This window comes from Pinus tabuliformis, chromosome 1_1, assembly GCF_031772625.1.
Source record: "Pinus tabuliformis cultivar Carrire ecotype Pingquan chromosome 1_1, CPIR1, whole genome shotgun sequence".
Taxonomy (NCBI): Eukaryota; Viridiplantae; Streptophyta; class Pinopsida; order Pinales; family Pinaceae; genus Pinus; species Pinus tabuliformis.
This window is the reverse complement of record NC_142297.1, coordinates 288,821,142-288,893,230: the sequence shown is the minus strand read 5'-3', so window position 1 is coordinate 288,893,230 and position 72,089 is coordinate 288,821,142. Positions and strand designations below refer to the sequence as shown.

The 72,089-nt window shown below is 37.8% G+C and overlaps 1 long non-coding RNA gene across 1 annotated transcript; it reads right to left on the bottom strand.

The window, feature by feature from the left end:
* Positions 1 to 45,864: 45,864 nt before the first annotated feature.
* On the bottom strand, positions 45,865 to 55,793 carry LOC149212678 (uncharacterized). Its single transcript, XR_016250780.1, has 2 exons — positions 55,344 to 55,793; positions 45,865 to 46,410 (listed from the first exon to the last, which is right to left on the bottom strand). It is a non-coding gene; the product is annotated as an uncharacterized LOC149212678 (long non-coding RNA).
* Positions 55,794 to 72,089: the final 16,296 nt, after the last annotated feature.

Sequence of the window (72,089 nt, the reverse complement as noted above, 5' to 3'; positions counted from 1 at the left end):
ATACCACTGATCCGGATTTAAACAGGAATGCAACAAATTACAGAGATAACCATATACACAAAGATGCAGCGGAAATAATACTTCATTTCATTAATGGAAAATAAACTAGCTAGGGCGATGGTAGCTTATCTCTGAGAAGAGATGTGATGGCTACATGCCTCTGAACTGCGTTACAATGAGGCTCGAAGGCCTATTTATTGTTGAGAAACAATGGAAAAACCCTTAACATTCCAAAACCTAACCCTAGGAGATGAACCGCCAAACTGTGGGCCCCGTTTGGGGGTAAGTTGGTACATCAACTTCCCAGGGTCGTAACTTTGGCATATGATCTCCGTTTGACGCGTACAATAGCTCATTAGAAAGATCTATCCGAGCACTATCATTGTTGGAACGGAATGGACTGGTGTTGCCCCCAGATTCCCCAAAAAACGTCGTTTAGGGCCTCAAAACGGCTCCGGAAGTTCAGGACCCGAAAAACTGCTAAAAATAGTAAGTTGTGCTACAATTAAGGAAACTGAAAATGCTGAGAAAGACAATGGTGGGGGTCCAGGTGGACTTGGCAGGTGGCCACCAATATCCACCTGGATCATTTAGGCAATCCTCCAACAAAGTCCATGGAAACACTTTCCCAAGGATGAGAAGGAAGTGGTAGTGGAGTGTACAAGCCTAGTTTTCTATTGTTGGGCTTGCTTTTAGCACACATGGTACACCCTCTTACATATCTAGAAACTGTCTCATTCATTTTTGGCCAATAATAAAATCTTTGCAGTTGTGCAACCGTTTTACTTACACCAAAGTGACCTGATATTAGAGAAGTGTGTGCTTCTCTCATTATCTTTACTCTTTCAATTTTTGGAATTCATAGCTTCCTAAAATTATACAAGAGTTGGTCCTTAATATGATAATCCAATTCTTCTACTTGTTTGCCTTGACTTAAAGTTGCATATACATCTTTAAAATCTATATCTTGAGCATATTGTTCAATGTAGCTCTCATGCAATACTAAATTATGCTTAAGTATAGTAGATGCATTTATAATTGGCCTAGATAACATATCTGAAACTTTATTGTGTATGCCCTTTTTATATCTGATGACTAAATGAAACTATTGTAGAAAACCCATCCATTTATAGTGTCTTGATTGCTGCAACTTAGTTTGGGAGTGTAGATATTGAAGTGGTTGATGATCAGTATGTATAACTGTCTCTTTTCCCATTAAGTAATGTTTCCACTTTTTCACACTCTGTACTAATGCATACAATTCTTTATCATATGTGGGATAGTTAAGTACTGCAGAATTAAATTTCTCAGAATGATAACATATGGGTTTACCGCGCTGCATCAACACTACTCCCATGGCATAGTCACTGGCGTCTGTTTCAATCTCAAATGGTCTTTGAAGATCGGGCAGTGCTAGTATTGGTGCTATACTAATCTTTTCTTTCAAGGTGTCGAAGCTTTCTGCAGTTTTCCTCCCCACTAAAACACCTTGTTCAATCATGTTAAAGCATGTAAGGGAGCTGCAATTAAGGAGAAGTTAGAAATAAACTTTCTCCAATATTGTGTTGCTCCTAAGAAGCTTCTGAATTCTGTAGCAGATTTTGGTTTAGGCCAGTTTACAATGACTACAACCTTAGAGGGATCTATCTTCAATTCACCACCCCCTACTATATGTCCCAAATAATTCAAAGATGTTTTTCCAAATTCACATTTTGAGAGTTTAACATAAAGTTTTTCTCTTTCCAAAACATCTAGTGTCTACTTAACATGCTTTAAATGTTCTTCCCATGTTTTGCTAAATATAAGAATGTCATCCAGATATACAATAACAAAATCATCAAGAAAAGGTCTGAGTACATCATTCATTACTCTCATGAAAGTAGCAGGAGCATTAGTTAAGACAAAAGGCATAACCAGCCACTCATACAATCCCTGCTTTGTTTTGAAAGCAGTCTTCCATGCATCTTTCTCTGCAACCTTGACCTGATGATAGCCACTATGCAAGTCTAACTTGGAAAAATAAACAGCTTCTTTCAACTGATCTAATAGATCATCTATGCGAGGAAGGGGATAATGAATTTTTATCGTTATCTTATTCAATGCTCGGTAATCAATGCACATTCTCCACGTGCCATCTTTATTTTTCACCAAAAAAATTGGAGACCCACATGGGGATGTGATAGGTATGATTAACCCCTTCTTGAGCAGCTCTTGTACCTGCTTCTTGATTTCTCATTCTCTAAAGCGAACAACCTGTACATTTCGATGTTAGGCAATGGAGCATCTTGCTACAAATTAATATCATGCACTATTTCCTTTTTAGGTGGCAAACCTTTAGGTTCTTGAAACAATATATCATATTCTGAAACAACTTTTTCTAAATCAGCTTGTTGTTTAGCATCACAGCCCTCAAATACATTGGTTTTATCAGGTTTCTTTTCCTTTACAACCATCAGTAAAACTAGCATTTGCATCAGATGTTGCAAAGGAAACGCCGTAAGGCATAAATTGAAGAATGCAAATATTTTATTTTTTAAATAAATGAGAAATTTATATTTAAAAATATTAATTAAAATAACATTTTATTTTAATAACATTTTAAAGCTTAATCCAATTTAAGGCATGAGATGAAAAAGCTAAAACATGAACCGTTGACAGTACCTGGTAGGTCAGGGGTGTAAATTTAAGTTTAAATGCATAGCAATGTAAATAAAGCTTCCATAAACAATCCTTTTTTAACTAAATGGCTAAAGAGAACCGAGTTTCCCTGGCAACTTCAAAATGGCTTCTCTATCCAACACATAGGAAAGATCACAAAATCCGCTAGCTGACAACCTTTCAAAAAAAGGCTTGTTCAAAGATATAGGTAAATGGTACATGGAAATCTTTTGGGAAAACAATATCTATATCATGGGGGACCTTCTTCTTCCTGCGTGGTTTTGTTTTGGCAGTTTCTGATTTTTTGCTTTTTGTCTTATTTTCCTGTTGTTGATTTTGGGTTGGCTGACCACTAGACATTACTCAGTATCCTCTGTGGAATGGAACTTGTTTTTCCTTCGCAGATGGTGATGTTATTCCATAATAGAATGAACCTGCTCCACAATTTTGTTTTGTCCAAATTTCTGTTTTCACATTGTGCACATGCTATTACATAGCCTGAAACTGCCTTATGACTTTGGCAATATACCGCTTGAACATTGTTCTATTTATGTATGTTTTCATTGTCTTATGAATATAAATGTGCTTTTTTATAGTAATTTATAATGCAATGATTTGTCATAAATAATGCACTTTTTTGTATCATATAGTATTGTTAAGGCCGCTCTTTATTTGGTTGATTGTTAAGGCTGCTCTTTATTTGGTTGTTTCCGGCAATGGATGAAGTTATATACACTAAAAGTCATTATATATGACAGGTTAGTGAAGTGAATGTCTTGAGTTGCATTAATGTTGACATTACTTAGTCTATCTTAGATCATGGTCATGATTGTTATGTTGTTATGCATCATATCTTAGCATCATGAGCAATCATTTATTGGATGCGCAAATAACTTTTTTTTATTTCAATGCTATACACGGTTCATTTGTTACGAAATCTTTCTTTTTTAAAGGAAAAAAACTGTTGTTTTATTTTGAGGAAAAATGTGTTACTTTTGTTTGAGATGAAAATTGAGTTACATTTCGTGTATTTTGAGTACACTGACAACAGAAGACTGTTTGGAAACTCTTTTTGAAATACAGACTATATAGGTTTCTTATTATCATGATCTCACCGTAAATTCTAATGCAATGGTTTGTCATAAATAATGTAAGGTATTTTATTGTAGTATATAGTATTGTTAAGGTTGCTCTTTATTTGGTTGTTTCCTGTGATGGATGAATTTACATGCACCAGAAATATATGGCAGGTTAGTGTAGTGAACGTCACCAGTTGCATTAATGTTGACACTAGTTAGTATATCTTACATCATGGTCATGATTGTTATGTGGTTATGCATCATATCATATCATTTTAGGCATTCATTTATTGTTTTCACGTCTTAAAGTAATAACTTGTTTTTATATTATAATGATATACGATCCATTTGTTATGGAATCGTTTATTTTTAAATTCAACCTAAACTCATACAAGACCACGCTGAGAATATGTGGCACGCAGAGGAGGATGGGGTCTAACACGAATTTTTCTCATTGCTTCCCATCCAGCGAAAACTGTGGACTGTAAATTTGAAGATCGGGAGCGTAGGGACTCCATATTTAGAAAGGATGACCTACAAGATTGAAAACTGCATCTGGATGGCATATCTGGCATGATCTTGACTTTACGCACTGCATCAAAAACAATGTATTGAAAGCTCAGTTTAAACTTTTTGAATCGTGAGGTGTTTTACATTCACTCACTTTATTTCAAGTGCAATCAAACAACCATAGACTCCCAAACCAACCTAATGGAAAAATTATGATGGAAATTATAACAGCGCAACAGATCTCTATTCTCTACATCTATTTGTTGCCTTTTCACTACCTTTCAAGAAGAATGAGATATGTGCCATTTAGAAAAGAAGGAATAAAAACAAATCAACTGTACTTATTATTTATGCGTCCATATCAAGTCAATACAAAATAACCATGAAAAGAAACAGATGCTACTATACCTTGTAGCTCACATTTTTCACTGAAATTATGGTTTTCTTGTAGCTCACATTTTTCACTGAAATTATGGTTTTCCTGTAGCTCACATTCTTCAGAGAAGTAGTTTTTTAGGAAGCTCATATATCACATAAATATACCTCTGACCTCTGAACTCCTTTTCTCTAGATAACCTTGTACAGAGCTTGGAACAGAGCCTCTGCCAAGTCAGGAGCAGATTTGTTACCTAGTGTGAGTTCAGTTTTTTTATAGTACGAAGAATAGTCCTACCATAGTTCCTTGGAATAGACTACTGGAACCTTGATTCAGTCTCCTTTTTGAGCAGATTACTTGTAACAGATGAATTATGGGTTGGACAATTGATGTGATGACAGATTGTTGTTTTTTGGGGAGACACTTCATTGGGATGCTTTGCTATGCCTTGCTAGTTTATGTTCATAGTGATTTTGAATGCCTTATTTAGGGTTTGGAAAGTTTTTGTTGAAGTCCTTGCTTGGTATAAAGTGGAAGGATTTGTTGTACCAACCTTGGAAAAATTGAGAAGTTTGGAACATGCCAATCTGAAGCAATCTTGGAAAGCAATTTCAAGAACCAAAATTCTCATTGTTTTTTAAGTTTTTGATATGTGTTTGTACATTATAAACATTTTTATAATACAAAAGAACCATGAAAAGAATCAAATGCTACTATACCTTGAACCTTATTTTTTCCAATAGTTTTCTTTGGCTTAGGAGCAGTTCCTATAGTCTATACAAGTTACACACATTTCAATTTACACAATTACTTAATAATATGCAGAGTATTACCTTCATTGTGAAAGAATTTGCATTTTCCGAACTACATGACAATTAAAAGAAATCAACAAACACAATTTTGTTAATAACCTACATCCCTGTAACAGAGAGGTTCAAATTGTGCTATGTGACTGAATATTTTTTCTTAATAGCCAAACATTGACAAAGATGGTCTAAAACCTCTACAACGTTATAGAAGATAAGTCACAGCTTGTGTCATTTCATTTGATGTGCTGTTGCGAACTGATGTCACCCCTACTTTTATAAGGGTAGACACCTCTCGTATGTATTCTGCAATAGCTTGCACATAAGCAAGACCACGCTAAGAATATGTGGCACGCAGAGGAGGATGGGGTCTAACCCGAATTTTTCTCACTGCTTCCCATCTAGCCAAAACTGTGGACTGTAAATTTGAAGATCGGGAGCGTAGGGACTCCATATTTAGAAAGGATGACCTACAAGACTAAAAACTGCATCTGGATGGCATATCTGGCATGATCTTGACTTTACGCACTGCATCAAAAACGATGTATTAAAAGCTCAGTTTAAACTTCCTGAATCATGACGTGTTTTACATTCACTTGCTTTATTTCAAGTGCAATCAAACAACCATAGACTCCCAAACCTACCTAATGGAAAAATTTTGATGGAAATTATAACAGCACAACAGATCTCTATTCTCTACATCTGTTTGTTTCTTTTTCACTACCTTTCAAGAAGAACGAGATATGTGCCATTTAGAAAATAAGGAATAAAAACAAATCAATTGTACTTATTATTGATGCATCCATATCAAGTCAATACAAAATAACCATGAAAAGAACCAGATGCTACTATACCTTGAACCTTAATTTTTCCAATAGTTTTCTTTGGCTTAGGAGCAGTTCCTTCCATGGCAGCATCTGCAGAATCATTTATCAATTGTTCTTCCTTTGGTTGCAACAGTATTTGTTGTAGTCTATACAAGTTGCAGATATTTCAATTTACACAATTACTTAATAATATGCAGAGTATTACCTTCATTGTGAAAGAATTTGCATTTTCCAAGCTACATGACAATTAAAAGAAATCAACAAAGACAATTTTGTTAATAACCTACCCAAAGGCATTACGCAAAACAATGCACTCACTATGAAGGAATTTAAGAACTTCCATGCGACCACTGGCCCATGCCCGGAGACAAAGACGCACACAGGCCTCATAGGCAATGAGGGCTTGCCAGGTTCCTGCCCACTACACTTAATAATTGCAAGCGCATTATTGTCAAAATGTGTAGGAGATGAGAAATAAAATCTATCTGATAAATAATTATTGATCCACATTAACATGAAAAACAAATCTTAAGACATCCTGGGCACGGACCAGCCACAATCATGACCGCTGGCTCATGCCCAGAAACAAAGGTGCACACAGCAGTGACAAAAAGGAATGGCGTCCATTAGCTCCCCAGGCTTCAACTTCAGCCTACAAAAATTATTACAAATGGTGTCATTAAAACCTAGCGCAATTACTGCTAACCTCATTCTTCGCAGCACCCCAAAACGCTCTGTATGTTGGGTTGATTGAAAAGAAGCGCTTAGGTTTTTAGATGTTACTAACCAACAACACGGATTCTTCTGGACTTTTCTACATATGCTTCTTTCTTGAATGTATGGGTTGCAACCAAAAAAGAAGAAACGCCAGAACGTAAATCAGTTCATACGCACATGATTGAAATGGGGAATTTTCCAGACAAATTCTTAGAGAACGCGCTTGTTAACATGTATGTGAAATTAGAGAGCCTGGCGACTTGGCAGAGTTTTTAGTCAGATGCCGGAGCGCGATTGTGCCTCCTGGATAGTGGCAATTACAGCTGATGCCAGACATGGGAATGTCGAGGAAGCATTGGCACTGTTGTACCACATGCAAGGGGTAGGATTTGAACCCAATAAATGTACCTTTGCAAGTGCTCTCCCGGTGTGCCTCTTTGAGTGCTCTTGAACTGGGCAAGGAGATACATTGAGATGTAATTAGTTGTGGGTTCATGTCAGATGTCTGTGCAGGGGATTCCCTTGTTGACGTTTATGCAAAATGTGGAAATAGAGAGTTTGCATGCGATATTTCTGATAAAAGGCCTTAATGAGATGCAGTCTGTTGGGATACATTAATTGGAGATTATTTACACACTGGGTTTGTCACTGAGGCACTAAAGGTGTTTGAGAAAATGCCTGAACGAGATGTGTTGTCGTGGAATAAGATATGGCAGGATATGCCCATAATAGATGTTTTGACGAACCCCCGAGGTTGTTTTGCATGATACCCAAGTGAAACTGGGTTTTCTGGAATCACATGCTTGCAAGAAATCCACAAAATGGGCTTGTTGAAGAAGCCGTGGAACTCTTGAAAATGCTGAACGAAATTTGGTTCCGCCGAATAAGAAGATTGCTGGATATGCACAGAATGGGCATCGCGAGAAAGCGCTGAAGCTCTTTCAACAGATGAAATTGGCGACTGTAAGTCTAGTGCACAAAACTTTGTTTAGTGTTTTCCTGGCGTGTGCATTCCTAGCAGCTCTAGGATAGGGGGGGGAGTTCCATGCAGAAGTAGTTAGAGGTGGATTTCAGTATAATGTTTTTGTGGGATGTGCAGTTGTGGACAGGTATGCCAACGTGAAGTATAGAAACTGCCCGCCATATGTTCGACAAAATGCGTCAACGAGATTTGGTGTTCTGGATATGCCATGAACGGTTGTGGCAACAAGGCCATTGATGTCACCTTTCTGTGATTCAGGTCTAGTGGATGATGGTCTGCAATACTTTGATTGCATGAGGTGCCATTATTGCTGCATCTTTAACCTTCTTGGGCATGCTAGGTGCTTGAAGTAGGCACACGAGTTCATCAATAAAATACCAATAAAACCTAATGCTTTTGTGTTTAGGTGTTTGCTTGGTGTGTGTAAAAGCCAAAACAATACAGAGCTACATGACCATGTGGCAAGGCGTCGTTTTAATCTGAACTCTAATGACAGCGTACCTTATGTACTCCTGTCATACATCTATGGTACAGCTGGAAGATGGGATCACCTTGGAAAGGTGTGGAAAGTCATTGAAAAGAAGAAGATTAAAAGGGATCCTGGATGCAGTTGGATTGAGATCAGTAAACCAGTTCATACTTTTCATGTTGGAGACAAATCACACTAGAAGTACAGGAAATATATGCAATGTTAGATAAATTGTCTGGGCAGATGAAGGCTGTAGGTTATGTTGTGCTAAATGATTTGGAGGAGGAGCAAAAGGAAAAAAAATTGTGGAACCAGAGGAAGAAGCTGGCCTTGGCCTTCGGGCTTGTCAACCACATGACAGGGAAGCTCTGTGTGGATCTTTAAGAATCTTCTTGTGTCGTGACTGCACTTCTGCCACCAACTTTATCTAAGATCACTGCACAAGAAATTACTTTCTAGAATGCTGACAGTTTCTATTCTTACAAAGATGGATGGTCATAGTGGAACTATTCATGACTCGAAGGAAAATGAAACATAAACATAAGTCCAGATAATCATTTTAAGTCATGTTCATTGATAGCCCTACTTTTAGTTACCAGGACTCTATATTGTTATCTGTTTCTGGCATCTGCTAATGCCTACTTCTGGTGGGGTTAGTAAATATTTTTGGCCTGGAGTGGAACATTAATCACCTGATGATATTCTGTGCAAATATATCATTTGGAGAATTCAACTTGCCAGGAGTAGGATTTTCTTCCGAGATCTCATAAATAGATTTCAATCATTGCCATCTTCTTTGCAAATCCCATATCGGCCAAAATGCTGGATGTGACTAAGTACAGGATCTGGATTGAATATGAGGGGTAGATTGTGATAAAAATGCTGCAACTGGAGCAAACGTGTCAATAAAACTAGAGAATCAAGGCATCTGCTAGATTAGAAATTCAAAAACAAGTAAACGGATTTTTAAATTTTGTGATGAAGCAGCTAAAAGAAACCACAGCAGTTGGAGGAACGATATTTCTCTAGAATTAAAACCAGGTGTTGCTAAATTATTGACAATGATTGTAGACATCAAAATAGCTTTGGAAATGGGTAGTCACGAGCCTTGATATATGATTATATCACTTGGAACATATGGGACCAAAAGATACGGATTTGCAAAATGGAGCCTTGGGTTTCATTAAAAAAAATTGAATGCTTTGTAATCTAACGTGGTCCAGGACATACAATAAAATAGTGGACTTGCTTGCAAAATTAAGTAGTTATCTTGGAGCTAGGGATCTGGATGGTGACGACCAGATCCAGTACATTGGCATATAACTTTGAGGATCAAAGGCACTTAGAAGGTCTTCAAAAATTGTGCCTTGTGTGTCTCTGCGGCATTTACAACTTACAATTTATGGTTCTCTTCTAGTTTTAAATGTGAGTATTAGATGAGGGAACTTGTTCCAGCAGATACAGGGGCTTAGGGCCTGTCATATAACTTCAAAGAGAGTTATGGCTACAACAAAAGTTTGAAGTGGAGTTATGGCTATAGCAAAAGACTTGAGACGGATCAGTAAACACCGACCATCTTGGTAGAATCCTTTAAGCCTCTTAGAAAATCGCAGGAAGGCTGAAATAGTGTCACAAATATTCTTTTGACTATAGACATATTTGAGAAAGATTTGGTTGAGAAAGATGTGTATGTATTTTCTGCGACTATTGAATTTCTAAACAAGAGAAAACCGCAAGAGGCTAGTGGCTGCCTTTGTTTTTAAAGCAAATTGTATTCAGCAATGGGTTCTACGGAGTCGAAGAAAACTGTTTCAACTTACAAGTGGAGAAGAAAAGGGTGATGCATTGCATTCAGTGATTGCTGCAGGTTCATGCTCAAGCTCACCCACTAGCCTAGGATCAACCCAAATTGGCATCCACAATATACAATTAAAGAAATTTACCTCTCTGTTTCTGGCATCTGCTAATGCCTACTTCTGGTGGGGTTAGTAAATATTTTTGGCCTGGAGTGGAACATTAATCACCTGATGATATTCTGTGCAAATATATCATTTGGAGAATTCAACTTGCCAGGAGTAGGATTTTCTTCCAAGATCTCATAAATAGATTTCAATCATTGCCATCTTCTTTGCAAATCCCATATCGGCCAAAATGCTGGATGTGACTAAGTACAGGATCTGTATTGAATATGAGGGGTAGATTGTGATAAAAATGCTGCAACTGGAGCAAACGTGTCAATAAAACTAGAGAATCAAGGCAGCTGCTAGATTAGAAATTCAAAAACAAGTAAACGGAACGGTAGTCATGAGCCTTGATATATGATTATATCACTTGGAACATATGGGACCAAAAGATACGGATTTGCAAAATGGAGCCTTGGGTTTCATTAAAAAAATTGAATGCTTTGTAATCTAACGTGGTCCAGGACATACAATAAAATAGTGGACTTGCTTGCAAAAGGCATCTGCTATATTAGAAATTCAAAAACAAGTAAACGGATTTTTAAATTTTGTGATGAAGCAGCTAAAAGAAACCACAGCAGTTGGAGGAACGATATTTCTCTAGAATTAAAACCAGGTGTTGCTAAATTATTGACAATGATTGTAGACATCAAAATAGCTTTGGAATTGGGTAGTCACGAGCCTTGATATATGATTATATCACTTGGAACATATGGGACCAAAAGATACGGATTTACAAAATGGAGCCTTGGGTTTCACTAAAAAAAATTGAATGCTTTGTAATCTAACGTGGTCCAGGACATACAATAAAATAGTGGACTTGCTTGCAAAATTAAGTAGTTATCTTGGAGCTAGGGATCTGGATGGTGACGACCAAATCCAGTACATTGGCATATAACTTTGAGGATCGAAGGCACTTAGAAGGTCTTCAAAAATTGTGCCTTGTGTGTCTCTGCGGCATTTACAACTTACAATTTATGGTTCTCTTCTAGTTTTAAATGTGAGTATTAGATGAGGGAACTTGTTCCAGCAGATACAGGGGCTTAGGGCCTGTCATATAACTTCAAAGAGAGTTATGGCTACAACAAAAGTTTGAAGTGGAGTTATGGCTATAGCAAAAGACTTGATACGGATCAGTAAACACCGACCATCTTGGTAGAATCCTTTAAGCCTCTTAGAAAATTGCAGGAAGGCTGAAATAGTGTCACAAATATTCTTTTGACTACAGACATATTTGAGAAAGATTTGGTTGAGAAAGATGTGTATGTATTTTCTGCGACTATTGAATTTCTAAACAAGAGAAAACCGCAAGAGGCTAGTCGCTGCCTTTGTTTTTAAAGCAAATTGTAGTCAGCAATGGGTTCTACGGAGTCGAAGAAAACTGTTTCAACTTACAAGTGGAGAAGAAAAGGGTGATGCATTGCATTCAGTGATTGCTGCAGGTTCATGCTCAAGCTCAACCACTAGCCTAGGATCAACCCAAATTGGCATCCACAATATACAATTAAAGAAATTTACCTCTTTCAAAAGATTCTCAGCTAAATTTTTTTATATTTTTTTATGAGGAAGTTGCATTATGCATTTCCTGTTATGGGCATGTATAATCCACGAAGCAACAGAACAATGTAGAAAAATGAATTATACTAATAAACAATGCAACCTTCAACCTGGGATCAGTGATTAGACCAAAAGCGGATTGCTGCAAATGTTTGGTAATCCTCCGTATCTCTTCCAACGTTGGTGAATGAATGCCGCTTTCGTGAATAGATTCAAGTACAGTTTTTTGTTCAGCGTTGGCTTCCATCGATGAGTGGAGCCTCTCGTTATATTTTTCCCTACAGAGATGGATAGATGAATTAATATAAGAAAAAGAGATGGATCAACAAAATTCAAAAACACAGGCAGATTCATAAATCTAGCACTCTAAAAAACAATAAATACCTGATAGTTTTCAGGTCATTGTTCGGTTATTGTAGCCTTCATATGGATTCGATGATGAGAGGAATGGGCTGAGAAATTAGAGGAATTAATGGAAATATGGATCGGTTGATTACTCTGAACTGGGATGGGATCAATTGTGATGCGAAGGCCGTTGAGTGGAACAGGTCCGTAAAGCATTCCAAGGGAGCCACGTACCTCAGCGAATCAGCGAATTACGTGTAAACGCTCATTTCTTGCGCAGCGGCCAGATGCGATGCGCGGCCAGGGAGGATAATGAATCGAACACTTCGAATCCAACGGTGAGAATTAATTCCATCGTCTAACAATGAAATCAATGGCGCAGAAAGGTACAGAGTGGCACTGGAGGGGAGTCCTTCCCAGAGGAACGCCTTACGGCGTAAAAATTTGCATGAATTTACAATTCTTTTCATCTACCCTGAGTTTATGAGAGTATAATTATTCTTGAGCTTATGAGCTCTTACAATATATTTGATTCCATATTTAACAAGTAGATACTTGTTCTCGGCTCTATAGAAAATAGCTTTTCTATCATACAAGTAAGGACTTCCTAAAACAATTCCACATATATCCAAAGGAACTATATCTAACTGAACCTCATCTACAAATGTTGACCCAAAAGAAAACTTAAGTTTACATTGTCTAGTCACTTATAGCTTTGCTTTATCACATAGCCAACCTAATGGATATGGTTTCTTGTGAGGTGTGGTTAGTAATTCCAACTTCTTTACGATTGCTTCAGAAATTAAATTTACTTCTGAGCCACTATCAAACAAAGTATCAATCTTTTGATGATTGGAAATAACTCGAATATGAAAAATCTTATGTCTTTTTCTCTCATTTTCTTCATTATTAGTAGATTGTGCAGAATTACTAGTAGATGCTTCAAAATTTTTACCTTTTATACTTGTGGCTGCGATTGTTGCTTCATCTCCTGAGTCTGACCCCAAATCCTTTTGAATAGCTGCAGTAGTCTTCTTCTTCTTGCTCTCAAACTTCTTAGGTTTCAGCTCCGGATGCAGAATCTAGCAGTGTTCATCGTCATGCCCATCCTTCTTACAGTGAGTGCATGAAGACTTGCTTTACTGTATAGTGTTTGTCTTCCTCTCTTTCCATTTCTTTTTTCTTTTCTCCTTATTTTTGCTTGTAGTGGGTTGGGATGATCCCCCAACTTCTAGGTTCCCATTCTTACCTCTAGCTTCTAGATGCGTAGCCTAAATGAATACCTCATCTATGCTAGTGGGATTACACATGAGGATAGTGTGCCTCATGTAGTTGTGTAGACCACCTATATACTTCAACAGAGCCTCAGGTGAGTCTAAAGAAATTCCTAGAATCAAAGATTTTTTCCTAAATTATTGGGTGTAACCTTGTACACTTTTCCTTTTTAGTTATCGAAGAGTTTTCCAACTCATCATGGCTTGCTGCATGTAGGCTAGTGGATAGAATTTATTTTTAATCGCAGAAACAAATCCACTCCAGACAGAAAGAATCTTACCATGTTTCTTCATTTCAGCTTGTGTCCTGCCTTCCCACCATACCAAGGCAATGCCTCCAAGGTGTAGGTTGGCCAGTTGAATCTTACTCTTGTTTGAGTCAATGCTCTACACTCTGCAACAAACATCAATCTGTCTGATCCAATTATCCAGCTTCTCTACATTCAACTCTCCATCATATATTGGTAAATCAAATTTAACATCTAATTTAATCAAAGATGTCTTCTTTTTGTTTTCAGGGCTATTAGAAGGTGTGAGAAATTTTTCTTCTTTCCATTTGCCTTTAGAGTGGTCATGGAGGAGAGATTCTTCTACTCCTTTGTCTTGTTTGGAGCTTGATGAATCTTCATCTCTATGTTTCTTAGAGTCCCTATACATTTCCTCCACCATGGATCTCGGGGTCATAAAACTATCCATGAAATAGGGGTCAAATTCCAAGGGATTTTCTTCTGACATTTTCCTCTTAGAATAGACTCTTCCAATTTCCGGGTTAGTTTCAGCCAATTCTCCTTCTCCTAATTTAAGCTTTGATCTAGTTAGCATTCAACAACAAAATCCATCACAAGCTTGTCTAACCTTAGTAACCTAGGGCTCTGATACCACTTGATCTAGAATTTATCCAGGACAAATAATTAAAGGTATTATAGACTTATGTGCATGGATGTGCCTATGTTACTTATGTAACGGATCGATAAGATTGCTAGAATACATAGACACTGAGGCAATCAGAGAAAACATAACAGTCAAACATGTAAACAAAACAAGTTTAATAAGGAGTTCACCCGATGCTCCTATGCTATGTCTCCTGGTCTAGCCTTTTAGTGGTGGCCTCTCTATTATGTATTCAAGAAGAGTTTTTACAGCATTGAGCTTGATTCGAGACTCACTTAAACATGATGAAGTTAGTAGAAATGGAGTGCACAGACTCTCCTTACTGAAACTCAACCTCTGAGGGTCACAATAGTATGACAGGCCTATACCAAGGAGTTTGCTTGAACCTATCAATCCTTTAATCGAGTATATAGACTCTCTGACTCTCTCTGGCTCTATCTGGCTCGATGTTGCCTTCAAGTTAGCTTGGCTTCTACTCTTTGTTCTCTACTATTAGCTTCTTGTGTCTCTGTGGGTGCCTCTTGTGTGCTCTATTCTCTGCTTCTGTCAGTTCATGGCTTTAAAGCCAGTCCTTTCTTCAACTGCTCGTATTTGCTTCCTGACCTTCTGGTTTCCTTACCTCTGTCCGTTCAAATTTCTCTGCTCTGCGTCATCATCACTGGGTAATGCCTCGCAAGGAGGTGGCCACCTATTTCCCAACGAACTGGGTGTGAGATTCCTTGAATAATTTTTGAATTGCCATTAATTCTGTTTGCTTCAAAATCGCCCACGAATCATGAATAGTTTGCCAACTCATCATCCACGTTGGACGTCAAATTCCCTGTCATCTTGCTTTTTGACCTGTCAAATTTGGTCAGTGATCGGGACGCATCTCCTCTATTGATCTAGGCCGCCCGGATCCTACGGTCGTCCTTCATATCAGGCAGACAAGTCGCACAGTGTTTACCCGTCCGATGGGGTGGTTTTCTCTCTCATTCGCCGAACATGTGTCGCTCGATGTGTGGCATCGGGTGGGACTCAGCCAAAACTGCTTATTGCCTTGAGGTCTTCTGATATCCTACCGATTTGGGGAATCTCACGCTATGGAACCAAAATAGTTACTTTTTCCAAATTTTATAGCAATTTCGAGTCCAGGAATTTCAGGGCTTTCCTTTACTGAGGGGGATGCCCTGCGATACGCGATTAGCGCTAATCGCGCATCAGAATCCACCTCTGTTTCTTGAATTAGCCTCCGATTTTTCCAATTTTATGCCATTGCGCTTTACCATGGGCTAACAGTCTACGCGCTTGACCAAGGGTCCGCGTTGCTCCGCTCTGGCTACAACTGCAACTGTTACGAGGATTCCTTCTAATAGCTTTGATCTTTCCTAGGACTTGAATCTTTTAGCATAATTTGAAACAGTCATGAAAACTTAGAGAGTTTTTAGGATCCAATTCGGATCACAACCCTATGACTCTTTAACAAACTACGCACTCTGAACCCACAAAATGCGGAGTCTTTACATTGGAATTACAAAATTGACCCAAAATCTATGCTCTAAGCCTCAAAACTTCCCTTGGGGGATCCCGTGCCCAACAGAGGACCAAAAATCAAAAGGCTACTTCTTTGGAGCATCCAAACATAAATTAACATATTTGGGAAAAAAAAAGACAAATTTTTCATATAACTGGTTATACACAAACTGGAGAAGTGACTCTCTCTATGGTCACAAAAATGTCTTTCCTTAGGAGGCGGGCTTATTCTAACTAATTCGGAATTACAGAGCATATCAATCTATTGGATGCATTTATTCAAAATCCCCAAGGGAGTCATCAACAATATCAACTTCATTTTTTCCCGCTTCCTATGGGCTAGCTCCCTATGGAAAAATAAGAAATTTTATCTCGTTCGGTTCGACATGTTATAAAGGCCTATTACTATCGGAGTTCGCGGTCTCAAAAAAATGGAAACAATTAATCTCGCGCTACTTCTAAAGAACCTATGCAAGGACGTCAGTGGAGAAGGTCTATGGAGCATGATCATCAAGGTAAAATAAATTAAAAATATGGATCTCCACGGGTGTGTTCGAGCAAGTGCTCCAGTACAATCAAGGATTTCCCAATCTTGGAGAAGGCTTCTTCTAAGAGAACATTGGTGTTGGAAATAATGTTAATATTGAGAGGGGGGTGAATCAGTATTAAGGCTAATTTTCATTTCTTTACGCCAATTTTCTTTTCTTATTCAAACTTGACAACCATCCATCTATTCAGCAACAACACATAATACAGAATTAATATGAAATCAACATACAAGCATACACACCATGAGCATCATACACATGAGACACAAGGTTTTATGTGGAAACACTCTCGGGAAAAAACCACCAAAACTTGTTGTTGTTATTGATGTAAATAATAGAACCTACTCTATTACATCAAACTGTTTTGTGATCCACCACTCACAAGAAACATCAACTCCTTTTGATTGTTTGATATCACCCACTAGCAGGAAGCATCAACTCCCCCTTTTTTAGATCCCCATCCAGCTTACCAGAAGCACCATGTGAAGCACCAACTTCATGGATTTGTTGCAAGCACCAACTTGTAGGAGGCACCAACCTCCAAGCATTCTCAAGTACCCACTACAGATGGAAGCACCAAATTCATGTATGTAGGATCCAACCCACACTTGAATAGGAACTTAATGTTCTCTATAATTGGAAGCCATTGTACTTGATATTAGTTATGTTCTCTTCTCACTCTTCTCACTCTACACACACTAATCTGCTCCACAACATTCACTCATCATATCTCCTCATAGCTCTAATGTTCTTTGCCCTTTGGATGATCTGCAGCAACACATTGTTTCACTCACAACACTCACCAACTCAACCAACCACACGGTCCTTTATGCTCTCTTCTCTTCAACTACATACAATTAGCTCTCAGCCTTCTTTCTCTGCACAGGCACTTTCAGCCTTACTCACACAGCACAAGCACCTTCGTCCTTAATCTCAACAGCACGGCTTCTCTCGAGGTGTCTTACCTTTGCATAGGCACTCTCGGTCTTTTTCTACAGAACTGGCTCTCTCAGCCTTACACAACAATGCACTCACTCAGTTCTTTTCTGCTTAGCTCTCTGGCCACTATGATACTTCCCCGGCATTGCTCATATGAGCTCATGGGTTTTGATCCTCTGCTTCCCACTAATCGATGTTATCACTTATGTCTTGTATTCACACTGCTTGAGTGTACTTCAGCATGGATTATCCATTATGATGTTGTGTCTAACTTGGTCTTTTCCAATCCATTAAGCATGAGGATGGGCACTTGACTATTTTCTCCATACTGAGAATGAATTCTTAGTCCACTTGCACAGTCCAACCAAGCACAGTCTTCTCTGTGAAAAAATCTCCTATCACTGAGGCTCTCCATCCTTATTCATGGTTTCGCATGGCTTGGTTTTACTTCGGCATGGTTTTTGTGTGGACCATTGTCCTTGTTGCCTTGTAATAGAATTTTCTGTTAATCCATCTGACTCCATGAACCAACTCCTCTTATATGCATTTGTTCTAGCATAGTTGATCTGTTCATCCACTTAACTCACTGAGACGTGCATAAAAGCATCGAGATGGCTTGTCTCACATCAGAGCAGACCTAACACTCTTTCCTAAATATCGTGGTCCTTGCTGCCTTGACTCAAATATCTTTGACAATCACCATTAATCATGAGACGAACTCCTCTGCTTCTACATTCAATCTCGCAGCTACCGACCCATATGCCTTTAACTCTCGGTACTATCCTATCAGAGAAATTCCACTTTGTTACTCCACAGTTGTGCAATTTTCAAATACTCCTCAGTCCTTTGGTACTTAGTTCCTTGGCATTTTCTTTCTCATACGACTGGACCAGTTTCCATCATCTTAATTCCATATTCGGAGCCCCCTTTGTATCTTAACTTCTATGAAGTTGTAATTTCAACTTGGCTTCTTATGCTTAGCCCTCACAGAATTTCTCATCATAGAATCGAGAGTTGTGACTTGTCGCTTAGCCTTAAGGTGCTAGGCCTTCATAATCCTACCAGGGAACATTCTCCCTTTGTTAACTACTCTGCGCCCTTGATTCGTTGAACTCTTACGACCATGTGCCAACCCAATATCAGAAGCCCTCTATATCATAACTTTTCAACACTCAATTATTATCAAGTTTCGACATCTTCAATCCTCCAATCGCCAACTTCCGATATGACATCATTACTCCACCTGGCGACTCTTTATTGGTGACACATTTCACTAGATTTTGGCCCATTAGCCTACCCATTTCTATTAAATATGTCTGCCATGTGTCCTGTCGTACTTCCACATCATATTGATGTCAGTTGTAATTGTAACTTATCGGAGTCACTCATATGTTGCCATGTGTCCTTATCGTAGATAATCATATGCTGCCATGTGTCCGGCTAGAGGAGAGCGAATATGACCCATCGACATTGATTTTTCATAGAATCTTTTGTTAATATTCTTTTGGCATTCCTCGGTGCTATTAAAGGCTTATGGGCACTTACTGGTATCGCAAATTTATGCATTGCACCCATTTGAAGAAGTTCTGGTTCTCCAATATCTAGGGTTCTAATTTCCTCCAACCTCTGATACAACCCTCTCCGATGTACCGCACCTCTTATTTCCAATATTGCCGATTATACCGATGTTTTAATATCAAGACCTCTGACCTTTCGATCATCGATATGTCGATGTGTTGATCTTTGATCACCAATACATCGATGTGGTGATCTCCAATATTGTGTCGATCGCTGATACGCTGATGTGCTAACTTTTGATATCCCAACCTTCTTAGGAGTTCAAGTCCCTTAACTTCAGCAGGCCATAATTGTTTATCCAAAAGTCCATTTTTGGACTTCTGCATATCAGTGGAAAGCCTCTTTAGAGAACTTTCCAATGGGGAGGGTCCAATGTAGGTTTTGAGTCCTTATGTTGCCTATAAAATGGTTGAAAGCATTCTGCCACTCTTCTCTCCTTGACACTTATTCTTGTTCTGGAATCCTGAACTTCCAATCACCATAGTCATCATTTTATGGCTTCTCAAGTAAGCCTATTACTATGATGATTCTCTACATGAACCCTGCAGTTACCATGGGATGATTCCTAACCAACACATTAGTCATCATTTATGGATTTTCCAATCAACCTGCTACTGTGGTGATTCTATACAAAGCATTGTAGCAACCATCGAATTTGTCCCAAAAACCCAATAATCCATGATGATCATTTTATGGCTTCTTCAATAAGCCTGCTACTGTGATGATTCTCTACAGAGCACTGAAGCTACCATGGGATTCCTCAAAACCACCCAATCACCATGATGATCATTTTATGGATTTTCCAATAAGCCTACTACCATGATGATTTTCTACAAGAAGCCTGCAGATACCATGGGATTCCTCCCGATCCATCGCTACCAACATCTATTGCGCCAAGCATCCAATCTAGTATGGTTGACATCAATGCCAACACTCCTGCCAACCATTAGGAAATGCTCCTGCCCAACACATCTTCCAATCATGAATGTTGAAATCGATGCCAATACACTTGAAGATGCCTTCATTAGGTCATTGGTCATCCAGACAATGACAATTGCCCAACAATCTCCCCCTTTAGCATTCATGGTAACAATTCATCCTTATCTTCATTTCATGGCTAAACATCATGCTACTTCGACGCATCTCATTGCATGAGCCATCAATGGTCTGCTTTCTTTCTTCTACACAGGCCATCACATCTTCTACGCAAATTCCTCCCCCTTTGACATCAATGGCAAGGGAATAAAATGTTGCCTTTTTCTCCCCATGAAATTGTTGGTTGTGAAGACCAAAGTCTAGTTTTGTGTTATGTTCTTTAGACATATCTTCAAGGAATCATCTCTACCACTGCTCCATAAACTTGGCATATGTGATATGCTCCCCCTGAACATATACTGCCTCTTATTTGAATGTCTCCAGTCTTGGACATCTTATGGCTGCTAGTTGAGTACTCTCTCCATTGACGCATATTTTGTACCAATTAAAATAAATTGATACCGATTAGACTGCTCATGGTATTACTAATACCAATTAATGATGATGCATCTCAGCTCGCACTTCACTGCTGCTACTACTTCTGAGATTGTGCTCACTTCATTTAAGCATCTCCACTTCTTCCCTTGAGATCATAATTCTATAATAGGGACTCTTTCTCAACTAATACCAATTGCACCAAAATAAATTATACAAATTGGATACATTACCAAGAAAACTCCAATACTTCTTTTTCAAAAGAAAATGCCCAAATGCACAAAATGTTTCTCCATCTTTCATTTGCTCAACAATCTTCCTTTCTGAGGTTGACAATTGTTGTCTACTACCTCTTAGCAAAGCAACATCCCCTGAATCAATGCTTTCTCATCTCCTGCAACTGCTTTCTTGCCTTCGTGTGGGGACTGATCATGTGGACCTGACTTGACTATGAGATTCATGTCATATCACACTTCTGTTGTAGCTCATCTTCTTCTTTCCCCAACATAAGATATTTTTGTGTATTATTTATGCTGGATGCACTCCTCATTTACTTTTCAATGTTGATACATTCAAAATAAATCAATTTATTTTTGTAATCATCAATACAACATGACCATACATTCATCAATCAGATGCACTTTTCATTTTTTTTCATCTGACTTACTCAGTCTCCCTTAAGGCCATTCTCTTCCTTCACTAAAGAGAAACAGAGGATTTACTCCCCCTAAGTATATCATCCTCCTTCTTCTTGCAGGCCTTCAATCGATGGATCCTAACAAAAGAATTTCTCTCCAACTTCTTCTTTGCCCATCTTTGGGCTTCTTCTCAATTGCTCATGGAAAGAGGAATCTTCCCCTTCAATTCCACCTTCTTGGCCCAAACCGTCTTGCTACCATTTTTCTTTGTTTTCAAGAGAATGGTAATTTGGTTACTGATGCTTCCTTTCTTCTCCTGAAATTTGTGTTCATTACAACAGGCATCTAAAAAGGGTTTTCTCACATAAATATGAGAATCAACCTTCTTATTTTTCCTCTGATTTTTCTTTAGAGACAATTCGACACCTTGATGATTTCTCTTTCCATTGTTCAACATGCTCTCTTTATGCAGATCACTAAAGACATTCTTGACTTTGTTTCATTGCATCACCTGGAATGTATGCTTCGACTTCACATTCCTGTAGTAATATTCCTTGTGCCCAAATTTTCCACAAATGTAGCATTTGATTTGGCCTAAGAATGGGGCAGAGGAGTTACTCTTCTTTATGATGCTTTTGTCAAAACTTTTATCACTACTAACATGCCTTCTCCTAGCCTTTTTGTGCATTATTGGGTTTTTATTACTCAACACATATTGTTTCCTTGCATGCCATCTACAGTCTATGGCTTTATGTCCAAAATTATTGCAAGAAAAACAATACCCATAAAAAGGCTTATGTTGACAGAGGTTACCTTTTCTTTGAAGGCTTTGTCGTTGAGAAGGAAGGGTCCTCTGTTGGCTCTTCATGTGCCTTCCATGACAACTTGCATTTCTGCCATGCACTCTTTCTTGCAGCTGCCTAGCCCTCTTCTGCTGCACTATTGGTTGCTACTGATTAGCCTTCTACTGCCACCTTTCCTTCTCCCATTGTTATTATTTCCATGTTGTTGTTGTTGTCCAACAACCTTTCTTTCTTTGTTGTTGTTGGAATCTTGAACTCCCTTTACATGGGAAGTTGACCCTTCAGCCTTCACAATCTTGGAGCTTGGTTTTTCCTTGAAACCCAAACCAACCTTGATGAGCAGGGATCTTCTCTCAATAAGAATCTCATCCAAGGTCTTTTTGCTCCCCTCAAGCTTATGATATTGAGACAACTATATTTTTTATTTTTCTAAGTCATGTCTCCCGTAGTAAGCTTCCTTCTCACCCAGATAATTGGTTAACTTTCCATTCAGTCTACTAGCCTCTTCTTGTTGATCACTTAGATCAACTAATGTTCTGTTCAACCATTCATTCTCAAGCTCTTAAATTTTCAGTTGCTCCTCTTGCTTGATATTTTCCTCTGATAGTTCCTTGATCTCCTTTACCATAGAGATCAACTTCTTTCTAAAAGAGATCCTTTCATCTAGATCTTTTTCCTCACTATCAGAGGTTCTAGCTAAGTTACCGCATAGATCTAAGCCCATCTATGTGTCCATGGAGTCTTCCATGGGTCTAAGGTTTGTCCCTTCTTCATCACTTTCAGTGATACCCCTATTCTCTCCATGGGATGTACTCTCTTCTCCTTTAGAGGATCCCTTATTTGCTATTGCTACTAAAATGGGTCTATCTTCATTAAAACTACTAGATGCATAGCTCTCTCTATCTTCAAGTGATTCATGTGAACATCTAGATAATGAATAACCTATTTATTTACATTTATCACAAGGCAATATCATACCTTATGATCAACATGACCTCTCCTCTGAGACATCTTCATCATCAACACGAGTGTGATGAGAAGCATCTTCTCCAAGTTTCGACTCATTGTTAGAGCAACAAGTTTCTTTGTCCTTCTCTTGATACACATGGTTATCTCCTTCACACATACATTGTGGTCTATCCAACGCTTCCTTTACTGACTCATAATGCCTCACTTTATCAACATCAGGCTTAGATAGCCCTTTCATGATAATCTTTTGGGATTCTTCATTCTTTTATCCTTTTAATACAGAGAGCCACATATCAACATCCAAGGCCATTAAATAGGCTACCATTATGACCTTCAAAGTTCATAGTATGATCCACTTAAAAATGGAACTCCTTCTATTGTCTACCTTCTAGCGATCAAGTTATTTCTGAAGGAACTTGGCTCCAATACCAATTGTTGGAAACAATGTTAATATTGAGAGGGGGTGAATCAGTATTCAGGGTAAGTTTCATTTCTTTATTCCAATTAGCTTTTCTTATTCAAACTTGGCAACCATCCATCTATTCAGTAGCAACATATAATGGCAGCAATATGAAATCAACATACAAGCATACACACCATGAGCACTATACACCTGAGACACAAGGTTTTACGTGGAAACCCTTTCGGGAAAAAACCTCCAAACTTGTGGTTGTCATTGATGTAAATAAGAGCACCTACTCTATTACATCAATATGTTTTGTGATCCACCACTCATAGGAAACAACAACTCCCTTTGCTTGTTTGCTAGCACCCACTAGTAGGAAGCACCAACTCCCCCTTTTGTAGATCCCCATCCAGCTTACAAGAAGCACCAACTTCATGGATTTGTTGCAAGTACCAACTTGCAACTCCTTGGATTTATGCAAGCACCAACTTACAAGAGGCACTAACCTCCAAGCCTTCTCAAGTACACACTACAGATGGAAGCACCAACTTCTTGTATGTAGGATCCAACTTACACTCGAATAGGAACTTAAAGTTATCTATAATTGAAAGCCATTGTACTTGATATTAGTTATGTTCTCTTCTCAATCTGCTCACTCTGCACACTCTGTAACAGCACAGTAATCTTCTCCACAATAGTCACTCATCATAGCTCTAATGTTCTTGGCCCTTTGCATGATCTGCAGCAACACGTTGCTTCACTCACCAACTCAACTAGCCACACGGTACTCTGTACTCTCTTCTATTCAATTTCATACAGTTAGATCTCAGCCTTCTTTCTCTACGCAAGCACTTTTGGCCTTACTCACACAGCACAGGCACCTTCGGCCTTACTCACAGCAGCACAACTTCTCTCGAGGTCTCTTACCTCTGCATAGGCACTCTCGTCCTTTCTTTGCAAAATTGGCTCTCTCAACCTTACACAACAGTGCACTCACTCAGTGCTTTTCCACTCAGCTCTCTCTGGCCACTATGTTGCTTCCCCCACATTTCTCATCTGAGCTCCTAGGTTTTGTTCCTCTGATGCACACTAATCAGTTTTGTCACTTATTTCTTGTATTCACACTACCAAAGTGTACTTCAACATGGCTTTTCCATTCTGTTGTTGCACCTGACTTGGTCTCTACTAATCCGTTAATCATGAAGATGGCCAGTTGACTATTTTCTCCACACTGAGAATGAATTCTTAGTCCACCTGCCCACTCTAGCTAAGCACAATCCTCTCTGTGAACAACACTCCTATCATTAAGACTATCCATGTTTATTCATGATTTCGCATGGCTTGGATATACTTCAGCATGGTTTCTCTGTGGACCATTGTCCTTGTTACCTTGTATCAAAGTTTTCTGTTGATCCATCTGACTACATGAACCAACTCCACCGACCTGCATTTGTTCTATGGCAGTTGACCCATTCATCCACTTAAATCACTGAGACGTGCATCAGAGCACAGAGATGGCTTGTGTCACCTCAGGGTATACCCAACACTCTTTCTTAGAGATCATGTTCCTTGCTTCCTTGACTTAATTATTTTTGGTAGTCACCATTAATCCTGACACCAACTCCTATTCTTCTACATTCAATCTCATAGTTGCGGACCCATACACCTTTAACTCGTTGTACTATCCTATTGGAGAAATTCCACGTTTTTGCAATTTTATGGTACTCCTCATTCCTTTGGAACTAAGATCCCTTGCATTTTATTTCTCTTATGACCGGTCTAGTGTCCATCAGCTTAATTCCATATCAGAGCCCCCTTTATTTCATAACTTCTATGAAGTTTTGATTTCATCTTGGCTCCTTATGCTTAGCCCTCACAACATTTCTCATCATAGCACCATGAGTTATGACCTGTCGCTTAGCCTTAAGGTATTAGGCCTTTAGATTCCTACCGATGAACATTCTCCCTTTGTTAATTACTCTACACCCCTGGTCCATTGAACTCTTACGACCATGTGCTAGCCCAATATCAGAAGCCCTCTACATTGGAAATTTTCAACACTCAACTGTTATCGAGTTCTGACATCTCCAATCCTCCAATCACCGACTTCCAATATGACGTTATTACTCCACGTGGTGACTCTTTATTGGAGACACGTGTCATCTGATTCTAGCCCATTAGCCTACCTAATTCTGTTAAATATGACTGCCACATGTGCTATCGTACTGCCACATCACACTGACATCAACTACCACTGTATCTTATCGGAGTCACACATATATTTCCATTTGTCCTTATCAGAGCCAATCATATGCTACCATGTTTTCAGCTAGAGGAGAGAGAAGGGGACCCATCAACCTTGGTTTCACACAGAAATCCTTTGTTAATCTTCTTTTGGCATTCCTCGGCACTATTAAAGGCTTATTGACACTTACTGATATCACAAATTTATGCACTACACCCACTTGAAGAAGTTTTGATTCTCCGCTCTCTAGAGTTCTGATTTTGTCTAACCTACGAAACATCCCTCTCTGATCTATCCAACCTCTAATTGTCGATATCATCCATTATGTCGATGTTATGATATCAAGGCTTCCAACCTTTTGATTGTCGATATGCCAATGTGTCGATCTCCGATCATCGATACACCGATGTGCCAATATTTTATCATCGATACACTGATGTGTCGATCTCTGATATCCCAACCTTCATAGGATTTCAAGTCCCTTAACCTTAGTGGGCCATAACTTTTGATCTAGGAGTTCATTTTTGGACTTTTGCATATCGTTGGAAACCTTGTTCAAAGCACTTTCCAATGGGGAGGGTCCGATGTAGGCTTTGATTCCTTATTCTGCCTATAAAATGAATGAAAACATTTTTACACTCTTTTCTCCTTGGCACTTCTTCTTATTCTGGAATCCTGAACTTCCAATCACAAAAGTCATCATTTTATGGCTTCTCCAATAAGCCTACTACTATGATGATTCTCTACATGAAGCTTTCACTTACCATGGGATTCCATCCCGACCAACATAGTAGTCACCATTTTATGGCTTTTCCAATAAGCTTGCTACTGTGATGATCCTCTACAGAGAACTGTATAAACCAGGGATTTGTCCCAAAAACCTAATCATCCATGCTGATCATTTTATGACTTCTTCAATAATCCTTGCTACTGTGATGATTCTCTATAGAGAACTGAAGCTACCATGGGATTCCTCCCAACCACCCAATCATCCATGATGATCATTTTATGGCTTTTTCCAATATTCCTGCTACTGTGATGATTTTCTACAAGAAGCATGTAGCTACCATGGGATTCCTCCTAAGCCATCACTGCCAACATCTGTTATGCCAAGCATCCAAGCTAGTATGGTTGGCATCAATGCCAACACTCCTGCCAATCGTTATGCAATGCTCCTTCCCAACACATCTCCCCATCATGATTGTTGACATCAATGCCAACACACTTGCAGATGCCTTCACTAGACCACTAGCCATCTAAACAATTCCAATTGTCCAACAATTGGTTTCTCCAAAATTTGGCTTGGAACATTGACACTGGACCATCAGCAAAAATTGGCCTTAATGTTTTCTCGGGTATGTATAGCTCACTCACCCTTTCCTTCCCACTTATCTCTTTTGTACATGGTGTGGACATTTGAGTGCTTAAGGATATAATAGTTTTACCTGATGTAAACACCCCCACAACACATTGGAAAGTTGCCCATGTGCTCAACATTTTGGCTCAGCTTACCAAAGAATGGTCAGAGTACATTCTAAAATTGCAACTAGTCGAGATCTCCCTATCCCATTTGAAGGAAAAATTATAATGGAATGGCAGTTTACACAAAGGAAAAATTATTGTAAAAGAATCCCATAACTTCATAGACCAACATGTGGATTTATATCTGACCTTCTCTTGTTCTCCCAGGACATGAAGATGGAAGGTTCCTCTGAAGTTCAAATGCTTCCTCTCGTTGGCGGCACATAATCGGATATTAACCTAGGAAAATCTAACAAAGCAGGGTTTTAGGGTCCGGGACATTGCGAAAATTTTATGGATCATGGAGAAGAGATCTCACATATTTTCCTACACTGCCCATTTTCCATATCGGTATGGTTATGAGTTCTTAGACTCCTTGAATCCAAAGTCATTCTAGATTGGTCTAACATCACAGACTTCCTCCACCAATGGTTTGTTGTCAACCAGAATCATAGGTCTCTTCCCTTCTTTCTTCTTTGGGGCATTTGGCAAGTTCACAACACTCTTATATTTGACTCAGTTCAGCGAAAATTCTACAAGATATGCTCTTCGATTGTGGTGTTCTTCAAGGAATTCTTCGTAGCGACCACCCAATCTCCTCACTCTCCCTGCGCCACCAAGGATCTATGGACAGTGTTCCCTATTGGCTTCTTCGATGGATCCAACTCTTTCAGTTCATGTGGTAGTTGTATGGCGATATACCTGGACCATGCACATATTTTCATATATTTTTAATGCAGTGGTTTGGGTACGAACACCAGGGCCGAACTGCTGACATTATGGGGTGTCCTAAACTATGCTAATTGGATTGGCTTGACGAATATTTCCCTCTTTAGGGATTCTAAGGTAGTAATTGACTGGGTGAATGATGACATCAATGTAAAAACACCAGCCTTCCTCAAATGGAAATAGAGGATTAGGAATATGTCTCTCTCCTTCCAACAGATCTCCTTCTCCCACATTTTCATGAGCAAAACAGAGAAGCTGGCGATTTGTCAAAGCGTGGATGCTCTGCAATCCCAGGCTCGATCCACTTCTAGGAATTTGATTATGAGCTTATGCTACACTTGGGATAGATCAACTTCTGATAGCTATGTTTACTATTCTCTCTCCATCACCCTCTTCATGACAAACTTTGAATTTTTTTTTATTTTGAAACTTCTCTTTTAGCTTTTATATTGTTCTGCCACTTTTGTTTTGTTTTGTGTTGTTTCTAAGTTTTTCTCAGCTGATTTTGATAAGTCAATTTTAGCCTCAGTATTATTCAGCTAGGAAGGAAATAGGACTATTCTATTGGGATTATCTGATAGCCCTCATATCTCAGTGTTATTTTGAAAAATCTGGAAACATGGCCCAAACATGAAATTGTACTTTCATTCTATATAAATGAAATCATATTTTCTTTCTTAAAATATATATATAACCAAGTAATTTACTATGTTGCATTTAATCCAACCCTCAAAATAAGTTTGGAAAGCGAAAATACATCCCATGGGACTTCAAATTCTAGGAGTGATAGTAACATACCACATTTAATTGTTTCATTTAATCCAACCCTCAAGTATGTTTGGAAAGTGAAAATACATCCCATGGGACTTCAAATTCTATGAGTGATAGTAACATATCACATTTAATACAAAGCAAACACACTCCATTCAAATTTAAAAAAACTAATTGAAATCATGACTGGTTAATGATATCTTTAATTCTGTAGTAGAACAAGTTTCCTTTTATTTTTAATTTATGCCCACAACAAAGGTGTAGAGAACACATTTTTTAGGTCAATAACAAAAAGGAAGCCAGAGATGTGATTAAAAAGAATTGTATGATAAAAATGTGATTGGATTGAAGAGACTGTAATGTCAAAATTCTAAAATTTCTCTCGACAATTTATGTAGAGATTGCACGACAATATTATTATTAACAATCACATTATAGCAATGCCTCAGACTATTCTTACATGGAATTGCTATAATTCTTAAATTGCTTCACAAATTATGCAAAGCTTCTTCGATAATGATTTATTACTTGACAAGTTATGCAAAGAGTCTTCAACGATGATTTCATTGAGACTTTGAATCCCGCAACAGTCTTGCACTCTATCAATTGAGCTGAGATTGGATAATCGAACGTTTTTCCTTAATCTAAAAATTCATGTGTTGTCCAATACTATTTTGTTCATGTAGGAGTTGTATGAAGAATGTCCTTCTCTCAAGGAACGATGATGGCTCTTTTTCTCATCAGGTAATTCGTAAGAAAACTCGTATGGAACAATATCTTCATGTTAATTCTCGTAATTTCCCAGCTCAATATCTTGGTGTTCTCAACACCTTAGCGATTAGAGCTTTAAGAGTTTATGATGACAACCATCTCAATGAAGAGAAAGCACATATCCTAAGTGTTTTCTCTAATAATGGGTATAGTATACAGCTATCTACTAAGGCTTTTCTCAGAGCTCAAAAAGGTCCTAAGGCTAAGAAATATACCAAGGATCGATTTTCTAGTGTTCATCTTCCTTTTGTCTAAGGGACCATTGAAAAGATTACGGAGATCCTAAGGAAGCATAAGGTGGATTCAACCTTTAGGCCTTTAAATACCATCTGGAGCTCCCTTAGATCTGTAAAAGACCTAGTGGACCCCAAGAATATGAAGGGTGTTTATGTTATCCCATTCTCTTGTGGGACTCCCTACATTGGTGAGACTAGTCGCTCGATTAATCAAAGGATTTGTGAGCATGACATTGACATCAAGCATGGCAGGACCTACTCCTCTGCTTTGGCAGAGCATGCAGATAAATTTAAGCATCACATCTTCATTGAGGAGGCCCAAGTCATTGCCAGGGTTAGTCATTTCCATCATCGTAAATTGAGGGAGGCCCTATAAATAAAATAAATAAAAAAACCCAATAATTTGAATAGAGATGATGGTTGGATTATTAGTAGAAGTTGGGTCCTTGTCCTATCCTCCTAGTTTTTTAGGTTTCTTTTTTCGGATTTATTTTGTTTGTTTATTTATTTGTGTAGGTATTGGTGTCCTTTTTATAGTATTTGTTGTTGGTTTATTCTTCATTAGATTTTATATTCTTGATCCTTTGTGTTTTCTTAAGTATTTTATCATCTTATTTGTTTGTTATTTGTTTAATGAACCTCCACCTCATATTTTATTGTTGACCCTGTTTCATTTATTGATACTTTTCTTTGAATATATATATATATATATATATATAATCTTGTCTCGATTAGGGTCTTGACTCCTTTTTATAATTTTATTCTTGTTAGTTATAAAATATTTTTTTAATAATATTTTATTTTAATAAATTAATTTAAATATTATTAACTTTGATTTTTTTATTCTTGTTAGTTATATTTTTTATTATTTCCCATTAATAGAATTTTTAATAATATTTTATTTTAATTAATTAATTTAAATGTTATTTTTCAAAAACTAGCTATTTAATACCTTAATAATATTTATTTTTAATATATTAATATCATAATATAAATATTATTTTTCAAAAATATCTGTCATTTTAAATTATGGTCTCTACATTGCTCTCTATTTAAGCCTTTTCCATGGTCTGCCTCTTCATCTAGTCATGATGATGAACCACACTGGTTGGTTCGAAATGTGTCAGCCAAAATTTTCTCTTATGTGATTTCTACCAAAAGACTTTTCTTAAAACAATGAAGTTACTTATCAAAGCAAGGTTGAGGTACAGAAGTGCGGAGGTGTGGAAGTGTGGAGGTATGGGAGTGCAAAGGTGTGGAAGGTGTGAAACTTGTTAGAGAGAAACAAGACTTGTTATCGCTCTACATCACAGACTCTGGGAACCGCCTGTGGACTCCATGTTCCTATATTATAACGGCATCACCCCGCTTGACATGTTGATCCTCCAATGGCAATTCGACATTCTCTTCCACACGTCGGTGCTCTTCCAAGATTGATGGTTAGGGTTATACATAATTCACATTCATTTTTTCAGCAAGAAAGCGGAAATCCTTTTCTTTATCTTTGTTAGTAGTAATTACTAACATAAATATTATCGAAACATTGGTCGTAAACTATAAGTAATGTAATGAGTGATAATCATTCCAAACAACCAAAACGTTGTTTGGTTGGTAAGTTTAAGGAATTCAAGGAGCAAGAATCTTAAGGAAAGAATTTCATTTAAATTTGATCTTGAAATTTACATAAATTTTCACAAAAAAAACATTTATCAATTAAATTAACAATTGCAACTGTAGAAATCGTATCCATCTTTATGACTAGTGTGCAGCTAATTTTGTTTATACACATGAAGCATGGTGGATAACATAAGGTATGGCACTCCATGGTGAGAAATTTTTGGATGAGGAGGTAGCTTAATATCTAGGCTTGGCGGACTTGGATTCCTCCCTTAGAGACACTCTAGTGGAGGTTTTTGCAGAAGCTCCTATAAAAATATCCCAAAAATTTATTTGTAGCTAAGGTTGCTAGCAGAGATGGGCGGGCGAATGTTCTTTAACAATGCGTTTATAATACCCAAACGCATTGAGTGCGTTATATAATTATATGCATCGGTGCTCATTAGAATATGTTGCATCGTGACATAATTAATTTTCTATAAAAACAAAAACATAATGATGTGTTAAGTACATAATGTGCACTGGTGCATATAGTACTCAATAGCACCGGAAAGGGTTGAATTTAAAAAAAAAATGTTGGTCATAAAATTCATTTTTCCCAACCTGTTGTTATACTTCCACGACGCGCTAGTGATAAACAAGTACACAAGTGCTCCGGTGTGTAACCATTATAACACACCATTGTGGAGTTTCTAACTTAAAAATTGTGTCACACTTATTATATTGTATGCACCGGTGTCATTAATTGAGTTGAACACCCCGGTGCTTAATAGAAAGTGGTGCACCATTGCAGGGTTATTTTTTATACAAATAAAAAACAACGGTGCACTACCTATATAAGGTGCATTGGTGTGTTTACTACTCGATAGCATTGAACAAAGATTAAATTTTAAAAAAAGTCGGTCATAAAATTCATTTTCACCATTCAGTGTTATACTCAAACGATGCACCACTATTATTCATGTATTGAAATGCACCAGTGGTAAATAACAAGTTGCGCCATGCTAGGGTTTTTAATTTAAAAAATAGTGGTGTGCTTAGGAAAGTGCACACACCAGTGCAGTTACCCTAGCGCACTAGAATAGGGTTGAAAAAAAAATCCTACAAGCCATAAAATTCATTTTTACCATTGGTAGTGCTATACAACTCTCAAGAATTGATGCTACTCTTTCCATTTTTAAGCGCCCTGTCGTCGGTGCTTCCCTTGCTTGCCATCCTTCCTTTCATTGCTAAGTGTGTTGCTTTATAATTTTCGTAAACGATGCTCAAATTATTATTTTTCATTTACGTGGTAACCATGCCTCCCGAATGATAAAATATTCAAGTAATGTCCATGTTTCTCTCTAATTTAACTTTTCAACAAAGTAGAATTGAAAATTAGGTAAAAATATACATTGTTTTTTTATTTTTTTTCCTGCACGGTGCATTCGACTAGTTTAGCACACACCGATGGCGGTGCACCCTGTAAATTTATGTGGTGCACTACAAATGAGTGTGTTCCATTAACGCACCGCAGTTTTGCGGTGTGTGTGGTAAATTAATACGTATTGGGAAAGTTGCAATTTTTACCGTGGTGCATCTGGTAAAAGTTACTTCCTGGTGCATTTGTTTTTACCAAACACACCACATGCATAAATATTAAAAAAATATAGTTTGATGTGTTAGTTAACATGAATATTCTGTTTCGGTGCGAAAAGGTTATGAATATGCACCAGTGCATAATTTTATGTCAACGCATTGCGTTGATAAATTAAAATAGACATTGTTTAAGTGGTGTGTCAAGTAGTTGTACGTGTCGTTGTCAGTGCTTTCCTGTTTTGTGGCGCACCGTGTCTGGTGCGTTACTATTTTTTGGTGCCCCAAGGATGTTTTATTTTAATTGAAAGTTATATTTCCATATTTATAAACACATTTTTCATTTATTAATTTTTTTTATGTTTTATGTATGAGGATGATGTATTTTATATGCCAATCATGCAGCAAATACGTCAACAGAGGGAGGAGCAACAACAACCAGAGAAAATGGTAGACCAATACAACGTGGTATGACTGTGGGAGGCACAAGAGAGGGTGAGAGATTTATACCCTCACCCTGTTACCATAGTGACCCAAGTCCTCTTGAGGAATGTAGGCCTCCTTAAGTACTATGAGGATGCTACATCCCTAAACGAGCACTTTGGGTTGTTGGCACAACTGATCCGTTAGTGGGATGCCCACCAATAGGCTTTCCTTGTCAATCCTAACACGTGGTATGGGCCCACTGAAGTGGAAATATATTTTATCACTGGCCTATCTAGGAGAGGGGAGGTTTTCCCTAGTTCACTAATGTCCCCTATGGTGTTGCATTAGAGAGTCATCTTGTCTACTCTCAAAGATATGTTGAGGATCATGTAGTGCATGCAACAGATTTTTAAGTGTCTTGTGGATAGCTACAGATCACTTATTTTGGTATAGAGGAGGTTGGGTGCCCCTCACTGTTAGTGAGTACCATTGCACACTATACTAGTGATGGACAGTGCATTAGTTGCCCTCTTTTGTTTTATGTCAATTTTTTGGTGCAGATGCCATGATGTATCAGATGGTCTGCATTTTTTTGCGGCATTTTTGTATGGATTTAGATAAATTTCATGCTATGATACATGGGAGAGCGAACTTCCCTTTTGCATCAGAGTTTTTTGTTTATTTTTTGATAGGTTTCCTGAGACGAGGCCTACTTTTGACCGTCACCCTCCTAATCTGATGATTGAGGTGCGGATGCACATGTGGGGCAAGATGATGCCCAATAGGGGCCTACCAAAGTATCTAGCCAGGATTTCTGTTGAGGCACTAGGCTACTGGGCTGTGAGGTTTACCACATGTTTTTCTTGGTGTCGTATCCTTACATGGGGATGGATTGGAAACAGTGTCCCAACATCTTTTTCACACTGGAATAGCTTGTAGATGATAGAGGTAATATTATTGTTTTCTTTAAATTAATCTAGTTTCATTTTATTGTCTTAATTAATTAGAATAAAATTTATTCTAGCACATTCTTTAACTTGTTGTATTAAATTGTTTAATGAAATTGTCTAATTATTGTTGTGTACTATATATTTTGTAGACATCGGCAGTTTCATTTGGGACATGCATCATCCCCCATCAGAGAGAGATGTAGAGATGGCCCAGGCCATAGAGACCCACACATAGATTGAAAAAATATACCATTAATAATAAGCTATTGATCTATAGTTTTTCTTCAATGTAGTCTATGAAATTCAATCCTACACTTGGTGAAAATATATCCCCTAAATGTTATGAAATTATATTGTTGGAAAATGGATTCTAACAATAAAATTTTCATATGAATTTCAGAAGAGGGACATGTTGGATGATGATAGTGCATTTAATGTGTATATAGTTTTTATTATTAAAATTGGATGACTAAGTTAAAATTAAGTACCCCATTTTGAAATTAATTACAAAATAAGATTTTTACTTGCATTTTTTTCCGAGGAAAAAAAACCGCGCTTTTCTATTAATCAAAAAATAAAAAAGCTACAAAAGGAATGTGTAAACATTCAGCAGAGATTGCTTGTGCCATAGAGATATTTAAATCTCCTCAGTGGTGTCTTTTTTGCCATATCTTTTGATCAAGAGTCTTTGGAAGCTCTCCTGATCACGGCCTGTAACAGCCCTATCAAAAAATAATATTTCAAATCCTGTCTCATAGCCTCTGGGCCTCCTTTTTAACAGGAAAACAGCCCAATACATATATCAAAATAAAAGGAAAACAATTGTCTCTCCTGCTTCAGGAGTCTTTCATACATGTTCAGACAAAAAAGAGAAAGATAATCTAAGAGTATGGGGGAAGATCCGACACACGGATCTGATCCTGAACTTGCTCTGTTATCCTCCAAGATCCCAGAATCTGCTGTAGACCTGCTTTAGAATACCGGTCGGCTTCTTCATTTTTATCCCTGTAAATATGTGCAATGGAGAAAATATTAAAGTGAGTCTTTAATCTTTGGATTTCTTCTAACAGAGGCATCAGCATATAATTCCTGCATCTAAATTTCTCATTGACCCAGTTTACCACATTTGCAGAGTCTCCAAAAATCTGAACTGTGAGGATATTTCTATGGATGAGCCAGCAGAGGAGAAGTTTTAAGGCTGATAATTCAGCGAAATTGTTTGAACCCATCCCAAGTCCTACTGAGGCTTTTAATGAGTGAGAGGGACTTAGATGGATTATAATTCCGGCTCCAGAGATATTGTTTTGTGCAGCCCCGTCAAAGAAAGCCCAGGGAATGCCCTCTCTGATAACGAAATCCTTTCGTTGGTTTGAAGATTGAGAACTCTCCGGTTCAGGAATGCTAGCTAATATGGCTAAGGCTTGGATAGCAATGACATTCACTGGGGTGACCTTTTCTTTAAAAATGCAACCATTCCGGGCAATCCAAATACCCCAACAGACAATAGGAGGGAGATTTCTCATGTTCTTCTCAGGATAATGGGTCCACCAGTATTCCCAGGCTACTGATAAATCTTCCCCTTCCCATTTCCCGGAAAAGTTCAGAAGTTTTTTTGTTTCCTCCCAAACTGTTTTAGTGAAAGGACAGCTCACAAAAAGGTGCGAGATAGATTCAGAATCAGTTTGGCATAGAGGGCATCTACTCGGCCCCTGCTTGAATCGAGCTTGAAGAATATCCCACGTGGGGCATCTTGTTTTTTAAAGCGCACCAGAGAAAGATTTTGGCTTTTTTGGGGCATTTCAACTTAAAAAGTGGTTTTGCCCACCAAACCGGGGGATCCCACCCCTTTCTTTTCATCAGAAAATTATAGCCGGCCTTTGGGGAGTATCGACCTGTCTCTGCATGTGCCCAAACCAGTGAATCTGGGATGTCCTTTATCCTGACATTTGAGCGAACAAGTTCCTGTATGAAGCCCCGCCATTCATCTCTCCAAGGGTGATCCATGTCCAAATCTTCTGTCGATTTCCAAGCCTGTCCCCAAATGGACGACAACCCCATGTTTGCTATCTGATTTAAATTTTTAATTCCTTTTGAATCAAGGTGCGCAATCAGACCTGGAGATAAAGCAAACAGTTCATTACACCCTACCCAAGGGTCCTTACCAATCCGCAGACTTTCACCGTTCCCCACTTGCCATGCTAAACCTAGTTCTATGATTTTGAAAGCCTCAGTGGTTGCCTTCCAGATGACCAAGCAATTTCTCCCTTTTTTGTTTGGACTTCTGATCCATTCTTCTAGGGGGACTGGATCAATGTATTTCCTTTTGACTACCCTAGTCCAGAGGTTTTCTGCTATTACAATTCGCCAACCTGATTTTGCCGCCAAGGATTGGAAAAAGTCCACGAGTTTCTTTACTCCCCATCCTCCCGACTCCTTTGGTCTAGCAATCTTGTCCCAAGTGACCCAGCGAAGCACTGAATCTTCCTTAGAACCAGACCACAAAAATCTGCTACAAATCTGCTTGATTTTATGAATAATCCCTTTGGGAATCCAAGTCAGCGCTGCCCAAAAGACAGGAATGGCTTGAAGAACTGAATTGACCAGTGTCAATCTAACGGCTCTTGATAACCACTTGAAACTCCAGTGCGATATCCTCTGTTCAATTTTTGCCACTAACCAATGACAATCCTGTTTTCGGTATGAGGACGGTTTTAACCAAAACCCCAGGTACTTGAAAGGTCGATCCATATGGCAGGTTTCAAAAGGCAAGTAGGATGTTATTGCAGTTTCCTCTTGCCTGTTGAAGCCCTCCAAAATAAAGTGAGACTTTCTGGGATTAATTTGAAGGCCTGTAGCTTTCAGAAACAGGTCAATGATATCTTTAAGAACATTGACTTCGTTTAAATTCCCATTTAAGAATAACAATATATCATCAACAAAAAGAAGATGAGATATGAAAAGGTTTACAGCAACCTCCAAACCTGTGAGCAAACCTGATTGCTTTGCTTTTAATATCAGTCTACTGAGACCCTCAGCTGCCAGGAGGAAGAGCAGGGGAGAAAGAGGGCATCCTTGTCTCAGACCTCTCTGGCTTTTGAAAAAATGAGAGGCAGCCCCATTTATCAACACAGCAAAACTAACATTTGTAATGCACCCCATTATCCAATTTATAAACTCCAGTTTGAATCCAAGGTGAGTCAATAATAATCTGAGATACGACCAGCTAATCCTGTCATAGGCTTTGGAAAGATCAATTTTTAAAACTGCCCCTTTCTTCTTTGCTTGCCTGATGTTGTGGATGGTTTCCTGGGCCACTCCTATTGCTTCGTGAATTTGCCGACCATCCAGGAAACCAAACTGCTCATTTGAGATACAGACAGATAAAATAGGCTTCAGACGCACCGCAATGACTTTTGCTATTATCTTGTAGATGGTATTGCAAAGGGAGATGGGCCAGAAATCTTCAAAAGAATCAGGATTCTCAGTTTTAGGAATGAGTGCAATAAAAGTAGAATTGAATGGACTATAGATTTCACCTTTCTTTCTAGATTCCTCCACCACCTCAGTAAGCTCATCACCAATAAGATCAAAAAAATGGGAGAAGAGCTCTATAGTCCAGCCATCCGGCCCCGGGCTTTTGTCTTTTGGCATTGCTTTTATAATACGCTCTACTTCCTCCTTATCCACTTCCCTATAGAGCATTTCTGCTTCCTCCTCTTCCACGAATCTAGGGAAAGCTTGGGCTGTTCTGATAATTTTGGCTAAAGAGATCCCCCCAGGGTCAGAAAAGAGGGATTGAAAATGACTCTTCCCCAAAGAGGAAACGGCTTCAAAAGAAGACGCCTCCCTACCTTCAGGGTCTTTCATCTTCCATACAGTATTAGCATTTTTCCAGCCCTTTGCGTAATTATGAAAAAAATTTGTATTTTCATCCCCAGCTTTCAACCAAATGGCCCTACTTTTCAGCCTCCACTCCTCTTCTTTGTCCAGCAATATCTTTGCTCTGCTCTTTTCTAAAGCCAAAATTTTTTCTTTCGACTCTTGGGTTACATAAGCATCCGCTTTAGGATCTTCCAACAGACTAAGAGCCTCCTCAATTTTAACCATCTCCTCATTTTGTTTTCTTCTTCTTTCGGAAGCCCATTCGATGGTTGCTCTATTAAGCCTTTTTAAATTCTCCATAAAATGGCCTCCTTTGTTAACCGGAGAATTTGGGCCCAGATGTCTCCAAGTGTTCCTGAAGAGCTGTTGATAAGATTCCTCCTGAAGCCAAGAAGCATTGAATTTGAAAGGAGCGGCCAGCTTGGCAGGGGGCTTTGAGAATTCAAGGAAGATGGGAAAATGATCTGAGTTTCCCCCGTCCCCCACCCATTGCCTGAACAAAGGAATATATGCAGCCAGTGTTTCATTGATGAGAAAATGATCCAATCTCTTTGCAATTCTCCCCTCTCCCGTTCTTCTGTTCCTCCAGGTCGGCTTAGCCTTTATAATATTAACATCAATCAATTTTGAATTCTGGAGAGCTTTTGAGAAGAAATTTGTCAATGGATCTTCCCTCGCAGAGGGTCCCCAAGCTTCGGCCATCCCCAGAGAGAAGTTTAAATCACCCCCTATTATCAGGTTTTTATTAAGTAAAAGCTCTTTTGACAATAAATCATTCCAAAAAGGGACCCTGCCCTGACAAGGTCCATATACATTTATAAACAACAAAGGCTGGTCAAAATCAGCCGAGAGAACCTCCATACCAAGAGCTTGAGGCGATCCCCAGCAGTTTTGTACCTTAAATCTCCCATCCTTAAAGCCAATGGCAAGACCTCCAGAATGACCAGCAGCATCTAGTGCAAAAAAAGCCCAACCCGGGAATAGGGATCGCATAATGGATTCAACTTCAGTACTTTTGCCCAGGGTTTCCTGGAGAAAAACTAAATCCGGGTTATGGCGGGAGATGAGATCTTTCAGAGCTAGTTTTTTGGGTTTACTAGCTAAACCCCTGCAATTCCAGGACAGACAGATCATTTGATAACCGACTCAGGGGCTTTCGCTGCTCTAAGCGCCCCAGGAATTGACATTTGTTTCCCGTCAGCCACATCAAATTTTGCCTTAACTTGAGCCTTTGAAAAAAGATATTTTCGACCTCTGCCTTTCTTAGAGGTACCCTTAGATGTCTCAGGGCTAAGACCACCCACCGTCTCCAGAAGCTCATTTGAGTAGGAGGGTCTCTTATGGTGGGATCTAAGGTTATAATGACGAGCAACAGATGAGCTACCCGTATCCTGACTCTCCTTAGGAAGATCCTCACAGTTCAGATTTAAAGACGGGATAGCTTCTGATAATGATTCTATGTTTTGTAGAGGATCATCTAAATTTGGAACCATAGGTACATCTGCCACAAGGTCACCATTAAAAGATTCAGAATTTACGGAGAACATTAATGGAGAGGACTGCATACCGGATGGGGGGTCCTCCGATGGGTCGACCAAAGCTGCTTCTGGAGCTTCCCGGTGTGGCTGGACTTCTGCTTCTCGATCCGGGATCTCCTCCTTCCGCGGCACGCCTTCCTCCGACTAGGGTATAGGGACTTCATTCTGATGATCAACCTCCGTGTTGTTTGCCTTCTTCTGAGATTCGGGATATCCCATCAGGTCCTCCCATTCTTCTGCCTTTTGATGTGCCCTCCTTCTTCTTTTCCCCAACGGGCAGTCCCTCGCTAAGTGCCCGTATTCATGACAGCAGTGGCATCTGAAGGGAAAGAGTTCATAATCTAATATCTGCTCGTAAATATAGTCCTTATACTGCAGCGTAAACGATTCAGCAAGCCCTTCTGTCGGATTAAGCCTTACTAGGATCCTTGCGACCGCTCTTTCATAGGTATGCAAGTAAGATCTATCAACATCCAGATATGTGCCCAAGTGGTTCCCAATTGACTTGAAGACTGAGTCCACCCATAAGAACGGCGAGAGGTTTGGTGCCCTAACCCATACGGGAATTTCGTCAACCTTCTCCTTCGAAGCATCGAACAGGGGAGTCCATCTTTTAAAGAATACGGGTCTGCTCCCGAACGCCCAATTTCTCCCCTCAACCCATTCCATAGCTTCCTTTGAGTCGAATTTTACCATAAACCAGCCCTTTACCAGAGTTGCAGTCCTGAAGGATTTTGCCGGGGTCTCCAACCACTGACTCTCTGCCCACTGCTTTAAAAATTTCCCAGAAACATACCTCCCTCTTGCTCTGCCTACAAGCGTACATTCTGCCACATCTAGAGCGTCCTCGACCTGAACGTCCATACCTAGAACCAGATTTGAGACCCGTTTCTTTTTCCACGATTTCGCCTTCTTTCTTTTTCCCCCTACCTTCTCTGTTACCGTCTCCGATTCTCTACCGCCAGAGGCAGGGATCGAAACTCCTTCATCCCTTTTTTGGAAATTTCCATCATCCACGATGTATTGACCACCATTGCCTGGTGGGGTTTCAATCAAACCCTCCACAGGACTGCCCGCTTCTCCTTGAGCTGAAGAGCCGCCTAACTTCGGCTTCCCAAGACACAAAGTGTTTGCAGAATCCCCCGAGGACGATAGCTTGCAAAAGCCCGCAAAAACCTCCTCCCCCTTAGAAGGACTCTGCAAAGATTCTTTTGAAAAAAGGGTTCTATTAATATCCGGTTGTGTGCTCCTCTCTCCCGAACCTTTCCCACCGCCCTGAACACCCCCCACTGACCTCCATACCCCGTGGATTTGGGGAAAATTGATAATGTCCTCAAGACCGCCCGAAGAAACGAAATTTTTTACAGGAGAACTGGACTTACAGATTGGTGAAGAACAAACCTTGTCATTCAGCGTGCCCGAATTTGAATGGGGACTTATCACCTCCGAAACCCTTCCTCCTCTTCCGAACCCGCTCGCAAGCTCCAGGCTTTCTTCCAATAACCCTTTTGCCGGATTTTGACGCCACGAAACTCCTCCCGGGAAAAACGCAGACGATAAGCTGGTAGAATGCCCTATGATCTCACTGATGTTCTTCTCCGTGACTTCCTTTCCCCAGACAGTAAGAATGTCTTCAGGGGCTGGGTCCAGGTCGACCGTTTCATTATGTTTTACCATGGTTAAACCGCCCCGTAAAAAACTGCAACCGCCTTACTCCCGGAGCCCGAAGAGGAAACTGCAGAAACCGCTTCAGGTTGCCCGTTTCAAGAAAGACCACAGGGAAAATGTCGTCAGAGGGGTTTCACCGCAACGAAAAAACGCGAAAGGGAAAACCGTAAAACTCCCGTATTCAAAAGAACCCCGTTGCCGATACCAAAACAGCTTCCAGTCCTATTCCCCAGCTGTTGCCTTCTCCAGATGTCTGCCCGGACTGTCCTCGATGGTAATGCCAGCTAACGCCTAACCCCGTACCGCCTGATAACCTCCCTGCATCACCTAGGCCATAGGCCTAGGGTTCCCGGATCAAACCCTAGCCCATTCATCCTCTACCATCAAAATTTGCAATTGTCTTCTGATTTTACTTGCATTAAATTAGTTTTTGAGTTAATAAAAGTATTAAGGTTTTCACTATTTCTTATGTCTATATACCAATTTGGTATTAGAGTTAGCTTCCATAGCCATGTAGAGGGATTTGTTCCCTTCTACATCATACCTCCATTGCCTTGATAGGGATCTACTCCCTACATTCTTCAACATTTTTGCTAGAGAATAATTGAGGTGCATAGAGAAGCACAACTCTCTCTCTCTCTCACACACACACACTTTCTCAAATCACTCTTCATAGGTTCTTCTAATATCTCAACAAGAACTCTAAGCATTAGGATACCTCTCTTCTAGAAGCATAAATGATTTTTTTTCTAGTAGCATCAACACATTATTCAACATCATAGTTAACTTCTTCAAGAGCACAACAAGGCGATATGACCATGTCTCAACCACTATGGAACTACAAATTTTGAAACTCAATAAGACCACGTCTCAACCACTCTCTAGATTGCAATGGGACCCTAAATTTACCTTATCACAATTTTCTAGTTCCTTTTTCGGTGATAAATTCAAGACTTGTATATGAGACTTCTTTTCATATTTATAGCATTAAACCATGCTACTAGAAAGGAAAAAGTCGCCTTGGTAGCCTACCATATGTGGGAATTCACTACCTAATGTTAGGATTAGGTCAAACATGCAAATGCAAAATAAAACTCCCTTTTCATAGAACTCAATGAAGAGAGAGTTAATCCACCCTTTGGTTCCATCGCTAGTTGGGACCATTCACTATATCTAGTGGGTTATGTAGAGGGCATATGTGCATGCTAGCTTAAACTTTCTCAGCTTTCCACTCAAACACTTCAAGTATACATTGAAATTTTCTACAAAGTCAAAGTGACTCTCTATTTTAAATCATGAATAAGCATTGAAATTTAATTTAATTTGAGCCTTAGCTAGTGGCAAGCCCCCTAGCCTAGATATGCATAAAGACAAAAAACTCTAAAATTCCTTTGTTGCATGTAGTGGCACAAGTTTAATATCTCAATCTACAATAGAAGTGTCTGTGTAGGAGCTTTGATATATGTTTGAAAAATAGGGCATGCCAATATAATTTAAGCACCTTAATGCAGTTTCTCACACATAGTGAACAAAGATCGATACACCAATATTTACGTGGTTAAAACGCTCAAAGAGGGAGCATTGTATGGCCCCAACAAACAAACCCACTTGAGGTAGTATATTAATGAAAAGTATAATAATTTATGTGAACATCTCTCAATAATTAGCCATCAATAAATGACATTCCATGCTTTATAAATAGAGACCATGGATGACTTAGGTGTTTATCTGTAGATGAAGTGTCGTTGTTATTAAAAAGAAGATGAACCCTTGAATCAGTAAACACTTAAAACATAATCTATCACTTAAAACATAATCTAGCTATTTGATTAGTTTGTTAGAAAAAAACACAAAAGAACACATTTTTCCTCTACTCATTATACCAAATTGATCTTAACTAAATACTAGGTATCTAAATATTAAAACATGTATTTGTTTCCATGAAAATGAGGGCATAATTTTTATTAACGTGATGTAAAGGCCTTATAGCTTTAATAAGCCTACATGCCCAAAAATATTTTAAATTTTGTTTTGGTTTTAGAATTTTGTGATTATCGGATATATTATAGGTGATAGCTTCCTCTATGTTCTCACGATATTTCATAAAAAGAATATAAGTTTTAAGTACCGTGTATGGGATAGATGATAGCTTCCTCTATGTTCTCACGATATTTCATAAAAAGAATATAAGTTTTAAGTACCGTGTATGGGATAGATGATAGCTTCCTCTATGTTCTCACGATATTTCATAAAAAGAATATAAGTTTTAAGTACCATGGATGTCCCAAGCCAAACCTGTAGTAATTTTCAAATTTATGCAAAAATAGGGGTTTAATATTTAGACTTACGTGCATTCAATACTCTGAATTAGAGTCTAACTTTTTATATATTGTAAGGGACATTATTTTCTTGGACACATTTATCAAAATATATTGAGTTTAAAGGGTGCAATTAAACCAAACACATAGCAAGGAAAAGAAACTTAAAATCAGTTCTATACTTTTAGTTTTTATATTTAACTTTGAATATTCAAACCATTCAGACCACAAAATCTTGGTTATTTCTGTAAGTTAAAAATGTGACTTTTAATGATATAATGATTGAATAAATATTTGGGTTGCGTATAAAAATTAATTCTTAGAAACTGAATAATCAGGACCTTATAGCTTAAACATTTGGGTGACTAATGTAACAAGTGCTGCATGCAGCCGGTAGTCCCTGCCGGGGTCTGCCACAACAAGCCGGAGTCTGCTACAACAACAATACAAATGCTTTCTGCAACATGCCGAATTCAATGTGTAATTTGTTAAAAAATTCAGGGGTCTGCCACAACAACAATACAAACGCTCTCCATCTATTTAAATCAGCTCAACACGTTGTGAAAACAGTCAACATGTCAGTAGACTATTTAAAGACTTCTCGTTTCGACCAGCCAATTACTTCCACGGAAGGTGGCCAACTTTTAACATGAAAATTAGTTGTATAATACCGTTGGGATGCAGAAATATGTTGCTTCCTGTATTTGTATTTAGTACACGCATATTGCAACCTCTTGTTGTAGGAATCGCAGGCCGTGGGGATTAAGAGTGTGCCAAGAAAGGCTAAGTGTGGGTATGCAATACATTTTAGAGTGAGAAATTAATGAGAGAGACGTAAGTTTTTGTAACAGAATTTTTCCTTTGAGGTATATCTTGGGAATGTTAATGTCAATACTAGAACTGTTCTAATCATAAAAGTGAAAAGTAATCTAAAAAGGTTAAAAAAGGTTAAAAGAAAAAAATAGTTAATAGCAGCACAACCTCCAGTGCAAAACCTGCGGTTAAATATTCATAAATGTTATCAATATTTTTGTTATATGGAAAAGAAGAGAGAATGTAGATGTTGATGTCCCTACATAGGCTTCTTTTGGTGATGCATGTACACAAAATGAGATCAATGTCTAATAATCTCAATCAAAGATATTAACATATATTCCTGTGCAATTATCGTTGGGAATTTGGGAATTAACTTTTCAGAATATTAAATGAACGCATATATAGATATAATTTGTGTTTCTCATGTTGCCTGGATTTTGTTATTTAAAAGTTAGGAATGTCAAAAGAATTTGTTATTTTAAGGTTAGGAATGTGAAATGAATTATATGTTTTATTTTAAGTTATTATAAATAAATTTAGATATGAAGATGGAATTAAAAATAAAAATAAAACTATTTCTTATAATGAATAAAACATATCACTTAAAATAGTCTCAAATAAAGCCCAAATGTAATTCATAACGATTAAAATTTAAATTAATTATTATAAATCCTAATACCAATTTCAAATTGATTGGGTTTTTTTCTATTTTAAATATAGATAGAGAAAATGCCTTCACCATTTTTAAATTCAATTATTTGCGTGCATATATTAAGAAAACAGATAAGATTTATCAATTATTTGCGTGCATATATTAAGCAAAGAGATAAGATAAAGAATATTGTGGAATACCAATTATATATATATATATATATATATATATATATATATATATATATATATATTTTTAGTATATTCTCGACGATGGAAAAAAATATTTAAGAGAAATACTTGAAAGCTAAGTAATGTTCGAGGCAGCCTCATGTTTGAGGCGCCATGCTTTCCACCTTCAAAAATAACCATGCGGCGTCAGCGTCAATACCAGCGAACTTCACCAAACGAACTTAGCACTTCAATAAATAATCAGGGAATGGATGAAAAAGTTTGACACGTGTTTTTTACCACAGACACGTTATCAACTGCATGAACCAAGTTTGTCAAATTAGTAAACCATACGCTTCACTCTGTCTGAGATACATTTTGAGAACCAGAAGTTTAGAATTTGTTCAGAAGTGCTAGTCTTGCCAAGTGCAGAAGGATTTACTCAGAATTTGTTTCTTCGCAGTAGAATGGCTCAGCTTGAACGCAAGCTGGGAGATGTTGGAGATTCGCCAGATGCTCACGCGAAGCTTACTCCTGGTATTCATATTTACTCTGCTGGGAGATGTTGGAGATTCGCCAGATGCTCACGCGAAGCTTACTCCTGGTATTCATATTTACTCTGTTGTTCCTCTTCTCTGTTATTTTTTCTGTAATTGTCAATGGATATGTTGTTACCCGTGTGAATTTTTTTCCTATAATTTCTCTCACATATTGCAAATGAACATCGCAATAGATCATCAACTTGGCGCTGCCAATGGTTTGGAACCACCGAAGCAAGATGGATTGACAACGATGGCACCATCAGCAACATATACCTTGAAGAACCATGAAAATGATGTAACCAACCGTTTAAAACAGGAGACCAACCGATTAAAACAACAGATATTTGTAGTGCAGGACGCTGGCTACGAGGAGGAAGGCTATATTTTCATCTCAGTGCTAATCAATAAACTCTGTTAATTGATGCTCTAATTTATTTACAGTGTTTTAAATGTAATGGATGCTCTTTCTCTTTTTAATTTCTGGTCCTTGCCCTGAAATAACTTTTAAAGAAAGGTTCAGGCACAACAAAACTAGATTTTTGCCCAGAATCATCACTCTACCTGTTGCTCTTTTTTCCCAATTTTGATGCCATGGCGCTCCGAGCATTGCAGAATTTAGTCGAAGAATGAAGTTGGTACACTTCAGTCATGTTCCTATCCTCTGTTCTCTGCAAAGTTTGTGCACAAATACAGTGGTTGCTTCAAATGGTAAGAAATTATCCCTTTGCTATGTACAAATCCATTATTTCTCTGATATAAAATTTAAAGAATATTATAGTTCCATGAAAAGGTTTGATTGCTTTTGTAACGAAAGAAATAGTTGAAAACAACTACTAACTACCCTTCACTGACCTCGTAAAAACGAAAATTTTCCAGTTGTTGTAGGGAAAAGTATCCGACTCGGATGACCCTATACCACTCTAAGGGTGATAGTACCTTAGCAACAACTGTAAAGAAAACTACTTAAGGTTTACTTCTTTATGAAAGCAAAAGAGAGTGGATAAATGCACTAACCGTAACCTTGCGCTTAATGTCGAATCCAAACTCTTCTCTATGGTTGCTTGCTCCCAGCTCCTTACTCTATTGTTGGCCCAGCTACAATGAGATCCTGCAAAATAGAAAAGAAGGAAACTACAAGCAACATGCAATCATAACTGATTCAAGGATTAGTGTAAGTCAAATATACAATTATCACAATATATCATTGAAACAAGAGCATATAGAAGAACCTCAATAGCTTTTATTAATGAAGAAGTAAAGGTTCTGAGAGTGTTACAACCTTTGAAGGCCCCAATCCAGCAACACCTTCCAGCAGAAAGAATTTCTCCTCTTCACCTCCCTCAAGCAATCACCCAATAGCTCTATAGTGAAACCAACAGCATATAATTACTTTGTACAAAATTCCAGCCTCCTGAGCTCATAGGAGAGAGCTCAATATATAGATGAATTGAGAAAGGATGAGTCAGCTTGCAACTGATGTGTAGCTGCCTTGTGTCCTCTCTCTCTTCAGTTGATCTTCAGTTCTTGAGTCCACTTGGAGAACCTTGCTTCCACTTGGATAACCTTGCTTCCACTTGGAGAAACAGAGCCTCTGACTCATCACAAGGCGAAATCCCTGATCCAAGTGTCATTTTTGGAAGATTCCAGAGCAATGACTCAGTGTGCCACTTGTCCAATCTCGCTCAACGCAGGTGGCCTTTGTCCTACCTGCTTTGCAACGCAGGTACACCATGGAGGAGTTGTGTTTCAGCGCAGAAGCCTAGTGGAGCACCTGCTTTGATTTCAGGATTGCTTGTTTTTGAGTGTTTTCAGGTGGAGAACTGATCTGAGAGCTGTTGGTTTGCTGACCTTGTTCCTCTAGGGGTAGGAACATCATGTTTAGGGAACTTTGGATCCCTTGGATTATTGACAATTCATGCCTGTTGTTGTAAGGCACAAAATTGTCTATAACAGATGCCCCCTAAAGTATGAGGTCGTTTATCGGGTGAAATGCTTTATTGAGAGGATCCGAAGTTCATTCAATCTGCTGAGAAGTGTCTTGTAATAAGATACAATACAATACATTATTTTTCATACATTTTCATGATCTAGCTGAGGCGGGCATTCCCATGCTCAGCTTTATAAATACATTTTGGTACATAGAACAGACGATCGTCTGATTGTAGACCGATAATTCTCTGCTGAATTTATCATCCTTTGAGAAGGATGATCATCTGCTGTAATGATGTACATATCAAATGTCTTTATGTCCTGAATACATATCGCAGCTCGGATGGATGAAACTAGATTTGGGGTCTTCAATCTCTTCCGATCTTCACTCGATGTACAAGTCGATCCATGTGAGAATTTCTTGAAGTCGAACATGGAAAGACATCACTTGATTACCGGTCAATGATGTAAACCGTTAACAAGCGTGAGAGGAATCACCGATAAGGATGATGACCCTCAAGGTACGGCAGTACAATTCACATGGTGGGAATAAAGGACTTGGCGTCGACCACCATGCAAAATCTTCTGGTCGAAGGTCATTGATGTATACCTGTCGCCGGAAGTGAGAAACTTGCCATTGAGGCATGCAAGCTTCAAAGTACTGAAGGGGGTGTTCCTAGATCAACTCCTTGGATAATGAGCTGATGTCGACAAGGAGCGATCCGTCAAAGGAGGGCCTTAATGAATCCCACATCAGTGACACGGAACGGAGCTAGTGATTGTGATGAGGTGAAAACAAACTGTGATGTATTATTTAGGGTGGCGGTCATGAAATGGATGAAGGACAATGTATGGCAGTGGATGGGACACGGTTGACTCTTTGCAGAACCACATCTCTTGAACATATAACGACACTGATGTGATGGATTGGTAGCATTACCCCAAAATGTGGATGGTGTGGCGAGGACCATGGTTATGAGACCGGTGAATGAAACAACCCAACCCGATGTGATATGGAGGACAAAGTGTCATGTTCAAGAGCGACTTGCTACCATTAAAGCTGTGAGGTTCTCCCAATTTTTTCCCCAGTCATTGCTGACCAGTACCTCTTTATTTTTGTCAAGCTTGAGGAGGATAACATATGCTTGTTCTATAACCTGCCCTTCGGGCAAGCCCATCGCTATGTTTTAACGAGCCTAGCGATAGGGAAACTCGTTCTCGTCTAAAGACAAGTTTGTCGCTATTTAATCATTTTAACGAGTCTAACGACAAGGAAAACTCGGTCCTTTTCATTTTTAGAGAGTTTGAAAAGGTACGGAAAGTTAACTCCAAAATTCCTTTTTCGTCATCTAATCCCTTAAGTCCGAAAAAGTATAAAACAATACAGAAGGGATGAGTTTTCGATTTCTTTAACGAGCCGAACAAAACAAGCGCTCGATCTTTTTGTGCAATAATCCCTCAGGTCCAAAAAGATTAAAATCTAGAGGAGGGATAGCTCTTCCGGTCCTTTTAACGAGCTGGAAGGCCAAAACTCGGCAAACTTTTCATATTTTACGAGTCAGTGAAAAGAGCTCAAAGAAGACTCGTCTTTTGAGGAACGAGTGATAAACAAGGATAGCAGCAGATTCCAGGTACAGGTTGGAATTTTCCAATCACGGCAGTGTCACAAGGATGACTAAGTGAAATCACTCTTCGCAGCTGTTCCTCAAAATGGGTAAACAAACATATGGAGATGAACGATTGGCCAAATGAACGGATGGAGGTGATGGCATATAAACACGACCAAGGGCTTTTAATATGGCTGTCAAAGGTTACATTCCTCAAGGTTATTTACCAGTTCATTTTTTCTGGGTGAGCTTGAACTGTAGGGGAAGATTGCTCACAACTTATGTTTATTTTTTAACGAGCATGAACTATGTATTAAAACTGCTCGGATTCTGTGTTTATTTTTTAACGAGCATGAACATTGCTAAAACTGCTCGATGATGCCCCCAGCATAATAATGCAGACGAGGCATATGCCCCCTAAACTTTAAGGGGCAGTTCATTTTTTAATGAGCTTGAATGCGTTCAAACCTTGCTCAATTATACCAGTCTTAATACAAGGAATGCCTCAGGTGAGGTATTCTTATTTAAGGAGCTATACCTCACTAGCTACTCCAATTTGGCAAGCTTTAACTTTTGCCCCACATCCCTTTTTTATGCAAGTTGGAAACGGCTAATCCTACGAGTTTAACGGGTTAGACCTACAGGTTTAAAGGGAGGACCTAAAAATTTTAAAAATAAATAGTCGTCCCGTGCTTGCACTCCAAAAGGTTCGCATGCCCCCAGGTATAAAGTATAATTTCAAGACTGCCCCTCCTCTGTCCCACCTCTGTTTTTCTACTTGTCGTCTTGCTATATTTTTAACGATACTTGTCTTCTCGTTATTTTTCGGTGCCGACGGTACTTGTCTTCCCATCAGTTCACTTTTTGATTTTTGCAAGATCGCAAAAGATAAAACATTGGTGTTACGGAGGGAGGCCCTCTTACTTATTATCCAAAAAATGGTTTTGTTCGCTGCCGCAAACTAAACTCTTTTTTCGGCGGTGTCTATCATTAGGTTGCTAAGGATGGTGACTACTTGTTGCAGCAATTTCATCTCTTTCTTTGGAGACTGCCCCTACTTATCCTTCAAAACATATGTTTTAATGGGTGAGGCTTGACATTCAAAGATGGTGGCTACTTGCCGCCACAAATGGATCTCCTCCCTTAGGAGAGCCTACTTTTTTAGACAAAGGGAGCGATTCTTCCGCTCACATAACTTTGACAAAAGAACTTTATCCTAGAACAACCCTCTCTTCCTTTCTTCGGACGGGGTACGGACTAGTCCATTCTTCTGCGGAAATTAACTTTATACCCAAGGTTTCCTCTGCCCAAGGCAGGCCAGGGTGCATGCCCCCTGGGTCCCAGTTCTTTCTTTCCGAATCACTCGCATTCATCGGGAAGTAGAACCGGGGGTGGAGGCATTCCTTGAGTGAATAGACCGTTAAGGGATGGTATTTGACTATTTGCGATGCGTGATCCTGGAAATGAAAGTTGGTCTACGAGCTTGACCATTCTTCCTTCGTGCGGAAAACACATAACTCTAAAGAGTGAGGACACTATCGCCTCCATGCAATATATATAGTCTCGTCCAAGGAGTAGGTTATAAACCAAGGGTCCCTGGACGACCATGATGTTCATATGAACTGTCTTCCCTTTCAATGTAACTGGAACATTGGGGAGAATCCCTAACGGGTGACTGGTTCCTTTATCAAAACCTGATAGATTTCTCATCTCAGGTAAAAGCGCCGGGGAACCCAGTGCTTTCCAAGCAATAGAGGAAAGGATACTCACAGATGGCCCTTCATCAATGATAGTTCCAGCCATCACCATTCTGTAGATCTGGACGATGATTCTGAATGGGATACTGGCTGGTAACCGGGGTCTGCCTAGTTGATTCCAATCAAAGGATACAACTAGGTTGCTTGGTGGTGGGACCGAATATACGGCCGGATACAACCCTGACGATGTTCCTTCCTGCGATAAAGGAATGGGCGCATTGCCCCGATGCTCATCAGAGTCTGTGTTGATGAAAAGAATATGGACGGTGTCATCCTTATCCTCTTCAGTGAGGGTGTCATTTGAAGATAAATCTTCAATGACGGTGTCATTTGAGGATGAAACCTCTGAAGGAAGAACCGGGTCAACTGCCGTTTTGACCTTTAGACTTTCGTCTGGTCTGGATTCAGCAGGTTCATTCTCAATGACTGACACTTCAGCTGACCACTTGAGCGGGTCAGCTGGATTTTCAACTATCGAGGGATTAGGCACGAGTTTTTGGTATCCAGGAGGAAGTCGTAACGATGATACCGGACGATCTTCCAAAACTCTTTTTGCCTCATCTAAGAATGGACATCGGTGGATGGCGTGATCGCCTTCACACAGCATACAGGGCGATCTTGGTCTCCCTCTTCGTCCTTCACTCTCGCTAGTCGACGGAATGCAATCAACATGTCTATCAGAGGTTGATGCTACCGGATTGTGCAACCTTGGGGACCAGTCCCTTAGTATCTGGGGAATACAAGGACAATCACGATGGAAGTGGGTCCCTTTGCAAATGACACATGGCGATTTAGGCCCGGTCAGTGCAGTGTGTGGATTTTTGTCAGATGTCTTTTGCTTGCCCCCAGTCGCCTTCGCCATAGGCCCCTTCTGCTTCTTTTCTCTCTTCTTCTTTTCCTTCTTCTCCATGGGAGGCTGACTTTTGCCGGCTCTACCTTGCGAAGATGAAGGATCAGAGGAAGTATTGTAAGAAGTGGAAGGCTGGTGGGTAGTTCTAGACTGGTCTGACTGTTGATTCGACTGCTCAGGATTAGTGGCGATCTGAACTACATTAGTTGAAAAGAGCCATACAGGTAGGCCAATTGTCAATCCTGGAAGTGACAATGTGGCCATATGAGGCGCACCAACATCTCCCCAAGAGGAGAAGGGATTGGGACTTCCACCAAGGTTACTTCCTTGGTTGGTGGGCTCCATACTTTTCAACTGAAAGATCAACGTGGGAATAACAGGTGATTATGTTCCGATTTAAAATAAATTTTATTAACGACGCTTTAGACACAACTTTGCTTTTTCATGTTTTAAGAGTCGAGAAAAAGCTAAGGATGACTCTAGTCTCCTTCGATGTTTTAACGAGCCCGAAGTGACAAATGCTCGGATGGACTTTTTCAGTTATAGAGTTTGAAAAAGGCCAAAATAAATTGCTCTGGAGATCTAGGCAGAGGGTGTGCCAAACCTTTCGCGAAACCACAGGATACGTTTTACGGTACGGGTGGTCGATCTTCGTGAATGATGTGTTCACTGCATCGCGATCAGTAGGGCGACCGACACGGCTTCCTATGGATAAAGGCTTTGTTCCTATAGGGGTCTCCCAATATATACGCGACGGTACGTGGGAGCACAAGTCCGTATTAGTGCCACCGACTCTCAGGAGGAATCACCCACCTTCGTAGAGATCGACAGTCACTATGTTTAACGACGCCGGAACACGTCTCTACCTAGACCTCTATGTGTTTGCGTTATGTTACAAAGCGTTGTTATGTAAATTGAATTTATTTTAATGTTGATCTTGCTTAGCAGTTTGCCTTTAAGGATCACCACGAGATGTATATAACAAATTCCTGAATGCAGTCTAAGATGAGAAGCAAACTTTTCAATCTTTCAACTTTGAAAATCTTAACTACTGAGGGAGAAGAAAGGCAAATCTTTTCTCACAGATCATAGAGCACACACTAACGCAAACTTTCCTAAATCGTCATGCAAACAGTCAAATGCAAAATGCACAATGCATGTATTTTCTTTTCCCTTTCTTAATGTTGATGGGTTACAAAAAGAAAGTTGTTATATAACTTTGATTTCGATTTAAAGCGAAAACAAACAAGTTTGTCCAAAATCAAAAGACACCTTAAGATTTACTTGTTTAATCACTGAAATACATGAAATCAAACCATAATGACGAAAGTAAAAAGACTAATCAGCTATGGACAGCAAACAAGCTAACTCTTTAGACCAGCAAAATGCCTAACACGGGTTCAGATCTAAGAGGCCAAAGCAAGACTAGTTTACTCTTCGTTATGGGAAATTGTAAATGATATAAGAAATACAAAAGAACAAGTACAATTTCGTTATATAACAGAGGCGGAATGATGGCAAGTAAGGTTGGTTTCAGAACTGGTACAAGACTGGTAACTAGCTGCCAAATCTATAGTGAAAACAGGCAAGAGAAAGGGAGGAAACCCCAACTGCACTAGGCAAAATTGGGCCAACGCAGGTGCTGCTCAGCCAGTCTGGCTCTCAGCGCAGGTAGCCCCTTCGGGATCTGCGTTGCAAAGCAGGTAGCCTGTGTACTACCTGCTTTGGAAAACGAAAGTTGCGTTTTCACAGTTTCCGGGTCACAATTTTCTCAAAAATGCACAGTTTTTGCTCAAATCAGAAGCAATCAGTCAAGCACACTCAAAGGGATGATTAGGAGGATGAAAAGCTATCACTAAGAGCTTACAAGGATCCTTGTAGATCAGCTCTTCAAATCATGAACATGCTCAGAAAAGAGCTAGAGTAGCTGCCCTCTACTTCGCTTTTGATATAGTCAAAAGCTTTTCGATTTGGTACTCTTTTGTTCAGGAAATGAATAGAAAAATACTACAAACAATCAAACAGATACGATCCCCAGCGGAGTCGCCAGTTTGTTGTAGGGAAAAGTATCCGACTCGGATGACCCTATCCCACTCTAAGGGTGATAGTACCTCAGCAACAACTGTAAAGAAAACTACTTAAGGTTTACTTCTTTATGAAAGAAAAAGAGAGTGGATAAATGCACTAACCGTAACCTTGCGCTTAATGTCAAATCCAAACTCTTCTCTATGGCTACTTGCTCCCAGCTCCTTGCTCTATTGCTGGCCCAGCTACAATGAGATCCTGCAAAATAGCAAAGAAGGAAACTACAAGCAACATGCAATCATAACTGATTCAAGGATTAGTGTAAGTCAAATATACAATTATCACAATATATCATTGAAACAAGAGCATATAGAAGAACCTCAATAGCTTTTATTAATGAAGAAGTAAAGGTTCTGAGAGTGTTACAACCTTTGAAGGCCCTAATCCAGCAACACCTCCCAGCAGAAAGAATTTCTCCTCTTCACCTCCCTCAAGCAATCACCCAATAGCTCTATAGTGAAACCAACAGCATATAATTACTTTGTACAAAATTCCAGCCTCCTGAGCTCATAGGAGAGAGCTCAATATATAGATGAATTGAGAAAGGATGAGTCAGCTTGCAACTGATGTGTAGCTGCCTTGTGTCCTCTCTCTCTTCAGTTGATCTTTAGTTGATCTTCAGTTCTTGAGTCCACTTGGAGAACCTTGCTTCCACTTGGAGAAACAGAGCCTCTGACTCATCACAAGGTGAAATCCCTGATCCAAGTGTCATTTTTGGAAGATTCCAGAGCAATGACTCAGTGTGCCACTTGTCCAATCTCGCTCAACGCAGGTGGCCTTTGTCCTACCTGCTTTGCAACGCAGGTACACCATGGAGGAGTTGTGTTTCAGCGCAGAAGCCTAGTGGAGCACCTGCTTTGATTTCAGGATTGCTTGTTTTTGAGTGTTTTCAGGTGGAGAACTGATCTGAGAGCTGTTGGTTTGCTGACCTTGTTCCTCTAGGGGTAGGAACATCATGTTTAGGGAACTTTGGATCCCTTGGATTATTGACAATTCATGCCTGTTGCTGTAAGGCACAAAATTGTCTATAACACCAGTACACAAACTGTGTTTACAGTGTCATTTCTTCTCATGTTTTTGTTAAAAAAATAGAAGGGGAAAACCGAAATTAATTTTCAATAGTAGTTTAAAACTACAACCAACTATCATTTTAAAACTACGACCAACTATCATTTCCTCTCTGCGCTTTCTGTCATGTTATGTCTTCCCAAACTGGTGTCGGAGATGCAGGTTAAGGAAATTTTTTAAAATTAAACATGTAAAATTAGCTACCCTATGTGTGAATAAACCCCTGAAATTTCCCTTTTCTATGATACAGGTTTTAAATATGATACAGGTTTCATTTAAAGACGCAGATTTTAGCATAGAAATACCAGGGGTTATGCCGATTCCAGCCAAGGATGTGCCGACTCCCATTCATATCATCCTCGCCCGTGGAATACAAAGCAGATTGCCTCAAGTGGTCAGACTTTTCGGTTCTGAACAAAGCCCTCTTCGGTTCTGAGATCATTTCAATGAATGTTCATCTTGGCAGCCTGAACAAACCCATCTCGGCAGCTGTAAACAACCCTCAGAGAATAAATCCGTTGCCACCGAGTTCAAAGTGTTCGTACAAGACAGCCCTGGTCATAACCGAGCCCACAAAATCAAGGGGCCTGAAACGCTGGCCAGCAACGACGATGGAGCTCAAATATTTTCACGGCATCGCAAGAAGTCAGTGAATCACCAGCAAAGAAGAAGGACATTGCAGTGATGGCACTTACTCCATCATCATCCAGCCATAGCCCAGGGATAGGCGACGATAATCCCCCTAACCTTATAGTTAATAGAACTTCAATGCATTAGGACACTTGGAAGAAGCCGTGGCAGTTGTAGAAGAAGTCGTGGCAGCTGTGTACATGCAGCGACAGCGGTGCCAAACTCCCTACTTTTAAGAAAAGTACACAGCCGAGTCGAAACTCTTTAGTCTAAGTTTTCAGAAAAGTATACATGCGACTCCAAACCCTTTAGCCTAAGTTTTCAGAAAAGTATACCATGCAGCCGGCAATAAGAGGTCGAAACACAAACTTTGGATAAAAGTTTATTTGGCAGAAAATTTTATTTAAAAAATTAGCTTAAACCTAACATGTACGGAAAATATTATTGGGTCAAAGCTAATTAATGGCTGGTCAACGATCGATCGATTGCTATAGTCCAGCCAGAGGCAGGGACTAATAAAGGGTTTTGACTCTCTTTTGAGCTTTATGTAGTTGTTGTTTGTGTATTATGGAGAGATGTATTAAGTCTCACAAGTGTTGATAATTAATCGTAATTAATTGTAGTAAAATGTTTTTGAACTAGTTATTAAAAAAAAAAAAAACTTTATTTTGTATTAATTTTTATTTAACGTTAAATATATGTTATTATGTTTTTACTGTAAAATTTTAATATGCAAATTATATGGCCACATAAATATTAAAATGTTTTTGAGAATTACTCTGAAATAATATAAGCATTTTGATAAATTATACTAAAGAAATTAGAGAATTGAAATGGAAAGAAAATGTTTAAATAAAAAAATGGATGATTAACATAACTAGTCTTACTAACTAACTTTAATCATTTCATAATCTTAAAATTGAAACTTAAAATATGAGGTGTAAGTAAGAGCAAATCCCTATAACAAGCCGTTTCTAACTTTGACATTTATTATTTTAGAGAATTAAAAAACATGTAAGAATGATAATGATAACTAGAAATGCCTTGTGGATGTTGATCCATTTATGATCAAACCAAGTCATGTCCTTAATGACAATGAAAAGCCATTATCAAATACATTTATATTGATGTCTTAGCATTTAATATTTAAGATTTTTTTTGTAATTATCAAACCTTGATTTATGTTATTTTAATGTCTTAGTGTTTAATATTAAGATTATTCTTTGTAATTATCAAACCTTGATTTATGTTTTTTTTTTGTCAGTCAAGGTGCTTATATTAATTCCTCAAAAATGGATTACATTTGAGCATAAATTTATTTTCTCTCCTGGCCTCACTCTGACTAGATGTTTTGGCCGAGAGAGTTGTGCAACTTTTAGAAACAAAAATATAGTTTGTATAGAAAACCAAAATACTAACTAGAACTAATGCCTAGAAAACATCCAAAAAAAAAAAGCTACCAACAATCATCAAACTAGATCAGGGGGTTCTACATTTGAGCATTTCTAGGGGCCACTGACAGACCATGCCCCTCATGGAAATGATAATAAAAATGAGATAACCTGACTTCTATTGCATCTAAGCGATCATCAGACCTATGTTGGTTGAGGTCAACAAAAGCTAGATGGTCCAAGATTTCCCCTTCTGAAAACTACAAATCATTTATGTAAGCAATTACCTCATTCATGTCCTCATACCTTTGCTCCCAGAAGATGTCCAAGCTTGCTTGGATGCCACACAATTGTTTGACTATTGACTACAACATCGAGGGTTTCTCCACTCTTCTAAGAGGTGAGGCTCACTCTTGGGCAGCCTCTTCCTCCATCATGCCACCCTCCTCATCTTGTTCCTCTAGTCTCGCTGCTTGGTCCCCAGCTCTCCATAGTGGCCAACTCCTCTTCGAGCCCTTCCCCTCTGCCTATGCATGACGATGATTCTATATCACCTCCTTACCGTTATCCCTCTCCACCCTCTTCACCCTCTGCACCCTCAAACCAACAAACAAAATGAAAACAGGTCTTGCCCCCCAAAACATGGTTTTCTTTGGCCAATCCCTGACAAAGTCGCAATTGAATGAGCACACCAGGACCACTACTCATTTATCTCTCCCTCTCCACTAGCACCAAACTCCCACCCTTCATTCTAGGGCGCCTGCACCACCACACCAACTATAGTTCATTGAGATTTGATGCTGCAAGAAAACTATGACCCAACAACAAAAACCAAAAATACAATGACAATCGCCACCCATAAATTGAACACCAGAGCCCCGAGACCTTTCCTGACTAGGAAAAATGAGTTGTAAGAAGAGTTTAGTGACAACAGTCTCTGGACCACGATTTTCATCCCTTTCCCTTGGATCCTAGATTATTCTCACTCATATTTGAACCTTAATTTTTGAAACCAAACTCCACTCACCATCACAATGTTGCACTTTAATTTGGCCAACATGAGCGGGAATGCATAGGGGAACCACTTGTGCACACTCAACTACCTCACTCCTTATGCACCTCGCTCCCACAACCAATATCCATAAACAAGTAAAGACCCTCCCTCATTGGTTGAAATAAAATCTTCATACTTCTGGCTCACCTTTGCCACTTGGGGTGCCCATCCCACTTGCCTTCATCACACATCCAATATGTCATCAGTACCAGCTGGTGGCTGCTCTGTATCGGCTACCCATTCAACTCCCTCGCTTTATACTTCAATGCACACCCCATCAAGGAAAACCTTGATTTATGTTACTCATGACTTATAATTTAGTAATTTTAGATACTTAAGTGCTTGAACACAACACAATTTTATTAAAACATGGCCCCACATATCATAACCAAGGTGATTGAGGAAAAATTATGAATAGGATTTTGTAGAACCAACTCAGTAAAATGCATTGAACCAAGATGGAAAGACCTTATTATGAAAAAATATTATAGAATTTAAATATTTTTGAGGTTCCAAAATGCATTGAACTAAGATGTCGAGCCTACATTATCAAAAGATTCATAAGACTTTATCCTCAAAAACTTCAAATGCTTTATCATAAAAATTTTCCTTTTGTAACATCAATGCTTTCTCGAGTAATACAAGACAATGCTAATCTTCGTATAGATCATGTATTTTAGATACAATCAAATTTTGTTGTGAAAAATAGCCCGTGATAGTAAGAAACATCTAGTTTTGTGTAACATTAACAAATGTTTAAACAAACTCTGCAATGTTCATAATGACATCAAATATGGGTTGGAAGTGGAAACATGTCATTTTTATGGAGATCTAGATGTTTTTAGATAGTTATCTACTTTTATAACAAAGTTTCTTTTAGTTGTATGAAATTGGTAATGCAAAAGTCAAATTTTTCTATCGATTTAAAAATTTAATCGAATTTTAACAATATTTGTTGATTTATATTTATACAAAACTCTCAACGCTATTGTTGCACCATATATAAATATTGGATTATGGTAAAATTATACTCATCATTGAAATCTCTATCAAGCTCTTATCACATTTTTTATTGGAAATAGGATCTATTTATTACAATATTAACTTACTCATGTCTCTAGAGTTATTCTTTACTTGCAGAATCCAAATTAACATTAACAATTTGTTTTCCACATGATACATCACAATGTGAAAACCCACATTGCATAAAAGATCTTCTCCATGTGACACATTGCATTCTCACATAATCAATAAATGTTCAAATCCTTAAACATTTCAATAGCATTATCAAATATTTAATGATGTAACAACAATGTTCCTCTACATTTGAATATGAACGAGTAAATCCACGAGTCTTATTATTTCCTTAGACTAAAAGTGATGTTAACATCTAACTTATGAGTTGCAGTAAGCATTGTTACCATATTCTACAAAGAAAACCATATACCTTCACAACTTCCCACATTTGTGGATCTAAACAATTCTACATTTGTTCCAATTCCACCTATACAAAGATGTGGTCATACTCAAATCCCACTTCTAATGGCTTGGGCATTAAAAATACATAAATTTGAAGTGATGACATTACCAATATTTACAAGTGAATAAAGTGTAATCATGTTTAAATATCATATTCTTTACTATCATAGTTTTTGTATCTTGCACTGAAAACACATTGGAAATTCTGCCAAAGTTGTGACTTCACACTATTCTACATTTCAATGGGTTTTACCTTGATATAAGGCAACACCCTTCTATGGCATTCTTATTGTCCCCTTTGGGAGAAATTTCCCATTTAAGAAAAATCCAAGTTTTCATCATTATAAAGTGGTTAAAGTGCCATTTGAAATTGAGAAATAAGTACATTTATGTAGAAGCGATTATAGGAAGCTTGTTGAATCAACCTATCTTGCATATTGGTGTTAAAGTGCCATTTGAAATTGAGAAATAAGTACATTTGTGTAGAAGCGATCATAGGAAGCTTGTTGAATCGACCTATCTTGCATATTGGTAAAATTTAGGGCAATGGTTTGACTTTTTAGACAATCACTTATGAGTTATCCACAATGTTATTTATGGTGAGCCACTTCTACACTCTATTTTCTTAAAGAATAAGCAATATCATAATATTCTTCTTGGAAACTAGGATGCCACCAACATATTGGAAAATGTCTTTTTATATAAACCATAAACATCTTTTTTTTTTTATTATTATTATTATTAATTCCCCTAAATCTTTCTATTCTACTCACAAAAGCTATTCATATCTAACAATATTAATCTTTGAGATTTAAACTTAATGAAACGCTTTGAGTCAAATTAAAATATACTAAATATTTATTATATTTAACTTTTGGACGAAAAGGAAAAAAAAAAACTCTAACACATTGAAGTCAATGTAAAAGATACAAACCCAAAGATACCTTACCATTTCCCATATTAACAAATAGATGTGAAGCATAATTTAAAATTTGCAATAAATAAATAATAAGTAATGTATTCAATAATCACTCTTTAGCACTACAACTCTCTCTATAATCTTATATTTTTAATAGGATCATTGAAAAGTTGATACTTTAATAAAGGTCTCAATTTGATTGAGTGATTAAGATTCCAAATGTTTAAGATTTAAGCATAATAATGATTAATACAAAATGATAGACGATAAATATTATAAATTGCATGGTTATATAATATATATGATCTTTTATGTATGATAATTAAATCATCATTAAACTAGGTAAAACATATCCATATAGCTTAATAAAATTTATCTATATATATAATTTAATAATTTTTAAAAATACAATAAGAAATTTGATTCATAAGCGACAATTCTATATTGGATACTTATTTCCACTCATATAAAATATGAACTAAAAAAAATATTATGCATTTGGCTCTTCTTCGTAAGTCTCTTTAGTGGCAGTAATAAACATATCGTGAGGCTTTCATAGTAATAATTAAGAAAAACAAACGCTACGATTAAAGTATTATTTAAAAACTCTTTAAATTTTTTTATTAATTTGAGAAACATGACCAATATCTTTAAAGAATGGATTGCATTTTACCTTTTCATTAAAAATCTATGTTCACACAGTTAAGTCATAATAACCACCTACATAAAGATTAGTTAAAAAAATAACTATTCTTGAGTGCTCTTCATATGTTCTAGTGAAGATTCATAATTATTTTTGCTTATTGTTGGGAGAAACATGTCTTAAAGCTCTCCTTGTTGAAGGCATTGCATATTATATGTATACATATTGTTAGTAGATTATGTAATAATTTTGAGGTGTGTATTTTTTTAATCAAAATCATGTTATAGATTTTTGCATGTTATAATTTTTTTTAATCTTAAGTAACAACTCTAATAAGTATATCTAAATTGAAATCATATTTTATTCTTTGAATTTTTTTTGGTTATATTAAAATTAATAATTATTTATATAAAAAATAAATAAAAGACTTTTCTCAATATTTTTTAGAACTTCGCCGGATGCGGGTGTCATCTCGCCAGCTCAGAGAGAGCCACATGCTCAGCACGGGCTGCCACGTGAAGATTGGAGGTCTTTAATGTCTCTTGCCGCCAATACTCCAAGCTGGAAGACGCATAATAGTGGCCTTAATGAAGGCGCTGGGAGCGATGGAGAGCCTGCAGAACGCATTCAATGCGGGCGAGTTTCAAAGGAATGTTGATGGGTTTAAGAATGTGGGGATGTTGGCGTGCGGAACTCAGTGCGACGAGGAAACTGCCCAGATCCCTGAGCAAAGCTGCGATATTGTTGTTGAGAGCTTGGGCGAGGCTTGCTCCTTGCTGGTTTTTCCTGGTTCTTGCCTATGTTCAATTGAGCTCTGTCTCGAGCCAATTTGGGGGCGACAATTATTTGGGAAGGAACGCGGAGACAGCAGGCCCTCATCTGCTCTGGAGCAAGTTAAGGACGCCGCGGACATCATGGTGCGAAAGAGGATGCCTTGCAGAAGAGGAAGGGGCTCAGGGCGTGGTGATTCCTCTCGTTCCCCTACAGCGGATGTTCACCATCACTGCTGTTGCTGCTATTGTCACCGAAGAGTGGGAGCTTCCCCTGTTCAACCCAGTCAGTTTATGGAGGCCGGCGGCTCCAGTGAAGGTGCGCCTAGGCTCCCAGCGTTCGGCTCAGTTATCTTCACCCTGGGCAGCTCCAGGGACAACGCTGGCATTAATGCCCACATCTCAGTACTATTTACCAAAATTCCTGAGGAGAATGAGGAAGGATTGCAACGGTTCCCTGCTGAGGAAAGTCAAGAGGTTGACAGAGGGAAGCGCCCAATGGGGGAGCCATCGAATGCAGAGGGAAATTCAGCGAAGGGACCTCAGCAAGCTCCCACCCGAACTCAAGAACCAGAGCTGCCAGCCCCCGCGCAAGATCCCATGGCAATGTGGGATGGATTCCCAGAGGGACAAGGCTGGTGCAGAATCCTGGAAGAAAAACCAGAGGAGTAACCCCCAGCGGCACTCCCTCGCATTTCCAGGACTGGTATGGGGTCTCGGTCGGTATCTGGTTCACACCTCTTGTCTTATGTCTTATGTCTTATGTCTTTTCTGTTATGGGTCATGTTCACGGCTACTGAAGTCTTTCTATTCTGGGTCATGTACGCGGCTTATATAGACTTTCTGGGTCATGTGTCTTTTGAGGGATGCCCCTGCGTGGGCCTTTTTAGCATCATATGGGATCATTACTGTGTCAGGTGTATTGGTCAAGACTGGAAATATAACCCTGTGCAAGAGAATTTTGAGTCTGATAGAGCTGCCCAAGGAGCCACAGTTGGCCCTGGGCAGCCAGTCCTCTTGAATGTAAGATTTACCTGTACATATTAATATAAAGTAGTTAGTGTTGCTGAGAAAAAAAAATATTTTTTAGAACTTCTTAAATTTTCCTTTAACTTAAATGCTAGACCCAATGAATATCTTTTTCCAAAATTATCTAAAACTTGCTCTCACCATCTTACAATAACCTCTACAAAATTATAAAAACTATACTACAAATTTTAGTTAAATAAAACAAAAACTGTACTTGAGTGTTTTTAGAATATTTCATTAAAGATTTATTATTTTTAACTTATTCTTTCCAGAAATATGTTCCAAGGCTTTGAGAGAGTTAAGACTACATCTCATATCACAATTTTTCTTTGACTTATATAACAAGCTTGACTTTGACTTATATAACAAGCTTGAGGAGTTTGTTTAGGGTTACCAAAATCATTCATAGTAAATTCTTTTTTAAATATAAACTCATATTTCATAATATTAAAATTATATATATATAAATTTAAATACAAAGTATAATATATAAAGTAAGATATTATATATTTTTATACATCGTCTTTAACGAGATATTTTTTTTTTTCCGAAGGTGGTAAAACCTATCAACTCAGGGGTCAAACCAACAGTGAGGACAGCCATCTCTGGCTGCTATCCGCGAATGCTGGGTTTGACTCATCACTGTTAAATAGGAAAACCACGCCACCTGGCATAACCCTGCTGGTGGTCCGTAATCGGGAGCAGGCTCTCACTCTTGCCAGATGCCTCTGGGTCTTGGGCCGTTAACCTGTTTCCTTACGTCCGAGGAAGACGAGCTCTTAGCCAAGCAGAAGCAGTTTTACGGCATACTCCAGGCCGGATCTTTAACGAGATATTATTATATAAAGTAAGATATTATTATATAAAATAAGTAATAATCTAACTGATATTATTATATAAAGTAAGTAATAATCTAAGATTTTATTATACGAGATGAGACACCATATTTGTATTTTCTCGTTGGCTTTAAGTACGTACATATTTATATATGAAAAAACAAATCTAAGAATACATATATTTTTAAAATCAGATAATCAAGTTTTTAGAAATGATATATATTTTTATAAATTAAAAAATTACAATTTATTATATTAAATCTCTATTTTCCAATAAACTGTAATTAAAAATAATTATTACAGCTATAAAATTAAATTAAAAACAAAAAATGTAATTATGGGTATTCGAATTTAAGTTTCTGTGATCTATAATTTGTTAATTAACTTTGAAGTTTTGTCTATTTTTTCTCTGTATGTAACATTTGTGCATATTTATGAGCAGATTTTCCCATAGTTGTTTAACTTCAGATTTGACGATCTTGTCAGAGATTTTGCTAAAACAATTTGAACCCATTGCTATTTTGTAAATTAAAAAAAAATAAATAAATAAATAAAAATTGTGAGATCCCTAGTAATATGACATTTTCAGTATCTGAATAAAAATACCGAAAGCCTGCTGGTGATTCTAGATAAATGATGCTTGAAATCTGCCGAAACAAAGTTTCCAGCTGATGAGTGACTAGTTTGCTCCTAGGCTGATCCGCTCTTCTGAAGTTGAATGGCCTCAAGCTCTCCATGAACCTCGATGTTTCCATGAAATGGGTATGCCCGTAGATTAAAAGTTTTAAGGTTTTTTTTAATAATAATTATTTTTTTAAATTAATTAATTTTTTTAGTAAAATGTTTTTATTGAAAAAAAATTAGTTTACTCATTTTTTAGTTTTATATTTACAGATTTATAAATTTTATTAAAATTAAAAAAATAAGTTTTAAAAATTTAATTTATATATATATATATATAATTAAATCCATTGATTCAAAATTACTTATATATTTATTATTTTAATTTATATCTATATGTAAAATTAAATGCATTTCATATTTATTGATTTAAAATTAGTTATATATTTCTGAAATATTTTAATAAATTAGAAAGACTATATTTCAATAAATTAGAAAGACTAACAAATTTTGAGTTAATATGGTGAAACAATCCCAACACCAAAAACAAAACAAAAAAGTAATTTAGTGAATATTTTGAAGTACGACACTATTTATATAGCATCTTCTCTTCAAGTAGAGCTAATATCAACGGCTTATTAAAATATACCAAAATGCACTCCAAATTATTGTCCTTGGCACATAATTATTTGCTAAGAATAACACTGCACCGACCAAATAGACCAACCCTAGCCGAGATAAATTATTGTTATTATTATTAAATTCGTAGAATATTTTAAATATACCATATATTATTTTATATTTTTCTAATATTAAATTATTAAATTCAATTATATTAATAATAATAAATATTAATACTAAATCGTTGTTTTGCTATTAATTTTAAATTATAATATTAATTAATAATAAATTATAATATTATGAAAAATATAATATAACAGTGTTATTATTAATATTAATACTAATATTACTAAAATTTCTATCAATTACCCTTGTAAGGTGTTCCCTCTAAGAAGAAATCCCCTCAATGCCAATGTGTCTTGTTGTGAGTCATTGATCTCATATGTTAGACGATAGAATTATGGTCGACCATCAGATTGATACCTCCGAAACAATTGCAAAGCATTGGCAAGAAAACCTATAAACCGCCATATGAAGTTATACAAACATACAGTAATCTTTAAAATTGGATTGCATTCATTCGGTCGGCCTTTCTTGTCCACATCGATGCCCTGCGAGAGCTCAGCCATTGCCTATAGGATGGCTATGGCATTTGCAAGAACTGCAACAAGCGTGGAGTGGTTCAAGCTGTGGCCTCGGTGCACTGAACTACACCTCTACTTGTATGTGATAAATTTAGTTTCTCATCTTAGCAATGTTATGTTCATATTCTTCTCTTCTAAATTAAGAAGAGGTTTATTCAATGTTTCCATGTCTCTACATGACTGAGCACTGGGTCTAATATGCATATAAATTAATATGAAAAAAAAAACTTTCTGTTTTTTTTTAAACACACTTCTTGATCTAAAATAGTTGAAGCATTCCACGTAGTTTCTCCATTTTTGCACATCACACATCACTTGAAGTGCTTGGAAAACTAAGCACTGAATACAAATTTTGGACCTGTATATGTATGCATGAAGTAATAACACAACATTTGTTATTCAAGCAGGGTAACTGCACAAGATGGGGGTGTAAATTTTGTTGGATTTTAGAGACAGCTTCGGTGAAGGGGCGATTTCCATCCACTGCATTTTTAGTTGTTGCAATCGCCTTGGGAATATGATTCTGCAACAGGATTATGTCATGGCAAGTTAGTAGAAGCAAACCAAACCAAACCCCAACGCTCTGTGACAGTAGGGTTTCGACTGTCCTGTCTCAGAAAAATACTTCTAATGTCACTCTCTAAATCTTCCAATGAATAGTTGTTCTAAGAATTAGTAAACAACTACTACTTAATGATGCATGAAGGGTCTCCATCAAGGCTCAAGGCTCGGGGGCCCCATCAAGGCCCCCTCAGTCAAGGTGGGGCCCCATCCTACTTAATGATGCATGAAGGGGCCCCATCACCTCAAACATGTATTTCCCAAGAAATAAAGGGAATTCTAAGATTCAAAAATCAGTTTCAATAGGCGAAAGATGGGCTCCAACCTTTGATCTTAGCGCTATTACGGTAGTTTCCAATGGAACTCAGGTACCTCCATTTCATCCCGGTCAACTCTCATCAGCATCTGAATTGAAATTATTCATAGCTATATCTTCTTGCTTTTTAACATTTCCACAAACATTTTCTCTGCTTATTTTCTGATTAATTCATGGTGGTGGCAGTGATGACTCCTTGGGGTTATGCGAAGGTATGAGCATCTCCTTAAGTCTTTTCAAGCATTGCTTGCATGGAAAATCTCAGAGTATGGAGAAAATTGTTCTACGATAAAACCAAGAATAGCAATTTGTAGAAGCATGAATTTGTTTTTGTTGCACTTTTCTTTTCTCTGACTCCAAAGCATTAAAGTTGGTAAATTTCAGAGAGATCGGTTGTTTCACCATGTGCTTTCAAGATTGTAATGAATATTGTAGCAATTTAAAGACTGCTCTACAAAGATGTAGTGAAAATTATGTCTACTTTGCTAATCATCTGACACATTTTCTCATCTTGGGATGCAGACACTCTATTACATTTTCTTGCTGACATGGCATGCCAAAAGAGATTAGATTGAGTAGCATCTTAATCTAACATCAGTGAGTAGTAAGCGAGTTGTCACAACCTCAATGACTAAGTTGGAGCAATGGGCCAGAAGCAGTAAGCCAGTTGTTGCAACCTCAATGACCAATGAGACGAAAGGTGATTTGTAGTGAGACGTTCAAATTTACAAGCTTGTAGACATGATTTCAAATCATATTTTTTTAAATCAATATTTAAAACGGAAGTGAGATGTTCAATTAGGTTTTGAAAATAAAATGTTAAAGGATGATATACTTTTATATGATGTTGTTTATAATATATTCATATGGTTTTATTTTGGGTCATTTATCGTTGAGTTTATTTTTATAATTATTTTAAATTATCAAATTTCTAAATAAAATTTGTCAACAAAGTTTTATTCGAAATTTTTAATAGATTTTTTTTATTAATTATAAATTTAAGACAAAATTTTATGGTAGAAATTGCATAAGAGAAATTATTTTGAACCAACAAGTGTAGTTCATAAACACTTAGGCCAAAAATTTCTCCTGTGACTTCTACTGAAAGACTTTTCTTAATTCATTATGGATCATTCTACTGAAAGACTTTTCTTAATTCATTATGGATCACATAAACCTGAATTCAAAAATTATAGGGTTACTTAAAATTTAATAATATAAATATTTTAAAAATTAATCTTTTAATTTCACTATACTTTATAAATAGTCCCAGGGATAGAATTTAATAGTGGAAAATGAGTAGTTTTTCAACATTAGATTTTGGAATCAAAGCTCAACTACATATCATTTTTTTAAAATTTAAACTCTTATGGTGTAGATCAATTGAAACGTTGATTCAAACCTCTACTAACTTTGTGTGCCAAGTGGGAACCTCAACTAACCTTATATGTGGAGCAACATAGATTAAAAATCCAAAAACTTTACATAATTGCTAATTGCACCTTTTAAAAAGATATTGATTATAGCAATTAAAAGAAAATGATAATATAAACTTTGATACAATCCAAAAAGAGACAACTTATTTTAAATTAGCTTGGTTAGTTTTTATTATAGTACATGAAAGTTATATGAAACAATTTATAATGTGACATTTAATGAATAAGTAGTTATATTATCTATAGTATTTTAAAGGTTGTGAAAATATTTGTTATATATTAATAATAATTTTGATATTATTAATAATTAGTATAGCTATATAAATCAAATTGTTTATATATATATTATTGTACGCTCTCTACAACTTAGTATAGGGTAGATGTGTAGGCTTTAGATGTAATGTAAAAAAGATTGTATGTCAACAATTTTAATGTTGGCTATATTATAACTAATAATAATAATGATAACTTAAAGAAAACAACGCAATCTTCCATGTTCTCTTTAGTCTTTCTTAATGCAATAAACTAGTTTGAGCCAAGTAATATAACAACTTTTCAAATAAAAGAAAATCATAATACCATGGGCCAATACCATGGTTTATCAATACCACATGCCCAAAACCCATAACTTATCTCACAATCAAAATATTTTATAAATAAAAGCTAAAAGGTTATAATTACTTTTGAGATTTATCTTAACCCTCCATCCCTCCATCCTCAGGAAAAACAAAAATATTCTCATTGAGATTAAATTGAGGTTTTAATAAAATTAAAAATTAGAATACTTTTTATACATACATATGTGAAATTTATATAATATAAATAATATTATAAAGAACCGAGATAGATGCATCTTAACCAAGGATCCAAGGGAAGAGAGAAAGAAAAGTGACTAACAATGATAGAGGAAAGATAGTGCATGATTCTTTTAATTTTTTTATTATTGTATTTTCTTTTACATGATTGATCCAATATATAGGTTTAATATTTTACAACCAAATTTTTTTATTAATTTAGATATTTTCTTAAATACAATACAATGCAATCGAATTTAAGAAGAAGGCGAAGGTGGGAGAGAGAAACAGAGGGGGAGAGAGAGAGAGGGAGTGACAAGGGAGAGATGAGGACAAAATGAGGGAGAGAGGAGACGAGGGAATAGAGAGAAAATGAGAGAATAGAGATAGGGAAAGAAGGGGGGAGAGAGAGAGAGGGAGGGAGACATAGATATGGAGGGGGAGAGAGGAAGGGAGATAGTGACAATGTTGGAGGGTGGAGAGAGAGAGTGTGATGGGGGAGAGACAAAGGGAGGTGGGAGAGAAATGGAGAGGGAGGAAGGAAGAGAAAGAGGACTTGAGAGAGAGATGGAGTTGGAGGGGGTGAGAGAGGGAGGGATGAAGAAAAACATAGAGAGCGAAAGGTGGAAAATAAGAACTAATACTAATAAGAAAGATGGAAAAACTAATAGGTGTGACAATAAGAACAGTAGAAGAAAATAATTTGAGATTGATCACAATGAATATTGAATGTAATTGACTACATTCTTATTATTCACATTTTCTATCAGTCAACATTGTTACATTGTCACTTTGCATTCAAAAAAAAATTCACCATTCAAGTTACTAACATTCTCTCATCTCAACAAACTGGGGTAACTAAGAAAATTTAAAATTAAATTGACCAAATTAAATAATTAGAAATTTACACATTAATAATTAATCCTTCTTAAATTTATATATTTACGTCGTAAGGCGTTCCCTCTGAGAAGAACTCCCCACTTGTCCTCGTTGTCTTTGCTATGCTCCATCTGATTCAATGTTAGACGATTCAAATATTTTATGTCGTTCGATCGACAGCCTATATAAACTATTAACAAACTACCTAACTCCTTCATTTACATCGTCACCTAACTATACATCTACCCTAACGACTAACTAACTATACACCTACCCTTATGACAGAGCCTTTCTTGTTTTTTTCTTTTTGGCTCTTGCATCGTCGGAAGCTTGTGAAAAAAGAGCTAGAGAAGATGCAACGTTTTGGATTCTAGATCAAAATATTCCTAGGCTTGACATATTTTTAGCTTTGCCATAGTGTTTCCATATATTTCCTGCAGGCTCGCCGTTATCGCAGGCTTTCTTTTACCTCTTTTTTGGGTCGATTTTTTTTGCCTTTTAAATATTTCAAAGCAATGCAGCAAGTCCATGGCAACAACTTCAGCTGATATCCAACAGGAGAAACATCATGATTTTATACCCACAACATGTGAGCTCGGACGACAAGATTAGGACCCTTTGGATTGGAGGTTTGCAGAGTTGGATTGGGATGGGAGGGAGGCACTGAAGGAGGTTGAGGGTTTCATTTTGGGTAGCTACCATGTCTGCAACAGTATGCGGGAAGCGTTTTCCACCTTTCAAGGGCATCCATGGATCTCCTCTCATTGTTTCCAAAAGACTACGGTACACTGCCTTTTCTCCTTCAAACAATATCTCCATGCTCATATCCCTATTTCTAGCCATGGATCCCCAGGCCGGTATTCTTTTCATCCATTTTTCATTATTTTGTTATAACATCTTTATAATTGTTGTAAATTAAACCCTCCTTCCCACTCCATAAAGTTTCTCTTGTTGTGATTACTCACTCAGGGATTCGAGGGAGCATTAGGAGGGTCTGTTGTAATGATATCCATTCATTCATTGGTAAAATGTATTACTCATTTATTGTGGTTGCTAATCCACTATTGGTTGTTTTATTTGGATATGTCTTTTGTGGACTTGAGATTTTTGCTACATTTATTCTAAATTTTGGAAAACATGTCAAATTGAGGAGAATACTTGTGTTTTTTCTATGTAGTTGGTCGCGACATTAGTATTCAGGCACGTTTGGCATCTATGTTTTGATGGTACAAGAATTGAAGCACGTTGGCATCTTTTATGTGATTGTCCAAGTCTTCTGAGAATTGAAGCACGTTGGGAATATTTTTAGTAAATATTTATGACTATGAACAATCCCAATTTATTTTTTTGATAGGGTATTGACCCATGGTTGTTGATATCTACAGATATACTCATATATTTATCATGGCTTTCATTCAAAAATTAGTACAGTAGCATATTTTTTAGGTTTTGGCAATTCTATTATTATAGCATACTGGTGATCATAAATGGGCATGCGGTGTATAATGGACTAGTTGACAGCTCACCTGTGAGTCCCATCTTTCACACCATCCAAATTCTTTGGGCTTGTCAAAGATCATTAATTTCTCTATGGGCCTGTTGATAATGGTGTGATAAAAACAAACCTGATCTAACCTAATTTACAAATGGAGTCGATATGATTAGGGATAATAATAACAATACAGTAGACAAATCCAGTTTTTGTCATCTACAAATGTTTGAAGTTGCATATATCATAAGCTTTCCAATGTCTTCTTCAAAGTTGCTATTCTGCAACACCTGCGAAAAATCTATGGAGACCATAACTTTCACCACATTTGATGATTACAAAGTTTGTGAACTTGATTTCATCAACCCAATGACCAACTGGAAAGCAAAGTCATTTGAATCTGTTGCTACTGATTATTCTTGATGTTGTTTTCCTTCTCAGTCATGTAATGATTTCTCTTCCTTGGATGTCCTTATACACGACCAAATGGCCTTTGATAATTGTCAGCCCTCAGTGCAATGGGAGGATTCCATTATTACAGTTTCCACTGAAGGTACCAACCGTAATTGGCAGGGTTCACCATTTAATCAAAAAAGAAACAACACCTTTGATGATGATCATTCACAATACTTACAAAAATCTTGCAATCCACCATGTTGTATCTGAACAGAACAATCGAGGACATGTGAGTGAGATATTCTCTTCTCTACGGGCTATAGTACCAATGAAACCTAATGCAATTCTACCTGGTAATTGTTTTTGTTTTTCCCTCCTTGAGATCTTGGCACTAGAACTGGTTAGATCTTGGTGATGTGACTAGTCACAAGCGGTTCTAATTGTTTATTAATTATTCATTGTTGTGTGATATAGAAGGTAGGAAAAGCTACAATGCTCTTACAATGAAAGATTACGTGATTCAGCTAAACAACCATATACAAC